General features: G+C 44.0%; 1 protein-coding gene across 1 annotated transcript; it reads left to right on the top strand.

The window, feature by feature from the left end:
* The first annotated feature begins 20,733 nt into the window (after positions 1–20,733).
* Positions 20,734–51,959, top strand: LOC124593817 (eukaryotic translation initiation factor 4 gamma-like). The gene is made up of 4 exons (XM_047132169.1): positions 20,734–20,851; positions 24,377–24,711; positions 42,951–43,149; positions 51,889–51,959. Exons 1-4 carry the CDS (start codon positions 20,734–20,736, stop codon positions 51,957–51,959), a joined length of 723 nt encoding a protein of 240 aa, XP_046988125.1.
* Positions 51,960–72,089: the final 20,130 nt, after the last annotated feature.

Raw genomic sequence — 72,089 nt, 5'->3', positions numbered from 1 at the left:
AGTTTCGCTGAAATGTCCACTGATTGTGCTGACCCTATCCTCAAAGAAAGTGAACAGGTGGGGGCGCGAAAGCGTGAGGGAAGAGCTCGATGAGTCAACGAGCCGCCCGTGTATCCAGGAAGCGTGGCGGGTAATGAGTGGCGACTGGCGCAGGGCCAGCTGTGGATGCGGTGCGGGCAGCGGACGCTTTATCGGTGCAGCGCGGCCACCGCAGAACACTGCCCGCCGCACCCGGCGGGTATTCATCACGTGTCACACACACACACACACACACACACACACACACACACACACACACAGCCGTGACGCTAATAAACTGTTCGACTCTGCAACTGACACGTTGTACATCTATGGTAATATCTGAACTTTTTTAAAGTAATTTCCTCTCACTGTATATTACAGAGTGCATGCAGATGGTATACTGACAGGCTAGAGGGGATTGTGGTTTATTATTACAAATATTTTACAGTGTTTCTATAGGCGTCTGTAAAGGCAACTCAGAGAGAAACGATTCCTGCCAACTCACACAGACTCTGGGAGGTGATATCTAATCACAGGCACGTATTGACGACACCTTGGACTAACACACCGGCAAGCCTGTAAGAGTTATTCGGAACATTTTCCTCACACCAGTTTGGGTACCCGACTGTCTGTTTTCCACCTCCACAAAAAAAACACACCCAAGAAAACGTGTTAAGGCGCGAGTGAACAATTTTTCTTCTCTTGTGGCTTACAGTGACGATAAGGCTACTGAAACTACATTGAACGGAAAAGTAATGATGCCAACTTCAGGCCAATGTTCATCATGCGCGGATGCTCATAGTGAACACACAACCACGTGAGAATAAGCTACTAGTAGTATCTTCCTGTTTTCTCTGTTTCTTGAAATAATGATTTAAGACGTTTTCGTATACCCTTCGATGTTCAACATTATGGCGACTGTCAGCGCCGCAGATGCTCTGTTTTGCACGATGAATTATTTCGAATGATACAACACTGCACCGTGAAAGAATTCCTCAGAGTGGAACGCGTGAAAAACTCATTATGGGCGTTTAACGTTCCCGGAATATTTACGAGATCTCAGCGAAATGGCTCATAGATAATCGCGACAAGCTGACGCAAGCCACGCCGACAGCGCATGGAACGCCGTTTTCAGAAACATGCAACGTTAGACTACTCGTGGCGAGTGATTTGAACTGCTCGAAGTTTGCTGGTAAAATCTGCGTCACAACTTCTGCTATTCTAAAGTTCATATGCGAAGTGTATCGGAAGTTTTCACTCAACCCAAATGCACGCAAATAGTCGCGTATCGTCTGCACCACCACACGCCAAACGAGAGAACTTTTTTCTTAATAATCAGATTGATCACAAGACTTGGTATTAGATAAACAAAACAATCCAGAAGAACATAAACCGTGACCAACCATTAAAGGAAGAGAACCCATACAACCCCACCAATTCATAGTTATCAATCCACTACTAATCATTCTCATATGAGCAACGGAAGAATATGCAATTAATGACTTTAAATCAACCTGACAAAAACAAATAAATCTAACAATAACCCCACCAGATAAACCTGAAGATAATCAAAAAATAATTAGACTTTAAACCCAAATAAGAAATAACCTTTATAACATGAAAGATACCATAACCACCTAACTTCAATAAAACACCAGCACGAATTATTCTACGTGAAATAGGGACCTCTACATGAGACTTAGAAAGCCATAAATGAACCAAAAATATTGGCATCTTAACTAAAAAAGCTAAAATTATAAATACATAAAACATAAAATAATAAGAACCAAAATCAACCAATAAAGGGAAATATAAAGTGTTAGAAAAATCATTAACCTTAAATAAAACCAATAATAAAGGTAATCTAGCAACCAAAGTATAAAAAATTAAATAAACACCAGCCTGTAAACGTTCAGGCTGGTAACCTCAACCCAAAATCAAAAGTAAAGTAGGAACTAATGTAGCCTCAAAACAAATATAATAAAAAAGAAGACTTAATCTAGGAAATGAACAATAAAGCATAATCATTAAAATCAAAACCATAAAGACAAAAAATTAGAATGATAAGAACTTAAATAAACTGAACCTCTAGCAGTAATTATTAAAGAAGAAAGTCAAAAACTCGGCAAAATCAAACTAAAAGAAAAATAATCAATACCAAAATAATATCTAATTATATTCAAATCTGCATATGAATAAACACAAATTATAAAAACAAAACCCGACAGAAACATTAAAGAATGAACCAACCATCAACAATTATTCAGCAAACAAAGAGGGATTAAAAATAGTTATAAATAAATACTTTAACACAAAGATAAACCAAAAGAATTAAAAAAATTCTTACCATGAGAATGAATTATTGAAAGTAAAATAGAAAGACCTAAAGCACCTTCACAAACAGAAAAAACTAAAAAAAATAACAGGAAAGAAATTATCATATTCAAACTCAATAAGAAAAACAATAATTAATGTAAACAAAGAAAGAACAATATACTCTAATCTCAGAAGCACCATCAATAAATGTTTAAGTTTAGAAGAAAAAACGTAAACACCAGCAAAATAAACCAACAAAGAAGTAAAAACAGAGAATATAAACATTAGTTTTAATAGTTTTAAAAAAACACAGGTCTTGTAAACCGGAAATAAGTCTAGCCCCTGCTTTTAAAACTTCAGAGGTGGGAAAGCTTCCATCATCGGTCCCCAAAACCGATATTTTAAATAAACTAACCCCTGAAATGATTAAAATAGTAATTGTATCACTATCAAACGTAATGAATATCAATTTTATTAAATGAAGACACCCAATATCAATAATGCTTTTCATTATGCTAGTAACTTTTTTAGTTGGATTAATGACAGGAACAATAATTGAAAGATATTGATTATCATATTTTTATTTTTAACGTTTCTGGGTGGTATATTAGTTCTATTTATTATATTACAAGAATTGCATCAAATGAAATATTTCAACCTAAATCAATTACCATAATTATTACCTTAACAATATGGGTATTCATTATATCAACATTAATTATCCTAGATATTACAATATTTATAGACTTTCAAAAATACTGAAACTGTAAATATTGATAATTCAATCAATTACCAAGAAATAACAATATCTTTAGAAAAATTACATAACAGACCAACATTCATTATTACAATAACAATAATTATTTATTTATTTTCAGCACTATTAGCGGTAGTTAAAATCACTAATATTAACCAGGGGCCTATTCGTTAAATAAGATAATTTACTAATGAATAAACCCTTATGATTAAGACATCCTTTAATTAAAATTATTAATAACTCTTTAGTTGATTTACCTGCAGCAACAAATACTTCATTTTGATGAGATTTTGGGTCCCTGCTAGGGTTATACTTGGTAATTCAAATCGTAACTGGACTATTTTTAGCTATACATTATACATAAAATATTGAAATAGCATTTAGTAGTGTAGTACAGATCTGCTGAGACGTAAATAATGGTTGAATTATTCGAACTTTACATGCAAATGGAGCTTCTATATTTTTTATTTGTATTTATTTGCATGTAGGACGAAGAATTTACTATGGATCTTATATATACACACACACCTGAATAAATGGTACAGTAATTCTATTCTTAGTTATAGCAACTGCATTTATAGAATACATTTTACCTTGAGGTGAAGTATCATTTTCAGGTGCGACAGGGATTACTAATTTATTATCAGCAATTCCATACTTAGGAACAGATTTAGTTCAATGGGTGTGGGGAGGATTTGCTGTTGATAACACAACATAAATCGATTTTTCACATTTCATTTTGTATTAGCATTTATTATTGTAGCTATGGCAGCAATTCATTTACTCTTTCTTCACCAAACAGGATCTAATAACGCGTTAGGACTAAACGGAGATATCGAAAAAATTCCATTTCATCCATACTTTACTTTCAAGGATTGTATTACATTTGTATTAATAACATCATTATTAATTATATTATGTTTAATTAATCCTTACCTCCTAGGAGATCCAGATAATTTTGTACCTGCTAACCCATTAGTAACACCAGTTCATATTCAACCAGAATGATATTTCTTATTTGCATATGCAATTCTACGATCAATTCCTAATAAGTTAGGAGGTGTTACTGCATTATTCTTATCAATTAGAATCTTAATACTTTTACCATTTTATAATAAAACACCATTCTGAGGTATCCAATTCTACCCTATTAATCAGATTTTATTCTTAATCATAGTAGTAGTTGTATGTTTATTAACATGAATTGGTAAACGACCTGTTGAAGAGCCTTACTTTATAACAGGGCAAATATTAACAATTATCTACTTTACATACTTCTTAATTAATGTCCATGTTGGAAACACATGAGATTAGCTAATTAAGGAATAATAAGTTAATTAGCTTAGGAAAAGCATATGTTTTGAAAACATAAAGCTAGAACTTAAACTTTTCTATTAACTTTTCTTAAAAAATTTCACTGAATAAATGAGATAAATAAAATCTTTAAACCAACAAAGAAAATAAAAAATTCAAAGATAAAGGTAAAAAACTTTTTCAAGCTAAGTATATTAATTTATCATAACGAAACTGTGGTAATGCACCACAAACTCAAATAAAGTCAACGGATATAATAGCAAGCTTAATAAAAAATATAAAAGAATAAAAATCACCACCTAAGAAAATTAAAGCCAATAATATTCTTATAAAAACAATTCTAGTATACTCAGCTAAAAAAATTAAAGTAAAACCACCTGCACCATATTCAATATTAAAACGTGGAACTAACTCAGATTCACCTTCGGCAAAGTCAAAAGGAATATGGTTAGTTTCAGCTAAACAAGAAGCAAAACAAGCTAAAGCTAAAGGAAAAGAAATAATAATAAATCAACAATAAAGCTGATACTTTATAAAATCAAACATGTTAAAACTACCAATTAAAATAATTAAAGATAATAAAATCAAAGCCAAACTAACTTCTTATGAAATTGTTTGAGCAACAGAACAAAGATAACCTAATAAAGAATAATTTGAATTAGAAGATCAACTAGCGATTATAACGGTATAAACACCTAATCTAGTGCAACACAAAAAAAACCGTAAGTAAAAGAACATATATAAGTTAAGAAAAGGAAAATTACTCAAACAGCCAAAGAAGTCATTAAATTAAAAACAGGAGAAAAATAATAAAGTAAATAATTAGATATAATAGGAATTGGCTGCTCCTTACAAAGCAACTTATTAGCATCACTAAAGGGCTGTGGGATTCCTGCAAATCCTACTTTATCTGGACCCTTACAAATCTGAATATAACCTAAAACCTTACACTCCAATGAAGTTAGAAAAGCAAAACTAATTAAAACACAAATAACTAATAAAAAAATTAAAATAAACATAAATAAATCATGAAGTATCAATACTATTTGTAGAAATAATCTACATAAATGAATTCTAAATTCAACACATTAATCTGTCAAAATAGTAAATTAATTAATATTAATCAATATAATAAAAAATATTTTAACCATATGGTCCTTTCGTGCTAATATGGATTAATAGTCTTAGGATAGAAACAGACCTGGCTCACGCTGGTCTGAACTCAGATCATGTAAGAATTTAAAGGTAGAACAGACCTAATCAATGGGCTCCTGCACTTCTTTAAATATGAAGTGAAGAGCCAATCTACCTAACGATGCTTCCACAGTTCAACGACAAAGAAGGCACCTGTATGTGTATTCCGGAGAAATGTGTGATTTTATCAGTAAGCGAAGGGAGTGAGGGCTTTTTGGAATAAGGTACCAAAATAAACATGTAATGATAAATAGCAGAGCTTCTCCAACGATGTGTCAAAAAGTAAATCCGAACAGAAGTAGGGTAACTTCAAAAATGGTTCAAATGACTCTGAGCACTATGGGACTCAACTTCTGAGGTCACCAGTCCCCTAGAACTTAGAACTACTTAAACCTAACTAACCTAAGGACATCACACACATTCAGGCCCGAGGCAGGATTCGAACCTGCAACCGTAGCGGACGTGCTGTTCCAGACTGAAGCGTCTAGAACCGCTCGGCCACTCCGGCCGGCTGAGAACTTCACTGGTACAGTATTTTTATACTTCATACCGCAAAGAATATCCTGCTTTTGACGTGACTCTAAATATTCAAGGTAGCATGTATTGGACCTATGGAAACTAATTCCCTCCTCAAGAGTTCCTCGAAAGCATTCACCTGGCACACGGATAATACATTGGTAATGATGAATCCTCGGATACCGTCGAGCAAACTATCTTGAAATAACTGAAGACCGGCAACCACAAAAAATTACCCACTTTTTCCTGTAGCACGCACTTCGTTTTTGGTAAATTGATCTGTTATCTGGAGTAAAAATCTCTCGGTGTACATGCCGCGTCAAAACAGGATAAATCTCCAATCTCCAAGACTTCGTAGCCATGATCTGTTATCTCCTCTCATTCGCTGAGTATCTACTTCAGCCAGTCGCAAGAACATATATTAATACAATGAAACCACGTTTAACTTCATTTTAACTTTTAAAAATGTTAATTCTGTCGAATAGTATTCTACGAAATGATGGTAAATAGTTTCGCATGCATTTATGGCGATTTCACTTTAAAAACTCCACTGTGCGTTTATAATGATTACTATCGGTCTAATGCAGATGCACACGAAGAGTTTCTTGTAATCTCTCCAGTTTCCTCGGCGTGAATGATTAATGATGAGCTTACAGGTGTTCACCCGTGTTGTTGATCTCTTTTTATGGCCAATATTTGGACAACGGACCCACACTTTGTCTTCAGGTTTTGCGTGCCCGCTGGCTGGATTCCAACCACTCTGGTAGCGACTAAGCAAACAACACAGCTCCCTTCCAACACTTGAAAAAGACGACTGGGTCTGTCGCCGAAATTATGTACATAAATATGCAATTAACAACTCGGATGAACACACGAAATTAGAGCACTGAACGACTTCTTCCCGGTTTTGAATAAAATTTTGGAACTTCGGCAAAACGAGCATATGGTCACAGCGCACGGGGAAGTTGCAAAAGAATTTATAGTTTCATCTCAGCATCGTTCAGTAACTATTCGACGTGGCGCGAGATCGGTGTCGTGCCCTTTTCGTCCAGTTTTGCTTTTCTGTGTTATTGATTTAATTTGTTAGTTTTATTCTGTCAAACAAATCTTCCTCGCAGTGTTTTATGACTTGTTCGTGGAAGCTCTGCGCTAAACCACAGCCGTATTTTACGCACAAGATTAATAAAATTTAAGCCGAAATCTTCGAACTAATTGTTACATGTTTCCCATACATATGCGACGGATGCTCTACAAAAATTACGAGCTCCACAGAACAGGAATCTATTACAACCGTGACGCCCGCTTTTGCAGTGCGGAAGTGAGCGTGGTAGCGTGAAACACAACGCCCCACTGCACTGTGTGTTGGCTCGGAAACTGGTCTACTGTCTGCTGACGTCACTCGCCAATCCACTCATGTTCGGATATTTTTTTGCCTCTTCATTGAGTAAATAGTCACGAGGAAATTAAATTTTGCTTTCGGTCGGAATGTGAAATGCATATCATATCTCTCTCTCTCTCTCTCTCTCTCTCTGTCTCTCTCTCTGTCTTTCTCTCTCTCTGCCTGGCTCATTACGTGGACACACAACGCTTTTATAAAAAATTCTATTTCTCGATCAACGAATGCAATGAATCTAGATAATTGAATACAGAACTACAATCCGCAAACATGCCACGAATCTATCAATAGAAGAATGGCTCGAAACAGAATCACGTACCAAAAATGGGGAACACGCAGTGAATTCGAACTGTGAATTTCAGTGTACTCAAGCCGAAAATACTTTTTGCTTTTCAGTTTTGTCTATTTCGGAATATTTTTAAAGAGAAAACTGTCAGTTCCTGTGGTATCAACCCAATGTGACTAGCCAGGTATATGGCAGCTTCAAATAAATAGGTAGATGTCTCGCAACGCAAATTGCGTAAAAAGTTAAACACTCATTTGGGATCCTCGAGTATGTTAGGACATATCTATAAATCTGACAGCAGTTTGCTCACTCCGTAACTATTTAGAAAGAAGAAAAAGACGAAGTGACTGACAAGTGTGGATATTTGTGCTAAGGTCTTTAGGCCACTTAGCAGTATACAGGCTTTCTAAACTTAGGGCACACAGTCACCGACATAGAAAAAAAAAATTGGCTCAGTGGAAACTGAAGCCACATTCTGGTGGTATGCAGTGTAGTGCGAATAGAGTTTACTTTGAAAAGAAAAGCTGCTTCTTTCAGGTATGTACTTTTGAATTAACATAACTACCGTTGCCGGCAGCAGGCGCCGTGACAAAGTGGTGCATGTGTATCTCCAAGCCACAAGCACAGCATAACGTCGTCATCTGTACTGTTGTGCAGGATTTTCAAGGCAATGCAGGCAGTAAGAGAAACGGCATAAGGAATCAAACTAAATGCTGCTGTTCTGTACCGATCTACGGGACATCACAGATAGCTTATACCAAAATACTCAGAAAATATTCCTGGACAACACCTTAATTTTTTCGATGGGCTTCAGGTTCATTCTCTACGTCTGATGGTGGGCCCTAACGGGTGGAACCACTCATGATTTCATGTATCATCTGGCCGTTGATGCAAATAAAAATCCATAATCCGTTAGCATGCACCACCTCTGAAATACTATTTTTCTGCACTCATCCAAAAGTGGGCGACTTTAAAGAACGAATTTGGGAGATTCATTAATGTCTTCTCGCCATCGGCACGACAAAAGAACTCAGTGACATAACGGTTAACCTAGCAGCAATAGGACTAACTCTTTTGTCCGATATGTAACGGAAATGGTCAGTAAATAGTGTTTTAGTAGCTCAGACAATTAGTTCGTGCCGTTTGCTTCAGCGGCTCGCGTAAATCGATTTCTTGGGCCTAACATACCGATGATTTAATTTGGTGCTTTCTTGACGTTTACAATTCACAATACTATCACTACCAGATGATCTAAGCACATTTAATTGTTATGAAAACAGTCGGACCGGATGGGCAGCTGGTTGGCACCTGCAACCACGCGTCAATCGAACTAATTCGTTTCTCCTGAAATGTGAAACGTGTGTCATGTTGGCGCACCCTCTCTCAGGTCTGACACTGTTGCACAGCCTCACATCACACGCGACACGTAACCCTGAGGTCACTGAAGTCATGGGATACCTCCTAACATCGTGTCGGACCTCCTTTTACCTGGCGTAGTGCAGCAGCTCGGCGGAGCATGAACTCAGGAAGTTGTAAGAAGTTCCCTGCAGAAATATTGACCCATGCTGCCGCTATTGCTGTCCACAACTGCGAAAGTGTTGCCAGTACACAGTGTTGTGCATAAACTGACCTCTCGATTACGTCCTATAAATTTTCGACGGGATTCACGTCCGGCGTCTGGGTGGCCAAATCATCCGCTCAAAATTTCCAGAACGTACTTCAAATCAATAGCACACAATTTTGGCCCGGTGTCATAGCTATGTCATCCATAAAAATTCCGTCGTTGTTTGGGAACACGACGTCCATCAGTGGCTGCAAATTGTCTCCAACTAGCCTAATATCCAGTGAATAATCGGTTCAGTTCAATCCGAAAATACAGCCCAGTCCATGTAAACGCAGCCCTCACGATTATGGAGCCTCCACCAGCTTTCACAGTGCCTCGTTGAAATCTTGGGTCCTCGGCTTCGTGGGGTCTGTGCCACACTCCAACCCTACCTCCTACCAACTGAAATCGGACCTCATCTGACCAGGTCACGATGCTCCAGTCGTCTAGGGTCCAATCGATGTGGTCACGAGCCGAGGAGAGGCGCTGCAGGCGATGTCGTGGTGTCAGCAACGGCATTCTCGTCGATCGTCAGCTACCACAGCCCATTAAAGCAAATTTCGCCGCACTGTCCTAACGGATACGTTCGTCGTACGTCTCGTATTTATTACAGCGATTATTTCACGCAGTGTTGCTTGTCTTTTACCACTGACATCTCTATGCAAACGGCGCTGCTCTCTGTCGCCAAGTGGACGCCGTCCATGTTGAGAGGTACTGCCTGAAATGTGGTATTATAGGCACACTCTTGACACTATGGATCTCGGAATATTGAATACCCCAACGATTTCCGAAATTGTCTCTCCCATGCATCTCGCTCCAACAACTATTTCGCATTCGAAGTCTGTTAATTCCCGTCGTCACCCGAGTGTAAATGACAGCTCCGTCAATACACTGTCCTTTTATGCCTTGGTATGCGATACTACCACTATTTGTGTATGTGCACCTCGCTATCCCACGACTCTTGTCACCTCGGCCTACGTTAGATATTTGGAGACTTCCTGCTCCATGTTGTAGGACTACTGCCGATGCGTAATGCAAACCTGTGAAAGACGCTTTGAATTCATGCGAAGTTTTAACACCAGTGCAGGACAAAACGTCTTTTGTGAATATCACCATCATTATTATAGCCGCTGTTCTTTTTTCACGAGGTTCAGAGGGGCTGTCAAGTAAATTTTCGCCTTTGGTTTAACTTTTAACAGTTTCACAATTTACTATTTAATAAATGAAGTACGTAATTATGGATTATCGGGAGACTTAAGGAAAAGAAGAAAAATTACTGCCTCATGTTTCGTCGACAATGAGGTCATTACAGACAGGGCCAAATTTAGAATTGGGAAGAAGGGGGAGGAAATCAGTCATGATCTGTAAGCGATTTTCCTGAAGCATGGATTACCGGTCTGGGTCCTTCCGAATGTGAGTGTAGAGTCCTCGCTCGGTACGGCATGGAGAAACACGACTGCACGACTGATGATATCATGAAGGTCAGAATGGACAAACGTTACAGACATGTTGATGCGACGGCCATTACCACCGACAACCAACATTATATCTGAAAGATTTGATTAATGATGTCTTTAAACGACTGAGCAGCTCTTTCGCATTTATGGAGAGTCTCTAGGAAGCTGTTGTATAACGTTGAGAGACATCTCCACTCTGCGCGGTGAGCGACAATTTGTACGAAAAATGGCTCTGAGCACTATGGGACTTAACTTCTGTGGTCATCAGTCCCCTAGAACTTAGAACTACTTAAACCTAACTAACCTAAGGACACCACACACATCCATGCCCGAGGCAGGATTCCAACCTGGGACCGCAGCGGTCACGCGGTTCCAAACTGAAGCGCCTAGAACCGCACGGCCACACCGGCCGGCGACAATTTGTACGGTTACACAGGGCTCCGACGTTTGCAAGCGAGCAGCCTGTGTCAAACAGGGATCGCCTGTAGCCCGATTCCACAGCAGGCTTAAACTACTGCCGCAAACTCCTGCCTGTTCTCAGTGGCGCCCTTTATCTGAAAATGCGACCGCTTACGCAAAAGTCGTAACTTCGCGTGGGAACGGCTGTAAGAGCGCCTTGTCTGAGTTCGCGGCTCATGATGACCGTCGTACACGCCTGACTCTGTTTCTCTTATCGACTTCAATCGTTTCACGCGCGCGATCTAGGAACTAGTTCCCACATTCTGCTTCAACTACTCTCTCAGACGTAATAATGTTCGCAGTCCATAAACATTTCTATCTCGTTATGGATCACTTTCAAAGCTTCGTTCGAGGATCTGCATACTTTTGATTGAAATTATTAAAGACTTGATGCAGCGATATCAGTTTTGTTTGGGGTTAAACTTCCAAATTATCGTCAAAAAACAATAACGTAATGTTTTACTTGCTACAGATAAGTTGTCAAACATTCCTTGATCGTAACATTCTTACGTAAGTAAATTCGTGTTGTTCTGTCGTCGCTGAAGAATACAGAAAGTCGCCAGCAGATCTTTTACTTTTTACAGAACAGGGAATTTATTTCCTTAGAATCCTGATGTCAGTGACTGTTCACCAGGGCGGAAACACTGTTTATAGCTTGGTAAGTAAGAAGCTTAAAATTAACTCTTCCCTGCTGGCAACACGACATGGAAGGACTGTAATTCATCTCCCACTAAGACAGTAAATTATATAAGGTCAAGACCTCGATGACAAATCGGTCAAACCTTTCTACAGCCCGACCAACAATTCCACCAGTCTCACATGGGTGCGACAGCAAAAAATTCGTTGAGCTATTCTGCAGATGCACGTTTCCAAACGCATTCAAGAGTATCGAAACGTTAACTCACGTTATCAAGTAGCCACTAAAGGTTTGCACGTATTCATGATATCGGTCTGTTTGACAGCTCAAGTGATTCAGTGGAGTCAGTGCTAAACTGGTACGCCGCAAAGAGAGGAATAATCCGCAATCACCAGCGTGTGTTATCTTCCGTCAAGTATCAAGCTGCCAGAAAAAACGAACGTTACGTGCAATGCAAACATCTGAGAAGCTTGTACGTTGATTTTCTGGTGTAGACGTCGAGTGTGCTTAGCTTCCACATAGAGGCAGCTTGACTACCGTTATTAAATGCCTGATCAGTAGCTTTTTTTTGTTTACTTCTGAAGTCGATCTGACACTGGAGAACACTGTTAAAGTCTTAGAGAACAGAATTTTTAAGTACGCACATCTTTGGTCCCGGACGGAGTAAGTTAGTTGATTTCCTAGGTCTTCTAACTGAACTTACCGTGACTGACGAAATAGTAGAGATTGCCAATGCCGTCCCCACGAAAATTATGTGGCGATATGCTGAAATTTGCAGAGCACGGCCGCGGAACCTACGCGCTGTTGTTGGAGAAGAATAGGGACGAAAACAAACTGCCAGCGACTACAGAGATTGGCCATAGAACGGACCGATAGTATTCCCGCAGAAGGCCCGCAACTAGTGGTACTCGAGCAGACTGGAGCCAGCGTAATGACAGAAGAACGACCGCCGGAGCGAAACGCACCGGCCTACTCGTAGCTGTTAATTAAGGTCGGCCTCTCGCCTCAGACGACGTGACAAGGAATTAATTTCTGGCGGAATGGAGAAACGTACAATGACTTCCTCCTGTGCCTCTCTAGCAAGGCCTCTTTACTACACCGAACTCAAAGGTGAGGGGGAGGGGGGGGGGGGAAATTAATAAAGAAAATAGGTTTCTACATTTCGTATTTCTCTCCGACTTCAGAGTCAAATACGAAACAGTTTCCAATCTCCCTACTACGCCTCAAATAATAATAGTAATAATAATAATAATAATAATAATAATAAAAAGGAAAGATATGAACGCGGACAAACAGTCTTTCATTGTATGGAATAGAGAACCCGAGGTGCGTGAGAAAATTAGAGAGAATGATTTTTTGTATCTGTCAAAGATTTTTTTTTCCAAACAATATTTTTCCGTTCAAATTAGTTCCCTTCGATAGCTATACACGGGTGGAGTCGTCATTCCCCGTCTCGGTAGCAGCGCTGAAAGTCTTTAACTGATAGAGTCTTTAACATGTCGGCCACATTCTTTTGAATATTTTCCCGAGTCCCAAAATGACGTCCTTTTAAGATATTTTCCAATTTAGGGAAAAGAAAATAGCCACAAGGACTCAGATTATGTGAATAGGGAGGCTGTGGAGCAGTACAAATGGCTTTTGATGTCAAAATTCCGCGATGGAAGTGGCGTTGTCATGAGGCTGCATCCACTTGTTGGAGTCGGGTCTCACTCGCTTCACCGTTTTCCTGAGCCATTCATTCAGTGACATCGTTGTGAAACACTCGGTTGACAGTGACAGACTTGATGGCAGAACGATCACATTCGAAGTTTTCGTCGATTTTTCAAGCTGAAGGGCTCCGTGCGCGAGTTTTATCTTCAACGTGTTCTCGGCGTTCCAAAAAATGGTGCGTATCAGCGAAAAACTTGTGCTCTCGATAACGAATATTCCCTATACGCGTGTTTCAACTCTTTAAACGTCACGCTCGCGGATTCCCCAAATTTAACACAAAACTTCATGGCGTTACGTTGCTCTATATTCTAATGTCCTATTTTCGTAACACTACAAAAACACAACTTCACTGATAGCGCTCTCAAAAATCAAGTGATGACTGTTCGGAACTTACACTGAACGAGTATCTGGAAGGGTTGAACACCCTGTCTACAGAAGCAGAACAACGCAGCGTAGCTAGATCGCTCGCAGTGTTGACAGTCTCATTCCGTTTCTCCTGCACCTCACATACAGAGATATTTCCGAAATTCTCAAAATACAAGAGGACCTAATCAAGGTAAATAAATTGTATTTCCAAATGAGGAGCTTCGTAATTTTACAATCCGAATACGCAAAATGCCACAATTTTTCCAATGGCAACATTCACAGTTTCAGGAATATTGAGAACAGACACTTGGGTCCAGTACAATCCCCATGTATTATTTCTCCCTTTCATTTTCATGCAAAAAACTGACAGTAGTAGCTGATGCTCTGCCTCCGCAACTGACAGTTGTGAAAAATCTGCGTGACACGTAACTCTTTCTTTTCATTTGACATAATCGCCATATGATTTGCATCTCGTGCTCGTAAGTTTAAGGAGTAGAAAGCTAGTCGTATTATTAGAGTCGAGAATGGAAATACACTACCTGACGAAAACCTAGGTTCACAGGTTAGGAGGGTGTGCAGTTTTGTAGTGACTACAAAATAGAGTCTCATATAACAAGAACTTGGCAGTATGCGTCCAGTTTTCAGTTGCACCCACGTCTGATCATGACGCATGCACTTATCCGGATAAGAAGAGTGTCGTAAAGCCGTTGTTTCTTCTCCTGAAGCAAAGTGACCCACGAGTGTTGTAATTACTCCTTCATATGCTCTCCTCCATTATGCTCGATACTAGAACAGCGATGGAGTTCACGTCCGACCTCGTCGCACACACTTTCTATCGGCGAGAGATCCGGCGACCCTGCTAGCCACGGGAGTATCTCAACGCCACGCAGAGAGTTCATTGACACGTGTCACTTATGGATGAGCATTGTCCTACTGAAAAAATGGCACCACGATACTGTCGCATGAGAGCCAACACAAGATGAAGCAGGGTGTCCGGGACGTACCGTTGTGCCTTCATAGACCCCACTACCACTTCCAGCCGTGACGTCAAGTCGTATCCCATGGGTCCTCACAACATGGCGGCAGGAGTAATACCGCTGTGCCTCTCGAAAACATTGGAAGAATGAAACCTCTTTTCATTCCGCCGACGATGGTCATTCGGGGTAGTGTAGAACCGCAGTTACCGCGAATAAAAGTTCGAAGCCATTCTTCAGCAGTCCCTACTTCCCGGCCTCTGCACCACTCCACACGCAGCCGTTTGTGTTGTGTTGGTAACGACAGCCTGCTCATAGACCGGTAAATCCCTATTCCATCAGCTCCTCGTCTCCGAGCGATGGTGAAGTCAGAAATCTTACCAACTGCAAAGCAACAGTATTTACATCCAGCGAAATAAACGCGGAGAAAGTAATCGATTCCAACCTACTTTACATGATTCTCCGAAAATTAGGGAGAGATGCCATAAAGATATCAGTGTGCGTTTAAACATCATTCCTGCAGCGCGCTTTGGTCGGTATCGCCCTGTCGCGTCCTCACCTTCCGCCTTCGAGTGGGCTTTACTGGAATCTCCACAGAGTGTACAAAAGGTGGATTAGGAGAGTCCAGCGAGTCATCATTCGATCTTTGGCTGGCCGCTACTAACATCCTGCTACCGTAGCTCGATGCATGTGAGCAGCTCATTGTGGCTTGCCTTTTATGTATCCTTTTTTTATACGTTTTGTGACTAAAGCTTTATCGCTCGATTTTTAGTTTAATACGTGGCATGCGAACTTGAGTTTTATTTCTGATGAAGGCACTCATAGCAGTGCCAAATCCTAAGTCAAAAGACTCCTTTTTTGCGACACCGAGGCCTGCTATTGCTGTTTATTTTACTTTGTAAACGGTCGCTGCCACCGTTCGTACTCTTCTGAGCCTCCACAGACGGTCACGCCCATCTTGATACTATGTGCAGAGCCGAGACTTGTCTGTGAAAAAACGTCGCAGTGTCACTCCTGTGTCTGATTTAGTCGCGGGCCCACAACTGTCGGCAGTCACTTCTGCCACGTCAATAGCGGCCGTGATAACGGCTGACCGTTCATGGTGTTCCAATCGTCATCGCACTGTCCGTGTGGGTGTTTGTCTTGCTGGAATCAAGCAAACCGCCTGACGCAAGTCTCTCCCCGGAAGTAGCCTTGCAGAGCTGAGATCTTGCATGGCACTGATTACAATCCTCACGAATTCACTGAGTCCATATTATCACTGCAGCTTTGGTGTCACGAGTAACAATAGCAGCAATACTGTGTAAGATAAGGCGCAGTCTAGATAAGCTACGATCCTGTCGTTGTCAAATTCCGTAAAATGTTGGCATACTGACGGAAAAGAAAAGATCGCAGCACCAAGAATGAGTTGTGCGCCACAAACGGAAGTTGGTAGGCGTATTTCTACATCTGAAAAATGATGTCCACTCAAATTTCAGACCAGTCACATCAAAGTCGCAATACCAGCGCCACTATCGAGGATACGAATCAGGTTCGGTTTAAAATCATGCTGTAATGGTCGCGAGCGTTAGTTACCCTTAAGATTGGACCTGGTGAGATAATGATAATCGAGAATGCCTTTAAGGCGACAAAGACGCCATTAGCACCTCACTGGTTTTGAACGAGTTCGTGCAACAGGGCTACGAGAAGCTGGAAGTTCTTTCTTTGATGTAGAAAAACTTGGCAGGTGTGTGGCCACTGTACATCACTGTTGGCAGCGATCGCCACGAGAAGGTACGCTTGCAAGAAGACCAGACTACGGACGGGCACGTGGGACTACCGAGACGCAACTCGATCGTGTTCGGTGTACGGCACGGCGCATTGTACCGCGTCTGTAGCAGCATTTCGAACAGCAGTTGGAACCACAGCCAGACAACGAACTGTTACAAATCTGCTACTTGAGGGACAGCTCCGAGCCAGACACCCTGCAGCGTGCATTGCACTGACCCCAGAACTCCGCCATTTGCGACTACAGTGTTGTCAAGCGAGAGCTCATTGGAGGACAGGGTGGACATCTGTTGTGTTTGCTGACGAAAGCTGGTTCTGTTAGGTGCCAGTGATGGTCGTGTGTTGGATAGAAAGAGGTCAGTTGACGGCCTGCAACCAGCCTCTCTGTGTACTATATACACCGGACCTACACATGGAGTTATTGTCTGGGGGCGCGATTTCATGTGACAGCGAGAGCACTCTCATGTTATCCCACGCACCATGACTCCAAATCTGTACGTCGATCTGGCGATTCGACCTGCTGCTCTGCCATTCACGAACAGCGACCGAGGTGGTATTTTCCAACATGATAACACTCGCCAAGATACCGCTGTTGTAACCCAACGCTATCTACAGTGTCGACATGTTGTCTTGGCTTGCTGGATCACCAGAACTGTCACCTATCAGGCACATATGAGACATCATCGGACGACAGTTCCAGCGTCATCCACCAACAGCATTAAGCGCCCCTGTTTTGACGGACCCAGTGCAACAGGCAAGGAACTCCACCCTACAAACCGCCATCCGGCACGTGTACAATGCAATGCATGCACACTTGCGTGCTTGCATTCAACGTTCTGCCGGTTACACCGATTACTGACGTACCATCATTTCACATTTGAAATGGCTTATCTCGCTCTTAAATTAATCTGTGATAGTGCCAAGTTACTCATTTAAATTTGTTACCTAGACACATGTATTCCCCAAATTGATTACAGTTAATTTTTTGTGTTGCGATTTTTTCCCGTCAGTGTACTTTCCTTATTACACAAGGTCTTCTCGCGAAAACCATTATTCGAATGCAGTTTCTGAGTGAGAAACCCGCTTTATAATAGTTCCCTTTACGCAGAATGCAGACGGTTCTCTTCCTACGTACTTCGTACGGTTGCGCTGAAATGCTGGTATCAGTTTTGACATTGTTGCACGCCTCCTTCATGTGTTACAATTTTCGTTACTAGCCGAGTAAGTGAACACAGTCGTCACTCACCTGTAGGATGTCAAGGAGTATTTCGTATTTGAACATAGGAGGAAGGTGCAAACGACTACCCGTTCATGTAGTATGTTGCGCATGTGTGGTCACACCAGAGTGGCTGAGCAGACAGAGCGACCTAATGAGAAATCAAACTTTTGCTACGTCTTAAGGGACTCTTTTTGAACAACCGCTTCACGGCAGTCTCTCAGTATTACTGTCACTGTGCTTGAACGTGAAGAATGGGGCGCCACTGTCTGTGAGACCTGTATTCGTCCGATAATAAAGGGGGGCTCACGTTAAGGAAATAGTGGGAGTAACCCGCACTGCACAGCACTATTAACTTACAGGTAGATCACAATGTGTACCGGAGTCGAAGGCGTGGTGTGGTGTGTGTGTTCCAGCGTTGGGAGGAGGTCGCGTCCCGGCGGGCTGTTTGTATCCAGGAGGCCGGAGCGGCGCTGATTCACCGGCCGTGAATAGCCGCGGGATAGCACGCACACGTAGCCGGGCTCCAGCAGCATGGGAAGGGTACACACGCCACACGAAGAATCCGAAGAATCGAAACCAAAAGTAAAGCTGAGCTCCATGTTACATTAACTGCTAACATACGTGCACAGGAGAGCCCTATCAAATTAAATACGAGCTGCGTTCAGTAATAATGTAATACCTTTTTTCGGAAAGCAAGTTGGTTTTGTTCAGGATTCCAATACACAATATTATTCCCCATTCTTTTCACTACGAAGCCGTATTTTTGCAACGTAATTTCCGTTCAATGCGACGGCCTTATGGCACGACACAGGAAGGCCTTGCATTCCTGCATGGTACCACTACTGGACGGCGTCGGATCCAACGTCTCGCTTCATCAATAACCACAATTCATACACGTATTGTTTCCCGCAGAGTGCATGCTTCACTGGGTCAAACGGATGGAAGTCTGAAAGTGCGAGATCCCGGATGTAGGGTGAATGAGGAAGAACAGTCCAATGAAGCTTTGTGAGCTGCTCTCTGGTGCAAAGACCTGTGTGAGGCCCTCCATTGTCATGGAGAATGAAAAGTCCCTTCGCAGATGGTCCTTCGTTTCTCTTTATGGTCTTCAATTAGGCGGCGAAGAACGCCGCGGGAACACACCGTTGAGTACCCCAACTGATGAACGAGTGTATCTCCACTACCAACAGAGACGTCCACTTGATCAGCGAGGTATTTGCGATCCGTCGATTATCTCGAATAAGTGTGTCTGCACGTTCCGACATTACAGCCGTCACAGATGTGTGCAGCCAGGCGGCACGCGGCAGGATAGACACGTTTGCGCGACCTTGCTGTGGTGATGACTGACGCCTCGCCCCAACGACTCACCTTGCTTTTGTTCACTGATAAGTCTCCGTGGACATCCTGCAAGCGCCTATGGATATCTATCTGATATGGTCTGGTTTATCGCCAAAAGAAACTCAGAGCCATCTGGTGGGTTATAACGCACCTCCGTTACAGAAGGCGCTTTGAAGGCTACGTATAGTGCCGCCACCTATTGGAACTTTATGGAACTATAGGGGCTGACACGTGAAGATTCCATGCTGTCCCACAACGAATTCCCCATTTCTTTAAGCGAAATTGGCCGAGAGAAAGTATGTTGAATTACTTTTTGAACGCCCCTCTTGTATCATTTCCATTGTGACACAGTGAATATACATGCATATGAGAAATCAAACTTTAATGTAGGATGATTATATGGGTGCGTCTTCGACTTCACTTGGGTGAACGTTTCTCAAGAGCGCAACAACTGATCTACGCGAAGATGCGTGTTTTTATTTCATAAACGGTTGATAGTCACTGGAATGAAGTAAGATTAGCAGGTGCTCGTTGAAGTGGAGATACTTATTTCTACTCTCTAGAAAGTAATTTTTACTGCGAATACCCTTTTTTTCCCTGAAGTGCGGGTGTCTCGTGTAACCTAAGTCCTCAAATTCATCCATCCCAGAATACCAGTCTTTTCCGTGATTATACTGTCTACTGGCAGATATCCGTGTGGCTCCTGTAACAATCTCATGGCCAATTCATTACTTTTTCCTCTCTCCAATAGAAGTACTTTTTCGCCTCTGATGAACTGGCGTCTAGAATCAAAGTGAAGTTTGTATTTGCATATCTCACATTACTTGTAAACAATGGGTTGCCTATTGACAACTTGTGAAGCCCCAATTGATATCTCACCCTAAACTTTGGGCAGGAAGCATTAGCTGTGTAAAATTTTCTCAGTTCGAGTGAGTCATATGTTTCTTCCAATGATTCCGAAACTCGTGAATTTATCTTGTTTGACAACAGCCACGAAAACCTGCAGATTTAAGTAAGAACAATCAGTGTGAAGTATGCTACTCGGTAATTACTGCAGAGAAGAAACCCCTTTTTTATTGTACTGTCTGCCACTCAAAGGTATAGAGAAAGTGAGACACAGCGAGAGCAGAACGCTTTAGACCTCGTCAGAATCGCAGAAAAGTAACCGCTTTATACAGTTAGTATTCGATTTCGTGCATTACATACGATCATTAACCACAGAAGTATGACGTACCGCCTGTCAAGGGTTCGTAATATTTTATGATGATTATTTCTATTTTTTCACTCAAAATTCCTATTGTTTGCACTCATCTTGTTAAAGCAAATTGTCGGAAAATGAGTGATTCGCATCTTTCGACGTTTCGAATAAGTTGTTCAGCCACCACGAAGTTATCGATGATAACGCAATGGCAGGGAAAGCCATGCTTATTAAGCAGCTGGTGGAGCTGGAACACCAGCCGCGATCACACGCGAGGGTCGGTATTAGAGGTGACCCGGGGCCGGAACAGGCCGGCGAGCCCGGAGGCAGCCGATCGGCCGTTTTAATTAACGCACCGCCAATTCATTTCCCCGGGCGCCGCGACTTTTCCGGCAGCGCCGCCCACCCCTGCCCATCTTCCTGCCCTCTTCCTGCCTTTTTTTGCGGGCAGTGTCGCGGCCGTACTTATTAATTACACGCTTTGCTGGAAAGAACGCGACCGATCGACGGAAAGCAGCGACATGGATGGAACGCTACAATAAACACGGGAAACCTTTGTCTCATCCGTACAGAGAAAACGTTTGCAAAGGCGGAAACTTCCCGCTCGCTGTCTGAGAGAGGAAAATCACAGCCGTAGCGAGGGAAGAGTGTTTTTAACTGTGAAGGAAATAATTTCGCAGACAGCTTCTCGTGCAGCGGCCATCCCTGAGACAATTGGTCCAGTGAATCTAGCTTACCAAGATGGCTGGTTCTCTATAATTGCCACCCTCTGCGCAGGGCTCACACTACACACACGTCCGTGTCGATGAACTCCTGGCCGTCGGACAAGATACTGTAACAGTTGAAATACAGTCTGCTACGTACGATCGTGGTCGGATTAATCAGTAGTGAAGTGTTTTTGACAACAACCTAAGACATATAAATACGTCACATACGAACACAAGAAAAATTCAAGTACAATTAATAATACGTCCAATCACAGCCGCAGCGTTGATAACTGCTTGGCATCTGCGACGCATGCTTGAAACCAAGTTTTCCGCGTATTCAGTGGAAGGGACCTCAGAATGCGCCGAATCTTCGTTGAAAGCTCTTACAAAGTGAAGATATTTTTTCTTTCAGACTTCTTTTTTACATAAAACGATGCACTTTCGATAGGATTAGCGGTTGAGAATAGCTTTTTCGAAAAAAGGCTAATAATCATTTTCTCACTTTTCGAATCACTTTACCGATTCAGCTACGTTCTTCAAAGCTAATCGCATTTTTAACATATTTGCAGCGTGTTACACACTTTTGTACAAATTACTCTTATTTCCCCACAGATTTAGATGCCGTGGCATGACCCATTTTCGGACCTTTGAGGTGGCTATTCAGAAAAATAACCTCAAAACGAGACGCATAAGCTGCACTCCTGTCCCTTCTTGTGTATCTCAGTCACGAATTTAAATTAAACTAATGCTTAATGGACACTGCATGAAGGACAAAGCGTCGCTCTATTGGTTTGTGAAAGAACTAAGGCGATATCTTTTACGTTCTGTGGGTAATGCCGACGACACACTTACTTCACAGACTGTAGACGAAAATACAAAACAAGGTTTAGAGTTTGTCATATACGTGTGGCACACCTGCTTCCACATACAGCGAAAAGAACATTCGTTAGAAACTATCACGAACGCAATTTGTGTGCGGCGTCCACAATCAGAACAAACTATCCCGGGAATGAAAGCGATAGAGCAAGCATTTCCCTACCAAAATCTAACTATGAATTAACCTATAACTGCTTGAACCCTCAAAGTGCTGAAAACAAATAACAACGATGCATACAACCTAGAAACATTCGCGAATTACTTAACTCGATCGCAGGTTAGCTGTTAGTTACAGTCAAGAAATTTATCAAGTCCCACTCCAAGGGCGGTTGTTGTAAATGTCAACGGCGTCGTGTCCAGTTACCGCTGCACTCGTCGCGGGGTGGAGTCGTCCCAGTGTGAAGTGGGCCACACTATTTTTAACAACGCTCGCGCCACTCAGAAGCCACTCAGTCTTGTGCTGTCTATTCTTCTCTGGCTAGCCAACTGGATGAAGTACTAACTCCCTGCCTGTTCTAGGCGACTGTGGGGCCATAGTCGTTGCCACTTTTTAAGGACTGAAACACTGACAAATTATCAGAAACGTTAAGTTATGTTATTACGAAGCTATACAGGGTGTATTAACAAATAACAAACCACCTTTAATATGTTCTGCAGGACGACAAGGTGGTCAGTTTTCGAGATATAAGCCACAGACGTGCACAGATTGGTCGCCGTGTAGCGTCCAAGTTGAAGAACGGTGGCGTCGATGCTCCTCTGATTGTTTTTGGTAGTACACAGACTACTAGCCATCAGTGTAAGCTGGATTTATGGACTACAGTGAATAACATTTCTGTGCATGTGCTGCATTTCCCTATACTGACCTGTTCTAAGCATTACTGGGTAGTTGGGTTGTGCACCATTGCAGTAAGATTCTTGATAGCATTGTAACATTCACCAGCACATATCTATCGAAATGACGGTATGCTACTCGGATACGGCAACAGTGGAGCTTTTACTCGACCGTATCTGAAAAGGTTAACCAACAAAAATACTTAACTCGACGATCGCAGCAAATGAGGTAAAATTACCAGGGACTAGATAGCATCAGATAGGAGTAGGTGTTACGTTTACAGGCTGGAGTCGTTCCGAGACCGTAGCGTGTACGCAGAGTAAATTGTGTTTCCTGTGATTTTTACATTTTCTTGTACATACAGAAGTGCTGTGTAGTACCGTCTCTCTCTCCATCCGAACAGGCCATGAAGGCCCAACGGTACCGACCGACCGCCGAGTCACCCTCAGCCTACAAATGGTTCAAATGGCTCTGAGCACTATGGGACTCAACTTCTTAGGTCATCAGTCCCCTAGAACTTAGAACTACTTAAACCTAACTAACCTAAGGACATCACACACATCCATGCCCGAGGCAAGATTCGAACCTGCGACCGTAGCAGTCCCGCGGTTCCGAACTGCTGCGCCTAGAACCGCACGGCCACCGCGGCCGGCCCTCAGCCTACAGGCGTCACTTAGTGCGGGCACGGAGGGGAATGTCATCAGCACATACATCTCCCGGCCATAAACGGCTTTCGTAACCGGAGACGCTACTTCCCAATCAAGCAGCTCCCCAATTTGCCTCACAAGAGCTGAATGCACCACGCTCGGCAACGTGCTAACCTAGTCCGCAGCGCGTACCTTCGGTGATCTGATGGGAACCTGTGTTACCACTGCGACAAGACCTTGGCGTAGAGTTGTCTATTACTGAGAAATTGTTTACAGTATTGACAGATCTTCTGAATACAATATCAGCTATTCGGCATCTCTGTCCGGTATTTGTTATCAAAAACAGTTCACCACATGTCCAACCATTTTAAGAGGGTGGCCTTTAGAGAGCAGTTCGGGAACACTGCGAAGAGGAACTCTCCACCATATCGTGCCAAGAAGTGTAACTGTTCTTTACATCCAAAGTTTAACTGCAGACAACAGTGTGCGACAAGTGCTACGTACATACCGTCGGCATGAAGTCCATGCTCTTGTCGCAAACTGTTGAACTCCATTCAATGGAATTTGAAGACTACCATGACGAGTACAGTCTGCGCAGTGGCGTTTACAGTGCTGCTCACACACGCCGCAGTTTTCGACTTTGGTGCTATTTACCGATGAATCGACAGTATTTGAACCTGCGCGAAGTTCATACTTGCACAGACAAAAACCCTCGTGTTGGAGTGGTCACCAGTGTGAACATATGCGTATGGGCCGGAATAATTTGTGATCAGATGATGTAAATTGAAGGTGGAGTGGGAGCAAAGAGGAAAGCAAAGAGGAAAGCAAAGAGGAAAGCAAAGAGGAAAGCAAAGAGGAAAGCAAAGAGGAAAGCAAAGAGGAAAGCAAAGAGGAAAGCAAAGAGGAAAGCAAAGAGGAAAGCAAAGAGGAAAGCAAAGAGGAAAGCAAAGAGGAAAGCAAAGAGGAAAGCAAAGAGGAAAGCAAAGAGGAAAGCAAAGAGGAAAGCAAAGAGGAAAGCAAAGAGGAAAGCAAAGAGGAAAGCAAAGAGGAAAGCAAAGAGGAAAGCAAAGAGGAAAGCAAAGAGGAAAGCAAAGAGGAAAGCAAAGAGGAAAGCAAAGAGGAAAGCAAAGAGGAAAGCAAAGAGGAAAGTATGTCATCATCTGCATCGGGACTTCATGCGGAGTCAGCGGCGACGAGTGATAATGTGTGCTGGACTGGAATTCGAACCTGGGATCTCCTGCTTACTAGGCAGTTGCATTGCCGCCGTTGGATAAGCAGCTGCAGCAGCAAGTCGTATACTCCTAGCTCACTCATTTGTTACATAGTTTAATTCTTAATTTCTTTGCGTGTTTTTGGTACTTGCATTGTTTAATTAATAAATTTCGGGCGTATTATAGTATTTGAGAGTTGTAGCGTCGCGTTTTAGTACCTGAATAGTGTAAAATCACATAGTCTCCTTCCGCCGCCGAGCAGTGTGTCAGCAGTGCGCAAGTAGCAGCATTACTGCATTTACTAGGCAATCTTGTATTTTAATAACCGTTTAAATTTTGTCGATTTTTGCGCTCTCTGTAGATTAGTTCAGACGTTCTTTGCACAACAGTTTTTATCATGGATAGGGACTGCAACTGCTGTGTTCGGATGCAGGCTGAGTTGGCATCCCTTCGCTCCCAGCTTCAGGCAGTGTTGGCTTCGGTCACACAGCTTGAGGTTGTTGCCAATGGGCATCACTGTGGGGGTCCGGATGGGGATTTGTCGGGGACGGCCAGCTCGTCCCACGCATCCCCCGATCGGACTACGACTGTGGTTGCCCGGGATACTGCCCACACTGAGGCTGATCCCTCACCTGTGGTAGAGTGGGAGGTTGTCTCGAGGTGTGGCAGGGGGCGAAAGACATTCCGGAGGGCTGAACGGAAGGCCTCTCCAGTTTGTCTGACGAGCCGGTTTCAGGCTCTGTCTCAGGCTGATACTGATCTTCGGCCTCACATGGATGCTTGTCCTGTTCCACAGGTTGCCCCTCAGTCTGCAAGATCCGGGCGGTCGCAGAGGGTGGGCTTACTGGTAGTTGGGAGCTCCAACGTCAGGCGCGTAATGGGGCCCCTTAGGGATATGGCAGCAAGAGGGGGGAAGAAAACCAATGTGCACTCCGTGTGCATACCGGGGGGAGTCATTCCAGACGTGGAAAGGCTCCTTCCGGATGCCATGAAGGGTACAGGGTGCACCCATCTGCAGGTGGTCGCTCATGTCGGCACCAATGATGTGTGTCGCTATGGATCGGAGGAAATCCTCTCTGGCTTCCGGCGGCTACTGCCAGTCTCGCTAGCGGGATGAAAGCAGAGCTCACCATCTGCAGCATCGTCGACAGGACTGACTGCGGACCTTTGGTACAGAGCCGAGTGGAGGGTCTGAATCAGAGGCTGAGACGGTTCTGCGACCGTGTGGGCTGCAGATTCCTCGACTTGCGCCATAGGTGGTGGGGTTTCGGGTTCCGCTGGATAGGTCAGGAGTCCACTACACGCAACAAGCGGCTACACGGGTAGCAGGGGTTGTGTGGCGTGGGCTGGGCGTTTTTTTAGGTTACATGGCCTTGGGCAAGTACAGAAAGGGCAACAGCCTCAACGGGTGCGGGGCAAAGTCAGGACATGCGGGGACCAAGCAGCAATCGGTATTGTAATTGTAAACTGTCGAAGCTGCGTTGGTGAAGTACCGAAACTTCAAGCGCTGATAGAAAACACCGAAGCTGAAATCGTTATAGGCACAGAATGCTGGCTGAAGCCAGAGATAAATTCTGCAGGAATTTTTACAAAGGTACAGACGGTGTTTAGAAAGGATAGATTGCATGCAACCGGTGGTGGAGTGTTCGTCGCTGTTAGTAGTAGTTTATCCTGTAGTGAAGTAGAAGTGGATAGCTCCTGTGAATTATTATGGGTGGAGGTTACACTCAACAACCGAGCTAGGTTAATAATTGGCTCCTTTTACCGATCTCCAGACTCAGCAGCATTAGTGGCAGAACAACTGAGAGAAAATTTGGAATACGTTTCACATAAATTTTCTCAGCATGTTATAGTCCTAGGTGGAGATTTCAATTTACCAGATATAGACTGGGACACTCAGATGTTTAGGACGGGTGGTAAGGACAGAGCATCGAGTGACATTATACTGAGTGCACTATCCGAAAATTACCTCGAGCAATTAAACAGAGAACCGACTTGTGGAGATAACATCTTGGACCTACTGATAAGAAACAGACCCGAACTTTTCGACTCTGTATGTGCAGAACAGGGAATCAGTGATCATAAGGCCGTTGCAGCATCCCTGAATATGGAAGTTCATAGGAATATAAAAAAAAAAAGGGAGGAAGGTTTGTCTGTTTAGCAAGAGTAATAGAAGGTAGATTTCAGACTACCTAACAGATCAAAACGAAAATTTCTGTTCCGACACTGACAATGTTGAGTGTTTATGGAAAAAGTTCAAGACAATCGTAAAATGCGTTTTAGACAGGTACGTGCCGAGTAAAACTGTGAGGAACGGGAAAAACCCACCGTGGTTCAACAACAAAGTTAGAAAAATACTGCGAAAGCAAAGAGAGCTTCACTCCAAGTTTAAACGCAGCTAAAACCTTTCAGACAAACAGAAGCTAAACGATGTCAAAGTTAGCGTAAGGAGGGCTATGCGTGAAGCGTTCAGTGAATTTGAAAGTAAAATTCTATGTACCGACTTGACAGAAAATCCTAGGAAGTTCTGGTCTTACGTTAAACCAGTAAGTGGCTCGAAACAGCATATCCAGACACTCCGGGATGATGATGGTATTGAAACAGAGGATGACCCGCATAAAGCTGAAATACTAGACACCTTTTTCCAAAGCTGTTTCACAGAGGAAGACCGCACTGCAGTTCCTTCTCTAAATCCTCGCACAAACGAAGAAATGGCTGACTTCGAAATAAGTGTCCAAGGAATAGAAAAGCAACTGGAATCACTCAACAGAGGAAAGTCCACTGGACCTGACGGGATACCAATTCGATTCTACACAGAGTACACGAAAGAACTTGCCCCCCTTCTAACAGCCGTGTACCACAAGTCTCTAGAGGAACGGAAGGTTCCAAATGATTGGGAAAGAGCACAGGTAGTCCCAGTCTTCAAGAAGGGTCGTCGAGCAGATGCGCAAAACTATAGACCTATATCTCTGACGTCGATCTGTTGTAGAATTTTAGAACATGTTTTTTGCTCGAGTATCATGTCGTTTTTGGAAACCCAGAATCTACTATGTAGGAATCAACATGGATTCCGGAAACAGCGATCGTGTGAGACCCAACTCGCTTTATTTGTTCATGAGACCCAGAAAATATTAGATACAGGCTCCCAGGTAGATGCTATTTTTCATGACTTCCGGAAGGCGTTCGATACAGTTCCGCACTGTCGCCTGATAAACAAAGTAAGAGCCTACGGAATATCAGACCAGCTGTGTGGCTGGATTGAAGAGTTTTTAGCAAACAGAACACAGCATGTTGTTATCAATGGAGAGACGTCTACAGACGTTAAAGTAACCTCTGGCGTGCCAGAGGGGACTGTTATTTAACCATTGCTTTTCACAATATATATAAATGACTTAGTAGATAGTGTCGGAAGTTCCATGCGGCTTTTCGCAGATGATGCTGTAGTATACAGAGAAGTTGCAGCATTAGAAAATCGTAGCGAAATGCAGGAAGATCTGCAGCGGATAGGCACTTGGTGCAGGGAGTGGCAACTGACCCTTAAAGTAGACAAATGTAATGTATTACGAATACGTAGAAAGAAGGATCCTTTATTGTATGATAGCGGAACAAACACTGGTAGCAGTTACTTCTGTAAAATATCTGGGAGTATGCGTGCGGAACGATTTGAAGTGGAGTGATCATATAAAATTAATTGTTGGTAAGGCGGGTACCAGGTTGAGATTCATTGGGAGAGTCCTTAGAAAATGTAGTCCATCAACAAAGGAGGTGGCTTACAAAACACTCGTTCGACCTATACTTGAGTATTGCTCATCAGTGTGGGATCCGTACCAGATCGGGTTGACGGAGGAGATAGAGAAGATCCAAAGAAGAGCGGCGCGTTTCGTCACAGGGTTATTTGGTAACCGTGATAGCGTTACGGAGATGTTTAACAAACTCAAGTGGCAGACTCTGCAAGAGAGGCGCTCTGCATCACGGTGTAGCTTGCTCGCCAGGTTTCGAGAGGGTGCGTATCTGGATGAGGTATCGAATATATTGCTTCCCCCTACTTATACCTCCCGAGGAGATCACGAATGTAGAATTAGAGAGATTAGAGCGCGCACGGAGGCTTTCAGACAGTCGTTCTTCCCGCGAACCATACGCGACTGGAACAGGAAAGGGAGGTAATGACAGTGGCACGTAAAGTGCCCTCCGCCACACACCGTTGGGTGGCTTGTGGAGTATAAATGTAGATGTAGATGTAGATCACTGCGCCACCCGGACACAGTGTTTTGTCGCCATTGCGCGGACCTTGGTACATCCCTCGGCCGAGCCACATTCCTATTTAGCGCTATCCGTTTGCAGTCCCCGTCCATGTCTCCAGTGTTCGCTACTTTTTTATTCCTGCAAGAGATCTAATGTTACTGTGCATTCGCACTGAAGTTGGTGGTTTCATAGCCCATCGAGGCTAATCAATTATATGGATGCATGCTGTCTGTTCTTCGAGGCGCATGTGAAAGGACAGATACAACGCATTTCTATATATATATGATCAGATCATTGGGCGGAACCGAATTCCGGACTGACAGGACCCACCTACCCCTGGCTGATAGCTTCTTACCCTATTGGATAAGGTAATAGTGTGGGTTTGTCAGATAATGTGGCTACAAAACGACGTACTTGCAACTGATTTTGACCCAAACGTGTGCCAGCAGACGAACGTCACATACACGGGTCAAACTGATAGAAGTGACCTCTTCCACAGATATCTCGGTTAATGTATCTTCCATCTTTTGACTATTTTCTGCGCGTCAGTAAGGCAACTATGATGTATGCTACTCCTTTATCACCTGACGAGGACTTATCGGCGCAACCGCCCGTAATTCACCATATGGCCTCTGCTCCGCCGATGTACACACAGCATTCAAGTAGGTGGACACGAACTTGACCGCCTTGTGTAATGTACAGCACGGCGTGAGGCGCTTTTTTTTTCTCACAAAACTCATGCCGACCAATAATCACGTCCCAACAGTTGTCTAACTTTGAAGCCCGAACATCCCCCCGCTCCCAAACCCCGGATTTCTGGACGTTGATTTTGTCTTGGAAAATTATCACTTTACGATCCTTCTCAACATACTAATCATTTCGCAGTAGCATTCCGTGCATCCCTCCACTTTACACTCCTAGCTCATGGGTTGTGTAACGAATTAGGATACCAGATATAATCAGAAAGAAGCTCTCAAATTTCGATACCCAGAGCGCAATAACTACACACTTCCCGACGCGAGTTCCCGCTTGAAAGATAATTAGTTTTCTGTCCCGTGTAACACACTCAGCGTTTAGTTTCTTTAAATGCACACTGCACGTGCTGTATCACGTGAAAGGCGTGGCGCGTGATGCGTTGGGAGCAGCGTCGTGTTGATGCTGACTTCGCCGCCACGTCACGCTCGATGCCTGCAGTAACACGGCAGACGCACCTCACGCGAAGCAGCCCGCGGCCGGCCCAGCGACGCGGCAGTGGGGCATGTTTATTGGCCAGCCGCCAGCAGCGACCGCCGATGAACAAGGGACAGCGCCACCAGCTGCCATACACAAACACCGGCCATTTAAAAGCCGCGCCGCCCACAAACGTCTACACAAAACGCTCGTCATTCGCACCGCTCTGCCCGAAGCAATCAATTTGTCGCCGGTTTTCATGTACTAAGCCTACCGAAATTCCTGACAAAGTATCGTTGAGTCCTCGTTTTGACACACTTGATGTCAGTGATAACTTAGCGTTCGTCCTTTACGAAAATATTTTCATCGTTATCTTATGTTGCATCTAAATATAGAATAGCATATTTGAGAATACTGGGAGACTGAGTACTTGTGCAAGCGATGCGTAATTACTATTGCACGGAAACGGGGAACGTTTAGAGAGTTCGCCTTCCTTCGTGTCACTGGAAAGGGCATTAGTGCGGGAATCTAGGACAGAGCAGTCATTAAACGAAATGGAGCCGTGTAAATAAGTGCCAGTACCACGGTCAACATGAAAGGGATGCTTTTAACATTTTCCACCCCGAAATGCTGTGACGAACTCTGGCAGAAAACCCAAAGAGATTCTCGTCATATTTAAATTGCACTAGCGTCAAAACATAATACCTCGGTGTTCCAAAACTCCTTCACTAGAGAAAATGCAAAAGTTATTCTCAATCCGAACGAAGAACAGCTGCCAACATCAGTAACTTAGAAGTAGACATCCACGCTGGAGCGAAGCAACTTCAATAAATGAAGGCAAGTCTTATCGCCTAGCCTTTATACCAATTAAGTTCCATTCGGAGAATGCTAAAGCAATACCTCCGTATTTCACATTCATATAAAAACGCTCGTTGGACGAAAGATCCGCATCTGAAGAATGGAAAAGTTCCACACGCCACACGACTACTCAAGAAAGGAAATAGAAGTAATCCGCTGCATTACACACCCATTCTGGAGTCCATTTGCAGTAGAATTTTGGAACATAGATTTCTCGAACATCAGAAATTGCCTAAGGACATCACACACATCCATGCCCGAGGCAGGATTCGAACCTGCGACCATAGCGGTCGCGTGGTTTCAGACTGTAGTGTTTAGAACCGCTCGGCCACTCCGGCCGACGTGTAAAAGTTGGCGCGATATGCATGCTCGTGCTCCATTTTGGTCTCCATAGATACTTACTGTAACTTCCTGAAGAAGTGCCTGTTTTCAGATTAATCTATGTTCTACACTTCTGGACATGTGAATCGCCAGATTAGGATTTGGCGCTCCTAAAACACGCACAACTTATGTGAACAGCCGGCCGGGGTGGCCGAGCGGTTCTAGGCGCTACAGTCTGGAACCGCGCTACCGCTATGGACGCAGGTTCGAACCCTGACTCGGGCATGGACGTGTGTGATGTCCTTAGGTTAGTTAGGTTTAAGTAGTTCTAAGTTCTAGAGGACTGATGACCGCAGATGTTAAGTCCCATAGTGCTCAGAGCTATTTGAACCGTTTTGAACATGTGAACACACCCGTGAGAGCCCAAAGCTTAATGTTCGATGTGGCCAAATCCACGTCTGAGTCATCAGCCCATGTTTCTTCGCAGAGAAACGGAGAATACGTGTGTTCTTGGATTGGGTCCGCTTTAGCAAAACACATTTTGTTTTTTAACCCAAACATGTTGCACTGCAGTTGCAGCATGATCAGTGGGCATTAATTTTTCATCTGTGAAACATAAACATTATCATTCTGGATAAACATTGTTGTATACTGTTTGTATAAATGTAGCTATTAGTTTTTAAATCTTAATTACAGGTATCTGAAAAAAACACAAATTATGAATTCAAACCTATTTACCACATGGTGTGGTTTCTCTGATGTGTTGTGTTTCTACAGGGTCTGTTTTGCTCCGCAGTTAGTCATCTGCAACCACTTATACCTTAAAGTACATGAATTGCGTAAGCCAAAAATTACGATTTGAAAAATTGTTGTTTCTACGCCAGAAATTGTTTATTTCTATGTGTGTGCGTGTGCGTTTGTTTGTTTGTGTCTATTTACGTAATGTTTCACTTACATTTTCTTTTTTTCATCACTCTCAAACACTATATGCAGAGTTGTCACTGTCACTGCTTCACTGTGAGTGATGAAGATGAAGAAAAAGAAAATTTAAGTGAAACATTACGTAAATAGACACAAACAAAGAAACACACACACACACACACACACACACAAATAACAATTTTTCAAATTGCAATTTTGGCTTAAACAATTTATCTACTTTAAGGTATAAGTAGTTGCAGATGACTAACTGTGCAGCAAAACAGTCACTGTAGAAACCCAACACATCAGAAAAACCACACCATATGGTACAAAGGTATGAATTCGTAATTTATGTGTTTTTCAAATATCTGTAATTAAGATTTAAAAACTAATAGTTCCATTTATACGAACAATATAGAACAATGTTTATCTTTAACAGACGAAAAATAAAAGCCCACTGAAAATGCTGCTACTGCAGTGAAACATGTTTGGGTTAAAAAATTGTGTTTTGCTAAAGGCAGACCCTATCCAAAAACACACGTATTTTTAAAGCAAACACGGAAAAAAGAGCTTCAACCCCAAAATGATTAATGACGAGGGATGTTTACCAGGATATGTTAGAACTGTTCCTGCTCCCATAGATCGAACAGCTGCAGCCATCCATCATCATCATCATCATCATCATCATCATCATCTAGCATGGCGATGCACCTCCATATTCGAGTCTGAATGTGCGGAATGTGCTGAACGATACCTTTCCAGAGAGATGGATAAGTCGAGATGGTCCCATCGCATGGCCCTCGCACTCTCGCTTGTCACGCCATTCAATTTCTTTTTGTGGGGTTACGATAAGGATCGCCTATACACATCGCAATTCTGTCATGATAGAAACAAACTTCGAGAGATATTAAACGTTTTGCAACAAACCACGATGCTCTAATAGTTCCCATGTTATAAGTATGTGAAATGATAGCGTCACTATGGACACACTGTATTCATCCTTCAGTGAAATAACCAATTCCTCTGCACCTCTGATGACGGTAGATCCACAAGTGTGACCAGAATTAAGTCTTGATTGTTTATTATTGTGCGAGCAAGCTCAGGATATTTTACGACTAGTACTGCGATAAAGTTTAGAAGCACTGGCGTTGTACTGTTGGTAAACATGACTAAACACAAAAGCCTGGTTCAGTTTACTGATGTTACTGAAGTCTCTCAGTGGTATAGTCACAAAAACCTTTATAATAATTCACGTTCGAGTGCAGGTAACGACACTTTCGAGTTGTTAGTACAGTACACTTCTGCAGATTACGTACGTCCGATTGTTGACATTATTCAAACCAGACTGCAACAGAGCATCAGCAGCCGCACCACGACGTTCCGCACAACGCGGTCTGCGCTACGATACGGCGCTATCCAGCTGCTCACGCGGGTCCCGACAAACGCTGCTTGCCCACTACCTGCTGTCCTTGATGGAAATTATGACCAACACCACCGACAGTATCACTACGCTATTTACAAGCACCGGCACACATATCTTCAAATACTGCGCAACGTCGGCTGACAGTAGCCTCACAATATTTCTAGTGGGAAAATGTATACTTAAGTCCCGTAGCGTAAGTGAATATGAAACAACAATTCATTTAGCACCCTTTCACTTCAAGCTGACTCCCCGTATAATGAAACCGGTTACAGGAAATCGTAGGAAGCTCAATGGTGATTCAGAAATACGATGGAATGCATACGTGTCCGAACCAACGTACATTGCGGCAACTACAGCTGTTATGAAATGTTGCGAATACATACAACGTCAGCTGTATAATGGAATGCAGACAATGAAAATTTTTCCAGGATCGGGACTTGAATCCGTATTTCTCGCTTATCGCGAACGGAAGCCTTACCACCATTAGGTTATCTGCATGGCAAGACCAAAAATTCCATGTGTCGTCGACTAAGTGTCTACAACTAATACTCTTACATCCATTATGTACACACATCAATAAAAGTTTTTCATCACCTCCGTTCCGAGAGTTCCGGAAACTGTACAGAAAATTGGAAGAGAGATCAACATAAACACAATTTCCGCCCTTTCTATTGCTCATGAAAACCACACATAGTATGTTGTACCATTATACAGCGAAACCTACAGAGGTGGTGGCCCAGATTGCTGGTACCTCTAATACCCAGTAGCACGTCCTCTTGCATTGATGCATGCCTGTATTCGTCGTGGCATACTATGCACTGTTGGTCCAGATTGTCCCAGTCCTCAACGGCGATTCGGAGTAGATCCCTCCGAGTGTCTGGTGGAACACGTCGTCCATAAACAGCTCTTTTCAATCTATCTCAGGCATGTTCAATAGGGTTCATGTCTGTAGAACATTCTGGCCACTCTAGTCGACCGATGTCGTCATTCTGAAGGATGTCATTCACAAGATGTGCACGATGGGGGCGCGAATTGTCTTCCATGAAGACGAATGCCTCGCCAATATGCTGCCGATATGGTTGCACTATCGGTCGGAGAATGGCATTCACGTATCGTACAGCTGTTACGGCGCCTTCCATTACCACCAGCGGGGTACGTCGGCCCCACACAATGCCACCCCAAAATATCAGGGAACCTCCACCTTTCTGCACTCGCTGTACGGTGTGTCTAAGGCGTTCGCAGCCTGACCGGGTTGCCTCCAAACACGTCTCCGGCGATTGTCTGTCTGAAGGCATATGCGACACTCAACGGTGGAGAAAACGTGATGCCAGTCCTGAACGATCCATTCGACATGTTGGGCCCATTTGTACCGTGCTGTATGGTGTCGTGGTTGCAAAGATGGACCTCGCCATGGACGTCGGGAGTGAAGTTACGTATCATGCAGTCTATTGCGCACAGTTTGATTCTTAACACGACATCCTGTGGCTGCACGAAAAGCATTATTCAATATGGTGACGTTGCCGTCAGGGTTCCTCCGAGCTGCAGTAGTAGCCCTTGGGCGGTCTGGGCAAGGTATGTCATCGACAGTTCCTGTCTCTCTGTAGCCGGCCGAAGTGGCCGTGCGGTTAAAGGCGCTGCAGTCTGGAACCGCAAGACCACTACGGTCGCAGGTTCGAATCCTGCCTCGGGCATGGATGTTTGTGAAGTCCTTAGGTTAGTTAGGTTTAACTAGTTCTAAGTTCTAGGGGACTAATGACCTCAGCAGTTGAGTCCCATAGTGCTCAGAGCCATTTGAACCATTTGAACCATTTGTCTCTCTGTATCTCCTACACGTCTGAACAACATCGCTTTGGTCCTCTCGGAGACGCCTGGACACTTCCCTTGTTGAGAGCCCTTCCTGGCACAAAGTAACATTGCGGACGCGATCGAACCTGGCTGTTGGACCCCCTCCGTCTAATAGGGGCTGCTCATGCATGGTTGTTTACATCTTTGGGCGGGTTTAGGGACATCTCTAAACAGTCAAAGGGACTGTGTCTGTGATACAATATCCACAGTCAACGTATATCTTCAGTAGTTTTGGGAACCGGGGTGATACAAAACATTTTTTGATGTGTGGATATTCCCGTACAGGGGGGACATTTTAATAGATAGTTACTTGCCCGAAGGAACACTGCGCAGTATTTCTGAATAACACAGGCACTGCAGCATCGTATTTAACCACTGACACCGGGCAAGCGACTATCAATTAAAATATCTTCCCTGTATGGCCATATACATACTGGATGTACGAGCGCACGTTGTAGACACATAGCTGACAACATATGGAAGTTTGGGTCTAGCCGTGGAGCGTGCTCGGATAGCCCAATGATGAGGGGGTAGCTCACGACGAGCGGGAAATGTGGGTTCGACTCCCGGACAGGTACAAATTTTCAATGTCGTTATTCCATTATACAGCTGATAATTGTCCTTATTAGCAACTGCGAATATTGTTCATATTTTGGAGATGGTACATGGGTCCCTCTTGAGCGACAGAAAAGTCTTGAACAAAACATAATGACGTAATAGGAGTCTGCATCGAAAAATTACGCGTATTTTTAACTGAGACACCATCTTCACTGTGAAGAGAAGGAATGTGCCCTTTGTTCTTTTAGACTAACTGTAAAGCAACAACATATTATGACTACAATATCGCGTCAGTCATTAGGTCGGCTTTTGATGAGTCTTAGGTATTTTGTAATGGTTCCTATCCCGAGCACCTAGCTAGCGGCTTTTCGTGCGACGGTCTCCATTTTCCGAGGAATTCGATGAAATTTTATGCGTACCTCCTATGCTCGTAAATTATATTTTGGCCAGCAAGCATAGAGCAGCGGCTAAGGCTCAAGACTGCCACCCTAGCGTTCAGGGTTCATGTCCTCCCCGTGTGATCTTATTTAAATTTCGTGTTAAAGAATACCATTAAATAGCATATGTAATGCAAAATTGTTCAAAAATAGTAATTTTCGCCTTAGTAACTTCATTAATGAATCAATCGTTACAGCAAACTTCGTTCAAATGTGTATTCCGCTTGTAGTTGGTTGGTTGTTGGGGAAGGAGACCAGACAGCGAGGTCATCGGTCTCATCGGATTAGGGAAGGACGGGGAAGGAAGTCGGCCGTGCCCTTTGAAAGGAACCATCCCGGCATTTGCCTGGAGCGATTTAAGGAAATCACGGAAAACCTAAATCAGGATGGCCGGACGCGGGATTGAACCGTCGTCCTCCCGAATGCGAGTCCAATGTCTAACCACTGCGCGACCTCGCTCGGTCGCTTGTAGTTTGTAGCTAAAATTCCAAATACACTCCTGGAAATGGAAAAAAGAACACATTGACACCGGTGTGTCAGACCCACCATACTTGCTCCGGACACTGCGAGAAGGCTGTACAAGCAATGATCACACGCACGGCACAGCGGACACACCAGGAACCGCGGTGTTGGCCGTCGAATGGCGCTAGCTGCGCAGCATTTGTGCACCGCCGCCGTCAGTGTCAGCCAGTTTGCCGTGGCATACGGAGCTCCATCGCAGTCTTTAACACTGGTAGCATGCCGCGACAGCGTGGACGTGAACCGTATGTGCAGTTGACGGACTTTGAGCGAGGGCGTATAGTGGGCATGCGGGAGGCCGGGTGGACGTACCGCCGAATTGCTCAACACGTGGGGCGTGAGGTCTCCACAGTACATCGATGTTGTCGCCAGTGGTCGGCGGAAGGTGCACGTGCCCGTCGACCTGGGACCGGACCGCAGCGACGCACGGATGCACGCCAAGACCTTAGGACCCTACGCAGTGCCGTAGGGGACCGCACCGCCACTTCCCAGCAAATTAGGGACACTGTTGCTCCTGGGGTATCGGCGAGGACCATTCGCAACCGTCTCCATGAAGCTGGGCTACGGTCCCGCACACCGTTAGGCCGTCTTCCGCTCACGCCGCAACATCGTGCAGCCCGCCTCCAGTGGTGTCGCGACAGGCGTGAATGGAGGGACGAATGGAGACGTGTCGTCTTCAGCGATGAGAGTCGCTTCTGCCTTGGTGCCAATGATGGTCGTATGCGTGTTTGGCGCCGTGCAGGTGAGCGCCACAATCAGGACTGCATACGACCGAGGCACACAGGGCCAACACCCGGCATCTTGGTGTGGGGAGCGATCTCCTACACTGGCCGTACACCACTGGTGATCGTCGAGGGGACACTGAATAGTGCACGGTACATCCAAACCGTCATCGAACCCATCGTTCTACCATTCCTAGACCGGCAAGGGAATTTGCTGTTCCAACAGGACAATGCACGTCCGCATGTATCCCGTGCCACCCAACGTGCTCTGCATACGACCGAGGCACACAACTACCCTGGCCAGCAAGATCTCCGGATCTGTCCCCCATTGAGCATGTTTGGGACTGGATGAAGCGTCGTCTCACGCGGTCTGCACGTCCAGCACGAACGCTGGTCCAACTGAGGCGCCAGGTGGAAATGGCATGGCAAGCCGTTCCACAGGACTACATCCAGCATCTCTACGATCGTCTCCATGGGAGAATAGCAGCCTGCATTGCTGCGAAAGGTGGATATACACTGTACTAGTGCCGACATTGTGCATGCTCTGTTGCCTGTGTCTATGTGCCTGTGGTTCTGTCAGTGTGATCATGTGATGTATCTGACCCCAGGAATGTGTCAATAAAGTTTCCCCTTCCTGGGACAATGAATTCATGGTGTTCTTATTTCAATTTCCAGGAGTGTATTTGGACGACGTTAGCTTCGTGCGTTTCCTAGCCATGACCATGCCTCTTGATGCATCCTCTCCTGACGGGCCGTTACAGAATTTCTAGGCCCTGCCAACCAGCAGCTAACATTTGTCGCCAGCGTCAGTTGTTCGGAATGCGTCGTCATCGCAGTGTGTGCCAAAAGACATCAGAGAAATGGAAAAAGCAAGCATTTATATCGAAGGACGAACAGAAGAAGATAAATCAGGAATAGAGGACTGTGATGAACAATCGAAGGGTGAATTCACTAACGTTACCATGAATTATACAGAAAGATTTCTTCACGTTTTGAACCTCATTACAAATACACCTCCGAGCACGATTTCTGCTAATTCCATTGCAACTGGAGTTGCGATGTGCATTGGAATACAGGATCTGTTGGCAGAAAGGCGAATCATTAATATGAGTGATTTAACAGGCATTATCAATTTTGTAACAAACGGAATACGCATCTGAAGAAAGTCCTCCAGGATTTGTTCCAGGTGCCGACCGAGCGCAAAACAAACCGTTTCCTGACCACTGAACTGTACGTGGGAACCAATGGGAAGTCGTAGTCATGTTGGGCGCTGGGGCGAAAGTAAATCTCATGGTTATACCCGCTTGGAAACAACGCTCACCACAGTAGTAGCAGCAGCGCTGTCTTTTCTGGGACGCTAGACCCATGTCCAAAAATCGATATTAAATGTTTGTGTGAGCTTCCACCGCAGGCGCGGTGTATCTTTTATCACGCATTGCGCGGTTTTTTGGATAGTCCTTAAGGCGTTGTACAGGAGGGCAACCACATAAATTTGACGTCCTTTTTGCACACCTGATTGAGCGCCTGCGCGATTTCCGTCATTTTGGATACAAACTTCCAGAGTGTGTAACTTTGCCAAGAAAATAACCAGTAGCAGCCTATCCTATCTTCTTATCTGGTAATGATACCTTACTGCATAGCAGTAATCCAGGAGAGTACGGACTAGGCCGGCCGAGGTGGCCGAGCGGTTCTAGGCGCTACAGTCTGGAACCGCTCGACCGCTTCGGTCGCAGGTTCGAATCCTGCCTCGGGCATGGGTGTGTGTGCTGTCCTTAGGTTAGTTAGGTTTAAGTAGTTGTAAGTTCTATGGGACTGATGACCTTAGAAGTTAAGTCCCATAGTGCTCCGAGCCATTAGTACGGACTAGTGTAGGGTAGGCGGTCTCTTTAGTAGATCTGTCGCATCTTCCAAATGTTGTGCTAATAAAACGCAGTCTTTGATTCGCTTTCCCAGAACATTATCTATGTGATCGTTCCAATTAAGTTGTTAGTGATTGTAATCGGTAAGTTGGGTGGCTAACTGGTTGATTTTCGGGGAGGGGATCAAACAGCGAGGTCATCGGTTCCATCTGATGATGAAAGGATGGAAGCGATTTAGGGGACTCACTGAAAAACTGAATCAGGATGGCCGGACGGGGATTTGAAACGACGTCCTCCCGAATGCGAGTTCAATGTGCTAGCCACTGCGCCACCTCGCTCGGTAATCTGCACGTATTTAGGCGATTTCATAGCCTTTAGATTTGTGTGATTTATCATGTAACAGAAATTTAGCGTAGTCCTTTTAGTACTCGTGTGGATGACTTCACACTTTTCTTTATTTGGGTCACTTGCCACTTTTTGCAGCATCAGGTGTCTTGTCTGAATGATTTTGCAATTGGTTTTCATCTTCTGCCGACCACCGAAACAGAATGGCTTATTTGAAACAACAACTCTTTTGATTCGTTACCCCCGAAGTTGTATAGATTAGCGATTTTTTAAATGAAATCCTGAATATCACCACCCTTCGGCTAGTTTCATTAACAAATCTCTTGGATGAGGCACAGACGTCGATATCTCACTGAGCTTTGATGTGTGGCTTAAAATCGCTACTAATGCGTAATTTTTTTTTGTCCCGTTAGGCTTTTTTCAACATCAACAATAGCCATTGCCCATTGACTGGATGAGTGAGATCCGTGATGACGCCTAGCACTAGCTGCACGAGCTCTGTCTGAACAGCATCTGGTCAACAGTAGAGTTCGAGCTCTCCGTGAGACTGGTACTGCTCAAATGAAGCAGGCAAAAATGAAAACAAACGTCTCAAAAATGAGATCGACAGGAAGTGCAAAATGGCTAAGCAGGGATGGCTAGAGGACAAATGTAAGGATGTAGAGGCCTATCTCACTAGGGGTAAGATAGATATTGCCTACAGGAAAATTAAAGAGACCTTTGGAGGTAAGAGAACGACTTGTATGAATATCAAGAGCTCAGATGGAAACCCAGTTCTAAGCAAAGAAGGGAAAGCAGAAAGGTGGAAGGAGTATATAGAGGGTCTATACAAGGGCGATGTACTTGAGGACAATATTATGGAAATGGAAGAGGATGTAGATGAAGATGAAATGGGAGATATGATACTGCGTGAAGAGTTTGACAGAGCACTGAAAGACCTGAGTCGAAACAAGGCCCCCGGAGTAGACAACATTCCATTGGAACTACTGACGGCCTTGGGAGAGCCAGTCCTGACAAAACTCTACCATCTGGTGAGCAAGATGTATGAAACAGACGAAATTCCCTCAGACTTCAAGAAGAATATAATAATTCCAATCCCAAAGAAAGCAGGTGTTGACAGATGTGAAAATTACCGAACTATCAGTTTAATAAGTCACGTATGCAAAATACTAACACGAATTCTTTACAGACGAATGGAAAAACTAGTAGAAGCCAACCTCGGGGAAGACCAGTTTGGATTCCGTAGAAACACTGGAACACGTGAGGCAATACTGACCTTACGACGTATCTTAGAAGAAAGATTAAGGAAAGGCAAACCTACGTTTCTAGCATTTGTAGACTTAGAGAAAGCTTTTGACAATGTTGATTGGAATACTCTCTTTCAAATTCTGAAGGTGGCAGGGGTAAAATACAGGAAGCGAAAGGCTATTTACAATTTGTACGGAAACCAGATGGCAGTTATTAAGAGTCGAGGGGCAAGAGAGAGAAGCAGTGGTTGGGAAGGGAGTAAGACAGGGTTGTAGCCTCTCCCCGATGTTGTTCAATCTGTATATTGAGCAAGCAGTAAAAGAAACAAAAGAAAAATTCGGAGTAGGTATCAAAATTCATGGAGAAGAAATAAAAACCTTGAGGTTCGCCGATGACATTGTAATTCTGTCAGAGACAGCAAAGGACTTGGAAGAGCAGTTGAACGGAATGGACAGTGTCTTGAAAGGAGGATATAAGATGAACATCAACAAAAGCAAAACGAGGATAATGGAATGTAGTCAAATTAAATCGGGTGATGCTGAGGGGATTAGATTAGGAAATGAGACACTTAAAATAGTAAAGTAGTTTCGCTATTTGGGGAGCAAAATAACTGATGATGGTCGAAGTAGAGAGGATATAAAATGTAGACTGGCAATGGGAAGGAAAGCGTTTCTGAAGAAGAGAAATTTGTTAACATCGAGTATGGATTTAAGGGTCAGGAAGTCATTTCTGAAAGTATTTGTATGGAGTGTAGCTATGTATGGAAGTGAAACATGGACGATAAATAGTTTGGACAAGAAGAGAATAGAAGCTTTCGAAATGTGGTGCTACAGAAGAATGCTGAAGATTAGATGGATAGATCACATAACTAATGAGGAAGTATTGAATAGGATTGGGGAGGAGAGAAGTTTGTGGCGCAACTTGACCAGAAGAAGGGATCGATTGGTAGGACGTGTTCTGAGGCATCAAGGGATCACCAATTTAGTATTGGAGGGCAGCGTGGAGGGTAAAAATCGTAGAGGGAGACCAAGAGATGAATACGCTAAGCAGATTCGGAAGGATGTAGGTTGCAGTAGGTACTGGGAGATGAAAAAGCTTGCACAGGATAGAGTAGCATGGAGAGCTGCATCAAATCTGTCTCAGGACTGAAGACCACAACAACAACAACGTTAGGCTTTTTTCAATATCAACAATAGCCATTGCCCATTGACTGGATGAGTGAGATCCGTGATGACGCCTAGCACTAGCTGCACGAGCTCTGTCTGAACAGCATCTGGTCAACAGTAGAGTTCGAGATCTTCGTGAGACTGGTACTGCTCACGGTATCGTAGATGTAGGAGCAGCAAAATTATTTGCACACCCAGCGATGGTTCGAAAATCTCTTTTTTCTTGCACTGCAAAGAGAATCTAGATCAAAAAATATCACTGTTTCGGACATTAAATTTACACGGTTTTGAAGCCAAAAGTCGCAAAGCGTTCTAAGTCGGAAATGTTAACAGCGTCAGGTGATTTTGCTACTAGGAAAATCAGTAAGCGCTCGACGTTTTTGTACTTCGCTGTAAGTGACAGTTCTCCCAGGAGAGGACAGTAAGACCCGACCAATCGCTGAAGCCCTTGCAGTTGAGCTGAGCCGAACCGCAGATACTTTTCACTGATCAATAACACTGCATCTCCGGTGCCCAAGTTTAACTCCAAGGGCTGGCTGGAGATAGCAGAAGCCAACGCCAGCTTCCGCCGTTCTGGCGGAACTGCGTGGTCAGCTGCTGTGACTGCATCCAGCGAAGCGCTGTCACCGGGCCCTGCAGGCACGGGAGGACGGCTGGCAGCGTTCAGCTTGTTGACACACGGCCGCCAGTTGACAAGAGTTTTCCACACGGCCAACAGTGCGCGGTGCGGTGTGGACATCATCTCGAATGACGCTTGCAGCAGTCTGCACAGAACTGGAACTCCGTGAGCTTGAGCGGTGAATGTGTGGATGGGCGTCTCGAACCCTGCCGTTTAGTGTAAAATAGTGTTTATTCGGCGCTGAGGGCCATCGTTAAAGTCGAGATACTTCAGTCTCTCACAGACGTTTATGATTCTGGTGACCCCGAACTCTATGAGAGTTACGTACATAAAAAGAAGATAATGAATAAAAACCATTAGCTGGATCCTGCTTGCAATGGCGACTAACTACTTTTGATACTTTAAATTACATTACTGGAAGTAAGCTGAACTTCAGAAGTAACCTGCGAAGATTTAGGAATGTTAAAAGTTTCACTAAGACTAGAATCCGAGGAGGAGGAGAAGAGAGTTTAACGTCCCGTCGACGACGAGGTCGTTAGAGACGGAGCACAAGCTCGGATTACGGGAAGATGGAAAAGGAAATCGGCCGTGCGCTTTTAATGGGACCATCCCGCCATTTTCCGGAAGCGATTTAGGGAAATCACGGAAAATGTAAATCTGGATGGCCGGAGTTGGGTTTGAACCGTCGTCCTCCCGAATGCGAGTCCAGTGTGTTTACCACTGCGCCACCTAGCTCCACCTAGAATGCGATGTGGCTTAATGCTTTAGCCGTGACTTCCCTGATGGGGCTGGGCGCGCGACCACAACACGAATCAATAACTCTTTTGCCCTTTAAGTTGGCAGCCCATTTTGCGTAAAACTGTGAATGTTGTTTATAACACGGACTGAATTTTAGCCCAGCTGCAAGAAGGTGCATCCAACGACCGCAGTAGTGAGTTAAAAAGAGCACATAGTTCATTGGAAGATACATCATTATGGTTGGAGAGTGATCGCAATTTTTGCACCACTTCGTACAAACGACTGTGGAGGACCACAGTAAAGCATTTCTTACTTACCAGAAAAGTTATAGGCAGGACAATGTATTTCAAGATGTCAGAGAAATACCTCTCAGCTTTCTGAAGCCACAACAAGGCAGGCGAATAGCTGAGGGGACATAGCCGTGATCATCGACTGATGCTGTTACTGCTGTGAAGACAAGAGATGGACGACAGCAGCTTGCTCTTCTTGCTGTAGTCTTTGTTGTTCCTGGTGCCGTTGCTATTGCTACAGTGACAGCTTTAGTTGCCGAAGTTCCACAAACTTCGACACCATAGTGCCACCAATGGGGATGAATGTGTTGCGGACTGCACGAAATGTAAGTCCTTATTTTTCTGTCGCCGCGAGGGGTAGCCGCATGGTCTTGGGCGTCTTTTCAAGGTTCGCGCGGCTCCCCCCGTCGGAGATTCGAGTCCTCCCTCGGGTGTGAGTATGAGTGTGGGTGTGAGTATGAGTGTGTTGTCCTTAGCGTAGGTTAGTTTAAGTTAGATTAAGTAGTGTGTAAGCTTAGGGACAGATGACCTCAGCAGTTTGGTCACATAAAACCTTACTACAAATTTCAAAAAAAAAAATTTTTCTGTTTGCCCCTGATATGAAAGCGTAAATCGTGCACAGAGTAAGAGTTGTCATATGCCGTGAAGTTTTGTACTGATTATATACCAATTGCAAAAACCAGACAACCCAGAAAAAAATGCAGGGCCGCTGTATGCATAGCAATATGATGGGACACTGAGCACTTCACTTCATAGAACAGGGACCAAGCGGTTACTGTCTATCCCGTGTATTCCTGTTCCGCTCTTGCGGCCGGAAGCGGCGGCTGTCGTAATAGTTTAGTGCACCAGCTCTGATCCACTACCGATACCTGGTGTAGGCGGGGATACTAAAACGTCAGCGTGGCGTAAATGTTTTTTAATGAATAAAATAGTTTAAACACTTAGTAATAATTTGAGTTGTAGCACATTTTGAGAACTTACAAAATTCAAAATCGGTAAGGCTTTCGTGGCCACTCGTTGACAAACTGCCTGTTGGATTCTTTCATGGGTTCTTCGGCCGATGTACGTTTGATGATTTTTCTGACGTTTCGCGAACACGAGTGGCTGGCGTTGTCAAAATTTCACCCTACGTAGCTGGTGGTGGACTCCGCCAACAATGGAGGGTGAAACTTTGACAATGCCAGCCACTCGTGCTGGCGAAACGTCAGAAAAATCATCAGACGTACGTCGGACGAAGAACCCGAGACAGAAGCCAACAGGCAGTTTGTCAGTTATGGAATTATCTGTTTATTATTAAATAAAACAGTCAAGAACGCAAATAATCATTTATTTAAAATTCATTACTTGCGTTCTTGACTGTTTTATTTAATAATAAACAGTACGGCTGAAGTCGGCCGTACAAACGACAGTTGTGTGAAGTCAATTCTTACCTACTCCCCGCAGAAGATGGTTGTTTGTAGACCAGACATGCCGTAGACGGAACCTGAAGTCCATCATAAGGATGCGTTTCCGTCGCTGGAACTTTCCCAGGCCCCTGCACGGGAGAGGCGCCGGGAACTGGCCACCACATTTCTGTGGTTCAGTATCGGGAGGTGATTTAAATAACGCATTACTCTCGTGTGAGTGGTATTAAAATCACTATCTGCAAGCTATTACTAAAATGAGACGTCTCTCTTCTCGCATCAGAAAATTCAACATTCAGGGTCAACATGGGTAATTATAATAGAGTGTATTTTTTCTGATAATGAAAAGATACCCTCCTTTAGGAACTGTACAGTACCTTGCGTTGAACGTATGTAGATGAAGTTTTGTCGATTCAGTGTCAGGCGACAGCGCTATATTGTTACATCTTTATTCTAGGGAATCTGTCACGGCATTCTCTGTCCTGACATGGTGAAACAAGTTTAATAAGTCACCGGAAAATCTTTTCTTTTTTCTCTCCTCCTGTACAATTTGCCATGAAAATGGAATGATGGATGTATCGGAACGATGTAAGATACTGAAATGGATACGAAGAAAAGTTAGCTTAAATAAAACTAAGGTTTGGGAGAGGTATCATTTAAATTTTTTCTTTTCTGTTGGTTGGTATTTAACTACGTTTGGCGCAGAGTGCTGAAAGACGCTTTTGCCAGCCGATGGAAGTGCACACACTGAGGTAAGCCACGAAATAAACGAATGCAGAACGAATATGGGTAGCACCAGCAGCACATGAGACAGCGGTAATCATGATTTGCAACCTACTACTCACGTAAGATATACTAAAGTAAAAGGATTCTTCGTGAGAAAAATTAATATACAGATTGATTCCGTGATAATGTTACAGACTTTCTGGGATGTCGGAGAAAGGTAAATGTATCGACTTTAGTAAAGACAGCCTGATCCGGAAACAACGGAGTCTGAAGTTTTAAGTGAAAATCGTTCGTCTGTACCTCTGGCAGTCTAATACCTGTACCGGTACTGTTGTTGCTAAGATTGTAGGTTAAGCAACTTTCAGAGCTGGCAGTAGGTAGCAAAACAAAACAAAACAAAAAAAAAAAGCCTAACTGAACATCGGCTGTGAAATGCATACCTTAGGAGCTATGGCACTTTGTCAGTGTAAGAGACGTGTTTCACAACAGTGAAAATCTGCAAGTGGTCATAGCTCTTAAGGTATGCGTTGTAGAGCCTTTGTTTGCTTGCTTGCTTGTTTGTTTGTTTGTTTTGGTCCATTCTGAAAGTTGCCTACCCTGCAGTCGGATCAACGACAGTGCCGGTACTTGTCTTCCACTGTCAGAAGTAACAAAAATATTTGCGCTTGTAACTTTCGGCTCGTTCTTCGCGGACCAGGGTCCCTTATCTCAAATCGATTCATTTACTATTCGCCGTCGTCCCTGAAAATTTTTATTATCATCACGGAATCACGCAGTATACGTCGGTTTTAGTGTGCCCATACTCTGGTACTGTGTTCGGATTCTAATGGACGTCTTAAGAAGAATTATGTATATGGACAGCAAAATAAATTGGTGATGAAACATAATTTATGGATGACAGTTATCTGTGTTTAGTTAAATGATATTTATTTGCATTTCTTTGTTACCAGTGCAGGTGAAGGCGGATACAATTTCCTAATCATTAATTACGAACGTTACAATGAAGCAGATGTTTTTTCTTCAGCTCAATTTAACGGACTGCAGTTTTGGCTGTAGGAATATTTCACTAGTTTCATATCATTGCACCTTCGTGGTCGAACGTGTGAAGCAAAGTTGTAGTAAATATTGTTGTATTTGAAAGGCTGGAACTGTACTACTCAGCTTAGTAAGATAGTACTCGTTCTCATGTTTATTACTAATGCAGCAGCAAAAGCACACATCACATGCACTAATAGGGACTGTGTTGACTTTGTTTATATGTCTAGCGATGAGTATCGGCAAATTCCATTATCACTATTTCCTTGGCAACGATGGTCAGGCGCGCTAGGTAACACAAGGACTTTGTCACGTTTCATTTGAGAACAAGGAACTTCATCGTAAATCCTAAAGGTTATGTTGCAAACTCACATCAGAACGAACGAGTATTTTCATAGTAATTTTCGTTCTTTTCTCAGACATCTAAAATAACTATTTGTTGCCAGTTACCGTGATGTACCATCACGACTTCTTGTTCTTTATCCTCCTACATTAACTTGTTTTAATCAAAATATGTCTTACATATAGAGGTATTTACTAACTGTACACTTAACTTTAGAATACTGATGCTTTATTTTCTTAATCGTCTACAATACAAACTGGTCGACAACAGTTTGAACACGATTACTAGATGTAGCACACTTAGGACAACAGCACACACTCCGATGCTCGCGCCGCGGTAGGTAGAGGCCGACTGGCCACTGCAGAGCGCAGTCTTCCGGCGTTGGTCGTTCGCGACGTTGCATACCGGTTAGTGTATAGCGACCAGCGAGCTGGGGTCTCTACACGTATATGACATGGTGCTGGCTGCATGCTAAGCACGCAAAAATGGTAATAATTGTGAAAATGAAAAAGATAGGAGTGATTCATTCGAGTAGCCCATCTTCAATTTCCCACACCATTCTCGTTCAATTCGAACTCGCCATTGAAGACTGCTACATCAACGTTGACGAAGTGTTACACCCTAAACATACTTTCTTTACTTTCCGAATTAGACGTTATCAACCTTAAACGACAAAAACAAAATTTATTTTAAATCTTATTATCTCCAATTGCAGTCTGGACTTCCAGCCCCTGATCTGGTTTTTGTACGACTGAAGTGATAGTATTTTACACTTAAATGTAATCTGACGATATAAATATATGTAAGTACTTCTGTCACTACTAAAAAGTATACAAATTTTACGACTACCTACAAGACACACAGCACAACAGATGTGTAACGTGGCACTATTCATTGCCCCAAACAAGAAGAGAGAAAAACTACCGCCGAACATCTGCAGCTGTGCCCGGGTTACTGTACAAACTGCTTGCGGCCTGTGGGTTAAGTGAAGTCAATGTTACACTGCCTCCGACAACAAACAATCCGCACCGCGACCACTTCACGACTTGTTTCCCCGACGTGCTGTAACACCGAAGAAGACCACTTGTCTCCGACTTCACTCTTTAATCATATGTTTCTTTATCATTCGACGACTATTTTTTAATGTCCACGAATACCTTTATTTCTTTCTTTTTTCCTATTAGTACGTCTCCCACTGAGGTAAGCTCTGTCAAATCTGTACTCACAGCACAAGCCAGTGAAAGGGGGAAAAGGCAATATGAACGTTTCCTCTTCTACTCAACGTTCCACCTACGAGCCATCTCAATCAGAAGTTCCTAATATATGCGTTGTTTCTATTAGTCACCTTTACGTAAACTTATTATTTCCGAGCGAAAGGAATGGCAATCGAACATGCACTATGTGGGAAATTCATATGACATCTTATGCCTAATTACGCTCTTATTCAAACTTTCAACAACTTACTCCGTTCTTGACACGAGCAATTGATCCAGAACCTTGAAACTGTGTCAGCTAAATAATACGAGGGACCTTTATTAAGTAATTCAACACTTTTTTCTGTAAGCAGGTTGGTTTTATTCAGGATTCCAATACACCGTATTATTCCATCCTCTTTTGACCACAAAACCCTGTTTTTCAACATGATCTCGGTTCAATGCGACGGCCTTACGGCACCATACTGGGAGGGCTTGCATGCCCGCGCGGTACCACTCTACTGGACGACGTCGGATCCAACGTCTTGCTGCTTCAGTAACCTCACCACTATACATGCACGGTTTCCCGCTTAGTGCATCCTTCATTGGGTCAAACAGATTGAAGTCGGAAGGTGCAAGATACGGGCTGGAGGGTGAAGAAAAAGAAAGTCCAATCAAGTTTTGTGAGCTGCTCTCGGTTGCGCAGGGTTGTTTGAGGCCCTGCGTTCTCTTGGAGGAGAAGTTCGTTTGCAATTTTGTGGCGATGAAAACGCTTAAGTCGTGTCTCCAGTTGCCTGAGAGTTTCACACTACAGTTCAGGGAATCTGAAGGGGATATTCTGTTTGTTGTCTTCCTTCATGGGGCGACGATCAACTCTCAAGGCCGTCGTCATGACCGGCTGAGGGAGCGGCTTTGAACTGTTTCTACCAACATTGCAGGAGTCATATCTGTGTGCGGCCGGCCGGCACACGGAAGGTCATAGAGGTTTGCGCGACCTCGTTGCGATGATGACGGACGCCTCGTCCAACGACTCACCGTGCTTTTGTTCACTGCACAATGTCTCTAGACATTATGCAACCTCCTATGAATATCAGCGACGCTCTGGTTTTGCGCCGTAAGAAACTCAGTGACAGCTGTCTGCCTGGAACGCACCCCCGTTACAGACGCCATTTTGAAGGCTACGTAGAGCGCCGCCAACTATCGGAACTTCTTGGAACTATACAGGCTGAAGCGGGAATATTCCACAACGCCCCACAACAAACAACATATTTTTCAACCGAAACTGGCCGAGAAAAAAAAGTGTTTTACATTACTTATTGAACGCCCCCGTAATAACAACGTCGCTTGTGCGACCCATCAGTTTCAATATTTTGATTTCATTTCCGGCAGTATCAGTCGTACGCAACCATTCCCACGTGTTTGCTGTTTTTAACCACCATTCTGAGTGAACCTTTCTACGACAGCAACGATAAATACACAGTAGTAAGTAACCAACTTCGACTTCAAATCCCTCTTTAACATTATACACTTACATTTTACGCGACTGTCATCAACCATAGCAGCCGAAAACGGGAGGGATTTCTTGGCATATCCTCTTTTAGTGAAGCCTTCTTTTCGTCTTTAATGGTTTTCTGTGAACAGAATGCTATTTCCGAACAAAAGATAGCTGTGATCATGTTTTTTTCCCCTGGAGTAACACAAAATCCGTTTCGCGATAGAGAAGAGAGATTCCGAAAAAGCTGTAAATGATACCGATAAAGTGTTTACTTTGTTTTCTTATTGGGCAAAAACAGTAGATTATGCGTCATCTCTTATTAGATTAGAGGATCGGCTGTAATCTTTTAGTGTATGTACAGTTGGACGTCAAGGGCAGAAGGGAACGACACGTTCGTAGCTTTCGTTGCCGCTACTGTAATATGCTTTGCATCTGTAGCCCTTTCATTTTAATTTGGAGTTTTGGTCTATTTCAGACAAGGTAGTATGTACGATTTCTCGATTGTCTGCCTTTGTCTGTCCGTCTCTTAAGCCCTTTCCTCAGGGACGTGAAAACGTATCGTGTTGAAATTTATGTAAAATGCTAAGCTCTACAGTTCCTTGGCTGTGGAAAATATTGAAGCTTCTTAAGTCAATGCAGTCATAAGGTACGACCATTTATTTCATATATTTTGCTACTTGCAAATTCACTCATCAAACCCTATAGATGAACTACCTATGTAGGTACACAGAGAAAATAAGCAACGCACTAATTTCGTGAAGGTTATAGACAAGACCAACTGTTTTTTCCATCATATCAGGTGCGAGAATATTATGACACTTCGTCTGGAACCAAAATTCGGGAGGACGACGGTTCAATCCCGCGTCCGGCCATCCTGATTTAGGTTTTCCGTGATTTCCCTAAATCGCTCCAGGCAAATGCCGGCATGGTTCCTTTGAAAGGACACGGCCGACTTCCTTCGCCATCCTTCCCTAATCCGATGAGACCGATGACCTCGCTGTCTGGTCTCCTTCCCCAAACAACCCCCTCCCCCGACACCCCCCCCTCCCCCTCTGGAACCAAAGGCGCCGGTAGATGCTGATGTACAGCGAAGTCTTTAGTGACAGAACAGTGTTTCAGTTGGCTAAGGATGGGGAAAAAGTTAGGTCGTTACATTGTTGAAGGAATCATTCAGACACCCGGAATTTGGGGAAATTGTGTTACCTACGCGTAGGTACCTGATACCTCCGGAAACCTATCAAGGACTTACTGAGTACACGACACGCACCAGCGCTGTCCTATTGCGTTCCGAAAGTGGACCAACACGCTATTAATCAAGCTGTCATACGGTTTTAGTCATCAGTGTGTGTGTGTGTGGGGGGGGGGGGGGGGGAGGGGAGGGAGATTTCCGTCAATTAACTACATAACACCTGGGTGCATACGACTTTCCTAAGTGAAAGTTACTTCATTGCTCAGGGACAAGATGAAGTACCAGAAACGTATCTTCTTTACTCTACAGCGTTTTAAAGGATCCGTGAGACGTTCATCTAAGGCAAAGAGAATGTTCGAAGAATGTACGTAGGAGTTCCTCCATTTTTTTTTCATGGTAACAGAATGAGTTTGTTTTTATTGCAGCTCTTAATTTTTTACTGTCAGGACAGACAAATGCACGATTTGAACAGCAAGCACAAATAGGTCGTCTGTAGAATTATACGTCGGTACTCATTTAAGTTTACACAGCAGAATATAGGAGCCAATTTCACTGGCTGCGAAAAGAAAAAAAGTGCCAATCTTAATTTACGAGTTATCACTCACCTTAACGATGTTAATGGAAGATGGGAACACTTACCTGAAAAAGAACAAAAACAATGATTTATTTAATAATTTTGCTCACTCGAATGAATAGGCATAAATATACGATAGAGTTCCATACGCAAAGGAAACTCATTTCAATACAGAGATTGAATTCATGTCAAAGAATTTTCACAGTTCTAGAGAATCAGTTATCAAACTAATTATTCATAAAAATATTGTATCATATATACATGTCACATTGAAAGAGACTTCTTCGATCGTTGTGAGTACTAGTACACCACAAGGTGAGAACGGAGACGTCTGTTGTCAGCTCTCTTAATGAGCACAGTAAGCCAGAATTCGGTCGGTCTGTTTCAGAGGGATCACGGAGAGCTTTAACAGAATAAACGCTAGGACGTTTTTGCACACCTTCTACTGGATTCATGTTCTGTTGGTTTACCTATACGCCACGTAACTATGTTGTAATTACCATTATAGTCCAAAAATAAAGAAATGGCTCAGGTGTCACTGAACGTTTTAATCCAGAGACTACCACTATACTTGACTCACTGTAAAGAAATGTGAGTAAGAATGAACTTGCCTCTGAAATCTGAAATTCATGTTCCATGCGAAGACGCTGCAGGTGACGGGGTCGTTTATCGAAAGTTTCTTCTGTTTGGGCTTGGCAAGTTTCCAGTATGAACTTAGCCTGTTCTGCATGGACATCCCATCCTAATATTTACCTGCAGTGATTTCCGAGAAATAAACGACCTCACAATGCTTCTTGGGCAATCAAAGTGACTCTCGCACGAAGCCGTTGCTAGCCTTACCTCAATGCCAAGCACTATAGTGCAACTGCCTGAAATTTTACATAACCAGTCATACCATGTTTATTATATTAAGAGTAGCAAAAGTCAAGCAACTGTACTGATACAATTCTAAGTAAAAGACGCTTGACGGAAGGAAATTCTCTCATTGTCTAACGAAATTTTTCACTTTAGTACTCACACTGGAAAGCTAAAAAAACTCTTGTAGTGTTTATGAAGATCTTCATTGATTTCAATCACAAAAGCAACCTTTGTTACTTCATTTGCAAAGAAGCACTGACAAACCGTAACAGTAAATGCTGTGGTCACTTGAGATAGTTGTCAGCTACTTCTCTAGTGTCTCAATTTACTTTGTATACAATAGTATCGAACACTGGGGTCTGCATCAGCGTACGTAGTTTCACTCCTGTGGCTACGCATTTCTTACAAAATTCGTAATAATTTAGAGACGTTAGATAGTGTGAGAATGCTGAGAAATAGAGTGAACTACAAAAATGGCCGCAGTTTTTTTTTTCTGTTTCGCAATTTACACAGGAAAGCTCTGGGCTACTATGTAATTTCTTGCCGACTGAACGAGGTGGTACAGCGGTTGACACGTTGGAGTCGCCTACGGGAGGATGGAGAATTAAATCACCCCCCGCTAACCTAGATTTAGTTTTACTGCGGATTCCCTAAATCATTCATTGCAAATGGTGGGATGATTCCTCGGGTAAGGGCAAGGCCAATCCTCCTCCAATTCGAACATTTGCTCCGTTTCTAAAAAACTTGCAGTCGAAATGCAGAAGGAAGAAAGATAGTGTCCAGCAGTTTTAGTTATCAGTCTTATCTCCGAGTAGTATTTGCAGCCTCCGTTCATAATTATTTGCTCGATGTATTCCAGTCTCTGCTTCCTTCTACAGTTTTTAACCGCCCTCCCCCCCACCAACACCACCCCCTCTAGTACAATTGTAGTTATCCCTTATTTCTTAATAGATGTCCTATCGTCCTGTCCCTGCTTCTTATGAATGTTTTCCCTTTCTTTTCTCGCAGATTCTGCGGAGTTCGTTGTGCATCACACGAATTCCTCTGAGGGAGTGGGTCAAAATTTACTGACCATATTAAGTCCGAGGATCATCGACGATCGTATTCGCCATTATGAGCCACTTTTTTGAGATGCACATGTTTTACATTTGAGTACACGTTGCAGTACTTTGCTAACTGATGCATACGTGCTGCGCGTATAGAGACGCCGCTTTCTCCTTTGTGACATATGGTTCTGGCTGAGTGTCCAAGTGGGTAGACCGATAAATGTCAGATTAAAATGCCGAAGGTCCGAGTCCCAATCCTTAACTGGTCCTAGAACTTTTTCTTTCACTTGTACCTTATTTTTCCTCTAGCAGTGTTTTCCAATATGAAGAACGACAAAATTGAAACTTGTTTTGAGTGTGCGTAGAACTGTAAGTCGCCTGACAACTGTCTGGTTAAGTTAGTTAAAATGTCCGAGCAAGGCGAGTGCATACCTCGTCCAATACGACCATGCCTAGCAAAGCACTGCACTCTTCAGTTTGAGGACAGCTTTCTTTACTTGTTTACTTTCCAACCGACAGTAGTGTGTGTCTGGAAGGACAAAGCGTTTCTTTTACTGTTTGAGCGGGTCGAGTTTGGTGGTTAGTCGATTTGGGGGAGGGGACCAAACAGCGAGGTCAGGAGCCCCATCGGATTAAATAAGGATGGGGAAGGAAGTCGGCCGTGTCCTTTCAAAGGAACTATCTCGCCAGTTGCCTAGATTTAGGGAAATCACAAAAAACATACATCAGGATGGCCGCTCACGGGTTTGAACCGTCGCACTCTCAAATGCGAGTCCATTGCGCTAACCACTGCGGCATCTTGTTCAGTAATGCTCGAACTTCACATGCTTATTCTTCAGCATTCCTTCTTCGGGTAACGGAAGGACATGTACTGCAACAAAAAAATATTGCATGTACTGCAACATAACATAGGATTGTGCTGCCCACACTGCCAAGCGCGATTCCCTTCTTGTGTTTGTATAACAAAGCCATGGCTTTAGAAGGAGAATCCAGTGTTTTTTCTCGTCAGGAACGTCAGAACCGCTTTGTCATTCCGAGCCTAATTCTAACCACGCGGCTTTCAGACCAGACATATTCAGCGTTTGGTTTGCAGTGTACAGAACTGAGTCCCGACTGCTACGTCATCAATCTAGTTTTGAACCACGATGCTTAACGGGCACTCTGCAATTTTAGTGCACACGCAAGCTGTCGCGCTACAGTAATAGTTCACTGCTTGCTTTTAGGGCCCTACACGTTTTGTATTTCTTCATGCTTCCATCGTGGCGTTCCAATATTCTCACAGTAGCTTAGTTAAGGCAAGTCGTTTTGAACAGGCGTTCCTTGCGAGAATGAATCTTTTACTCTCCAGCAGTGTGTGCACTGTTTTGGAATTCCCTTGTAAATTAAAAGGGTTTACTGGACCGTGACTCTAATTCAGAAGCTAGCCTCTCGCGAGCAAAGCTCTTACTGACTAAGCTATCCATGAAGTACCCCCGACCCGCCCTCACAGCTTTACTTCCGCCACTACCTCCCTCCTATCTTCCAAATTTCACAGAAGTTCTATTCTACACGTTGTGGGACCAGCGCTCCTGGAAGTAAGGATATGAGAAGGAGTGGCTTGGCCACAGCCTAGGCCAGCGTTTCCCAACCTTTGTGAGACTATTACCCCTGTGTGCAATCACATATTAACCAGTGCACACACCCCTCCTCTCGTCATCGAAGAGCATAACTAAAATTGGAATGAGAAAGAATTTTCTTTGAACGTTTTTATTTTTTAAGTGATGAAAGATTGATGTCATTTAGTTTTCGTAAGTGTCTTATTAAACCCCGAAATAATATGTCAGGCAATTGTTACTGCTTACTTCTAACAACATTTTAGTTATATTTACAGAAAGATGAAGTTATTCTCGGTGCATCAGGAGTGTTATCCACAACTCTTCCTCAGAAAAAAAGCTAATTATCCACACTCTCCCTAGGGACACTTTTTTCACTCATACCCTACAACCCCAGTTTAGAATAAACCAAGCCAAAGGGTGTACACTATACCTACTGCGTGTGTACCTCTAGGTGTGAGGACTCATTACTCCTGAAAAGGTAGAAATTGGAGAACTTTGGGCTGCCAATGCTTTGCGTCTGACCATTGTCTCACAGCAGCGTACACTGAAGAGACGAAGAAACTGGTACAGCTGCCTAACATCGTGTAGGGCCCCCGCAAGCCCGCAGAAGTCCCGCAACAAGATGTGGCATGGATTCGACTAATGTCTGCAGTGCACGCGCCCGGCTAGCCGCGCGGTCTAACGCGCTGCTTCCCGAGCTGGAAGGCGTGCTGGTCCCCGGCACCACTCCGCCCGGCGGATTAGTGTCGAGGTCCGGTGTACTGGCCAGTCTGTGGATGGTTTTTAAGGCAGTTTTCCATCTACCTCGGAGAACGCAGGGTGGTTCCCCTTATTCCGCCTCAGTTACACTGTGTCGCTGATTGCTACGCAAACACTGTCTCCTCGTACACGTACGTCATAATTACTCTACCACACAAACATTTGGGGTTACACTCGTCTGGTGTGAGACGTTCCCAGGGGAAAGGAGAGGGGGTGGTGCCCACTGGGGGGCCGAACTTCACAATAACACTGTATTCGGTTTGGGGTGGGTGGACTGTTGTGGCCTGTTGTGGGGTTGTGAAACACTAAGGGCTGCGGTTGGACAAAGCCTCTCTGTCATTTCTAGGTCCCCGGTTTAATACATAATACATCATGTCTGAAGTAGTGCTGGGGGGAACTGACACCATGAATCCTGCAGAGCTGTCCATCAATCCGTGAGAGTACGAGGGGGTGGAGATCTCTTCTGAGCAACACACTTCAGGGCATCCCACATATGCTTAATAATGTTCATGTCTGGGGAGTTTGGTGGCCAGCGAAAGTGTTTAAACTCATAGGAGTGTTCCTGGAGTCACTCTGTAACAATTCTGGACGTGTGGCGTGTCGCCTTGTCCTGCTGGAATTGCCTTAGTCCGTCGGAATGCAGAATAGACATGAACGGATGCAGGTGATCAGACAGGATGCTTAAGTACGTGTCACCTGTCAGAATAGTATGTAGGCGTATCAAGGATTCCATATCACTCCAACTGCACACGCCCCACATCATCACAGAGCCTCCACCAGCTTGAACAGTCCCCTGCTGACATCCAGGGTCCATGGATTCACGAGGTTTCCCCCATACCCGTACACGTCTACCCGCTCATTGCTATTTGAAAGGAGACTCGTCCGACCAAGCAACATGTTTCCCGTCATCAACAGTCCAATGTGACAAGCCCAGGCGAGGCGTAAAGATTTGTGTCGTGAAGTCATCAAGGGCACACGAGTGAGCCTTCGGCTCCGAAAGCCCATATCGATGATGTTTCGTCGAATGGTTCGCACGCTGACAGTTGTTGATGGGCCAGGCATTGAAATCTGCAGCAATTTGAGGAAGGGTTGCGCTTTTCTCACGCTGAACAAATCTGTTCAGTCGTCGTCGTTCGCATTCTTGCAGGCCGTAGCTATGTCGGAGCTCTGACGTTTTACCGGGGTCCTGATATTCACGTTACACTCGTGAAATGGTCGTACGCAAAAATCACCACTTCTTTGCTACCTCGGAGATGCTGTGTCGCTCGTGCGCCGACTATAACAACACGTTAAAACTCACTTAAATCTTGATAAACTGCTATTGCAGCAGCAGCAACCAATTTAAAAACTGCGCCAGACACTTGTTGTCTTATATAGGCGTTGCCGACCGCAGCGCGGTATTCTGCCTTTCAATTATCTCTGTGTTTGAATACTCATGCCTATTCCAATTTCTTTGTCGCTTCACTGTAGTAGCCATTAGAGTAGATCGGGGGGGATGCCTATCGGGCTGAGATACCTAAAGCTGGCATTTCCGCCGGCTCTCAACAGATAGCGACACCAACCTGCAGGGCAATTTCTAGCTGTAGTATGGGGCGAAGGCAGCTGCGTGTATTTCTGTGGTAATTGTTTCCCTGCTTTGGAAGCAACAAATACAAGGTAAGAGCTAAAACCGACGTCATCTTAATAGCGCATAGCTATTTTCAAGAGCGTACGAGCGTCTGAGTAATGCAGTAGAGCCAAATGCTGCCCATGTAGAGCAGAGGAGATACTTTGTATCTTAAGTTGCCATCCGCCGTTGCCACACAACGGCCGTGTTGTGCCAGTCACGGTAAGTGGCATCTCACCGTGATCCTTGGGAGAGACGCCACTGTTTCCTCGGGATAAGATGCCGAATGGTGTCCCTCAGGTACACAGACTTACTTTTCGTAGGAAATGCCTCGAACGTATGTTAAAACATCAAACAGGGGTCAGCCGGCCAGGGTGGCCGAGCGGTTCTAGGCGCTACAGTCTCGAACCGCGCGACCGCTACGGTCGCAGGTTCGAATGCTCCCTCGGGCATGGATGTGTGTGATGTCCTTAGGTTACTTAGGTTTAAGTAGTTCTAAGTTCTGGGGGACTGATGACCTCAGAAGTCAAGCCCCATAGTCCTCAGAGCCATTTGAGCCAAACAGGGGTCAGTGGTCTGAAGAATACCTACAAATGGCTATGGAACATTTAAGGACTGGTGGAATTGTTTTAGAGCTTCCCGAGAATATGGGATCCCATATAGCAATCTGAAACGACGTCTGGTGAAGAAAGATGAAAGGAAGCATGGCATGGGCTCACAAAGTAAGCCGTATTCTATTAATTATCATGTTTTCTTTGATTGTGGAGCAAAATGAGAATAATTTCTAGCTGAAATATTAATTCGCCTAAAAATTGATGATTGAATTACACTTTAACTTCTCAAACTTTTCAGTGATGAATAACTATCACATTATAATTATTGTTGTTATTTATGGGTAGCGTTGGATGAAGAGAATGAGAAACAATTGCTCACTTACATAGGACAGTTGAAAATGTGTCGATGTCCACCAACTGGAGAAACTATTCGTAGGCTGGTATTCGAGTTTGGGGAAAGAAATGGAATTCCTCATAGATTTTCTAAAGAAAATCAAATGGCAGGTTGGGACTGGTTACAGTCCTTTCTGAAACGTAACCCACAGCTAGCTATGAAGAAGCTACAAGGTCTCTCTATTGATAAAGCTATTGGAATGAATAGAGAAGCTATTGCAGCACATTTTTCTTTAGTTCTGGATGTCTTAACAGCAAATTCTTTACTGGATAAGCCTGGCCGCTTGTACAACACGGACGAAACTGCGTTTCAGATGAATCCTAGGCCAGACGAAGCGATAACAGAAAAATATTCTCCTTCTTTGTATCAAGTAACTTCCCAAGAAAAAGGGGAAACCGTAACGGTAATCACTTGCTGCAATGCTGAAGGCGACTTCATTTCTCCAGCATGCATTTTAAAAGGTAAAACAAAGCAGTCTGAATGGGAGGATGGACTTCCGAATGGTTCGATTGTATTTATGAATGAGAGATCAGGGTATATCAACTCTGATATATTCATGAGTTGGATGAAAGACACTTTATGCCCAGAAAACAAGAAGGAGAAGTAGTTCTTCTTCTCGATGGGCACACCTCACAGTCTACTGATCCTGATATGCTTGATCTTGCAACAGAAAATGATGCGATCATGATTTGTTTACCTCCGCAATGAACAAACTACCTTCAGCCCCTTGACAGGTGTGTTTTCAAATCAATGAAACAAGCTTTCTACAGGACATTGCGAAATTGGACGTTGTGTCATCTTGGACGTAAAGTCTCAAGAGCACAGTTCCCAGTCTTCCTCAGCGAATCCTGGAAGAAAGCTGCAGTTCCATTCAATGCTCAATCTGGATTTGAGGCTTGTAGCTTGTACCCATACAACCCGGAAAGAATTCCAGAGGAGGCATTTCAAATTTCTGATCTGGTTGCTACTGGTTTGGCAGACAGGAATGAAGGATATTACACCGACTGTAGAGGATGTGCTCACGTTGTTCTCCCACAGAAAGGCAGTAGAAGACTTGAAGCACAGTTTGATAATGAGCCGATACCAGGAAATTACTCCTATGCCTGTCTTGGATCCATTATTATCTAAGCGCAGAAAGAAAACTGCTTAAGTTCTCACAGAAGGGGTCGAAAAGAAGCAGCAAGAGCTAGGTCACTGCGAATTAAAAGTAAAAAAAATCAGCTCCAAGTAACTCAGCAAATGACAGTGATTATCGTGCTGAGTGTGCCAAGAATTGGTATGATAAAAATGGACCACAGGTGGATTGGATTCAGTGTGTCATTTGCAATAAATGTTTGCATGAAACCTGTACAGAGGAAGAAAACATGTGCAATAACTGTGCAAATTAATTCTGATTTCATTTGGATGCTTTCTTGTCATTTGCTGATTCTTAAATGTATTTATATATTTGTTTTGTATTCTATTCCTTAAAAACGTAATAAATTTGCTTCCTGAATTACTTATGTAGCTATGATGTATCATAAATGCACAAAACTAGTGCTGAAATCTCCTTGCAATGTAACTGTCATCTCACCCCCGATGCCTGGGGTGAGATGTCTAAACGACACTGTTCATAAAAAGAATTAAATACGCATATAATTACAAATTGTTTCGTAACGTCAACTGGCCTTTACATAGAAAAATCTCATCAGTGAACAATATTTCAGTGCTGATCCTAAATCTCCAATTCTAACTCGCCTTTTGACCTCCAAACCTGAAGTATGGGATCTTCCCCCGATCTATTCTACATAATTAATGCTGTCTTTGTGATCTCAATTAGATCCTTTATTGTAGCGGATTGAATAATGAAGCAGTTTCTGGTCCATTGTGTGAACAACATACAACTCTGAGAAGCAATTTAGATGAGATATTTAAGCATACACGTATCAATTTTACTGTCACAGATGGATGACACAAAGTTTATATGCACTAGGAGAACTATGTGAGGAACAAGGAAAATGTTGTTCGTACATTCGTTTCAGAAGCTGTATCCTCCACCAGACCGCCTCACGCGTCAATGGTAGTATATGGAAAAATACAGATAACTTATGTAATCAGTACTACATTTTTACGAAGTTAGTGATGGTAATAATAATAACAATAATAATGTTTCGAAAATGTTCAGCTTCGAGACGCAATCAAAGCAACAAAACTAAACCTTTTTTTTTTTTTACCCCTTAGAAAATTTAATTTTACCCCTCATGGTGTAATTACCCGTAAGTTGGGAACCATTAGCTTAGGGGACTCTTTCGCGTCTGATCAAGTTTCTGGGCTCGTTTAGCGATCCAGCATATAGCTGTAATCTGACACGAAGTTCCAGGCGCTCGTTAATTTATAGAATCAGAGTGTGACCATGTTGCAAAATTTATTGTTTTATTAAACCGTGTAATACTAAACGTTGCTAACAATTTTTCCTGACGTCTGCAGGTACGAAAGCTGTCAAAGGGGCACACCTGGTGCCTAACACAATGACAGATGGTAATGTTAATGGACAGCAGTCCATTACTAGTCGCAAAATCTTCATAATACGAAAGCTTTACTGGCAACGATACGTATCATTATCAAATCTACCAAGTTATGTGTCGTCGTGTCCTTAGGTAGGTTGGCTAAGAGAGGACTTCGTTTGAACAACTCCGTAACCACATTTAGGATCTATGGAGTGAAGCACTGTCTGTGTCAGAAAGCTGCATTGAAGCTTCACGCCGATGTGTGTTAAGGTCCGCTACGGTCGCAGGTTCGAATCCTGCCTCGGGCATGGATGTGTGTGATGTCCTTAGGTTAGTTAGGTTTAACTAGTTCTAAGTTCTAGGGGACTAATGACCTCAGCAGTTGAGTCCCATAGTGCTCAGAGCCATTTGAACCATTTTTTTGTGTTAAGGTCTCCTTAGCGCCGATGAATATTTCCACAGAAAAGTAGCACGTAGCACGGTCATCATCCACTCTGAGCCATAACAAGGCCGAGAGGAGTTGCGGTGCTAGTATCCTCTATCCTTCGAACTCTGAAGTCGTGTACAGTGTCTCAATTGGTCAAAGACTAATGCGGTCACGTTCGTCCATTACCATGATTGTAAGAGGTTACTTTAAAGTAAGCTGCAACAACATTCTGCAAATCAGTGCACTGCACCGCAGCATCAGCATTGCTTACCGTACAGGTCAGTAAGGTTTAGTTGAAATAGACTACAGGTATCATTTAGCCCGTGAGCGAGATGAAGTAAACACGAATAAAACAATGATGAATTTCTGTTATGTCATCACGACTAGAGGAAGAAGTGATTAAGCTCACCGGACAAAGTATCAGGCACCCCCTGAAAGAGCAAAGCTGTCGCTCTGGAGAGCTGTCGATGGGGTATGATGGGTTAGATCTGCTACCAAGCGGTCATGTGACCCACCACCGCAGGCGGAAGTCAAGGAAGTGAAGTGGTGTGGTGTGGTGTTGTGTGCGCCTGCCAGTCGGTTGTATGCAATCGGCCCACTGATGTGAGTCGACGAGGAGACGTCACACACTGGCAGCGAGCAGCCTTTGACTTTTATCAAAGCGGACTGTCCCACGCGTCTGTATGACAGTTGTTCCACATGTATCCATGCAACATACGGCGCGCTAACAATGGCCGTGAAACATTCCTAACCAACAGCGACTCGAGGCGACCGTCCGGCCTCTTCAGTGGCATTCTTTCCGACAGGAATTGCTGCTGTCAATGACTGCAGCTCCGGAGCGAACATTGTGAATGGAACTGCAGGCAATTGACATTTGGAGTCATGTACCTCGGTAACGGTTATTGCTTAGAGCAGTACATAAAGCGGCACGTATTCAGTGGTCCGAACAACGTAGTAACTTAAATTTGAGTGATCACATAGATAATGTGGGGAAAGTAAACCAGAGACTGCGTTTTATTGACGGAAGACTTAGAAGATGCAATATTTCTACGAAAGAGACTGCAACACTACCGTAATCCGTCCTCTCCTCTGTCCCGTATGGGGCCGTTACCATATAGAACTGACGGAGGACATACAGAAAGTTGTAAGAGGGGCAGCCCGTTTTGTCTTATCGCGAAATAGGGGAGTGAGTCTCACTAGTATGTTAAGCGAGTTTGGATGGCAATCATTGACAACGGCGTTCCTCGTTGCGGCGGGATATTTTTTTGGAAATACCAATCACCAACTTTCTCCTCCCAGTGCGAAGATACTTTGTTGACATCCACCTACGGAGGGAGAAATTATCATTTTAATAAAAAACGAATAATGAGACTCACACAGAAAGATTTAAGTGCTCCTTTTTCGCGCGCGGTTCTTTGGAGTAGAAAGGCACAGGTATAGTGTGAAAGTGGTTCGAAGAAACCTCTAGCAGGCACTTCACTGTGAACTGCAGAGTAGTGATATAGATACAGAAACCACCATGTTCAGAGGTCTGCAGAAATACGATCCTGTATGTCGAACACTCAGCACCCTACTGCTTAATCACCGTATCTTAATCCACAGAAATGTTCGGGACTAGCCATTTGTAAAGAGGAAGAAACCTAGCACTGAACTTTCCGGCGAACTACTATGATTAGCAGTTACATCAAACTTGATTTAACTTATGAACCCTCTTCCTCGGCAAATTGAAACCACTGTCGAAGCCAAAAACTGTTCTACATGGCGTCAGCGCGGTGTCTCCTTATGGTGATTAATTATTTCGGTATGAAATATTAAATCCTAGGAGAGATAACGTTTGTATATTTGTTTGTCTTTGTTGAGAGACGTAAATGTGCGGAGGTTTGGGTTGAGTATTTCGTCAATGATGGGGTCACTAGCAACTGAGTATTAAGTGAAACGTATAATTACGGCGGAAGTAATCCTCCGCAGCACAGTTTCAAGACCATTCTTACGTTAGCGGGACAGGAATTCAATTAGTCCTGCGAAACAAGAATCACGAAAACTGGCTGGGGATGTGAACTTTGCTCTTGCCGAAAATGAGCACTGTGTCTTGGGCAGTAAGTGATAACACTATAGCGGTACAAGGATAATTGCGAATGTGGGAGGAGAACCCTCTGTTTGCTTCTTTACATGACTACCAAGAAATGGAGTTGTTGAGGCACTATTCACAAGCAGTCAACTATCCTGAAGACGAAATTTTCTGAATGCGAAATGTGTTTGCTGATTGGAGGACGTGAGTCAGCCGTACGCATTGCGACAGCCTGCGTAACAAGCGATCACCGGTCGTGTATCATCCAGAGAGGAAAAATAAGCAAGAATCGACGTTCTGCAAATCCCTACGTGATCAGAATTAAGTTCTGAGCCAATAATGATTTCAGTTAAAATAGATCACATCGACTCGACAAGCTGGACTCATGTATGTGCTGCATACACATTGGCATTGTAATCGGGCGTTTCTAAAGCCTCTAAGATAAATGAAGTGATACAACACAATTTTTGCTCACAACATTAGTAATGGATGACTTATACTGTTCTTTATTCTTATTTAAAACCGAATAATCTCTTTCTTGAAAAATGCAAAATTTTAAACAATGAATTCGGTTGTATATGTGAATGTATTCATTACTTTGTTAGTGCGACTGTGTTTTATTACACTAAGGTGACAGAAGTCATGGGATACCTCCTAATATGGTGTCGGACCTCCAACAACTCTACGTGGCATGGACTTAAGTCGTTGGAAGACCCCTGCAGAAATGCTGAGCCATGGTGCAACCTGTAGCCGCCCATAATTGCGAAAGTGTTCCAGATGCATGATTTTGTGCACGAACTGGCATCTAGATTATTTCCCATATATGTTTGATGGGATTTATGTTGGGCGATCTAGGCGGCCAACTCATTCGCTCGAACTGTTCAGAATGCTCTTGAAACCAATCGTGAAAAACTGTGGCCCAGTGGCACGACGCATTGTCACCCATAAAAACTCAGCCGCCATTTGGCAACATGACGTCCACAAACGGCAACCAATACTCTCCAAACCACAGAACATCCAGAGGATCCAGCCCATTCCAGTCCACACCATTATGGTGCCGCCATCTGCTTGTGTAGTGCTTTATTGACAACTTGGGTCCATGGCTGTGGGATCTGCGCCACACTCGAACCCTACCTTCAAGCTCTTACAAACTGAAATAGGGACTCGTATGACCAGGTCACTGTTTTATAATCGCCTACGGTCCAATCGGTATGGTCACGAGCTCAGGGGAGGCGCTACAAGCGATGTCGTGGTGTTAGCAAAGGCAATCTCGTCCATCGTCTGCTACGCTGTGGATCCCGGAATACTGAATTCCCTAGCCATTTCCGAAATGTAATGTCCCATGCGGCTAGCTGCAACCATTCCGCGTTCGAAGTCTGTTAATTCCCGTCGTGCGTACATAATCACGCCGGTAACCTTTTCACATACTCAATTGACTACAAATGACAGCTCTGCCGATGCACTGCCCTTTTATACCTTGTATACGCTATACTACCGCCATCTGTATATGTGCATATCGCTATCCCATGACGTTTGTCACCTCAGTGTAAATTCAGGACTAAAGAATATAAAATCGTTTCTCTCGTCTGTGTTATTTTCCACGTTTATTAACAATGTTGGATGCATTTATAAAAACGTCCCTATGGTAGAATTTTGATTGTATCACTTACATACTGTGTTGGGGAGGACTGTAATACACTTCACGTTACGGTTTATCAACCGATACTTACCTTCTTTCGCTACTGCCTTTATCCCGCATTGTGCGCAGGGTCGGCAGGTTTAAATACGGAATTGGCATGGTTAATGTTTGGGGGTGGTCGGATGCCCTTCCCGCCGCCACCCCATACCCCCGGGATAGAATTGGTGTACCCCAGCTGTCTGCGTCCAGTGTAAATCGGGAAATAGTGTGAATGTGTTACAAATGTCTGCGTGTCGTGTAACTGAGGCGGGACGTGGGGACCAGACCGGTATTCACCTAGTAGGATGTGGAAAACCGCCAAAAAACCACATCCAGGCTGGCCGGCACACCGGCCGTCATCGTTTAACCCGCCGGGCGGATTCGATCCGGGGCCGGCGCGCCTACCCGAGTCCAGGAAGCAGCGCGTTAGTGCTCTCGGCTAGCCTGGCGGGTAGCTTATCAACCGATACTCTAGTGAGGTAACTACCAGAAAATTAAATTAAGTATACGATACATTAAAAAAACTTGTCTCTTGTTAGATTATGATTCAAAACGTTAAACTCATCTTCAGTAACTTCTAGTACACGGATTTAAGAAGAAATGAAACATTACGTAAGTGACATATTTATGCTTACAGTCGTCAGGGCATCAGCGTAAAAGGTGTGTGATCATTCGGTACGGCTCGCGGCGGCTGAGCGTCCGCTACCTGCAAAACGGCGCGCCAGCAGCAGCGGAAAGCTGATTAAAGAGCTCCGCATCGGCGCATTGTGGCAGCGGCGCCCGCTCGTCGCCCCAGAGCGACAAGCGTCGGCCAACAGCCGCGCTAATAAATAAAATCGCACGTAATCTCGGCGGTAATGCCGCCTGCCGGCGCGGCTGCCAGTGTTACAGCTAAGCCCGCCAGCCGCGGTGAGCGCCGCTTACTTTTTATACGCCTCTGTAAATGGAGCTTCAATCGCGAATTAAAACGGCTCTTTCAAAACTCTTAAGTACCAAGAGCGATAAGCAGTCGCTGAAGCGAGGAACACTCCAGAGGGATTTTTTTCCAAATCCCTATTTCTGCTGCAAGGAGAACACGAGCGGAAATTCGTACAACCTTATATCGGAGATCATACCAAAATAAAAGTACCGCATGAATACTGCACTGCGGTGAAACAAATATCTAGGGTGGTGGCATAAATCTCGTGTATCTGAACCTGAACCTTTGAAGTGTTAGACTTTGCTAGTAAAAATAATCTGACAGTGATTAGGTAACTGACGAATTCGAACTGCAGCTAGCACCGTCTCCAAGCGTGTGTCAAGCAGCGGACGATAGTTGTGTGTCAAGGATTTCTCATTTCAGTACTTTGGAACCTAATTCGGCTTTTAGCTCAACACTTCGCAGATTCTGAGAACACCGACGCAAACTTTTTCTGTAGCCGAAGTGCCAAAGAAAGTGAGGATGCCTTTCTTCGGATGTCCTGACATGAGAAAGTCCGTTTCGCGATTTCAAAGGAAACGTTTTCTTATGCAAAATACCTTTTTATTCAGCATTACATTATTCTAAATAGTTGAGAGTTCTTTCAAAAACAACGAAATTTCGTGCTAAAAGGCGAAATTGGTCTTGGATTGTCCCGTGAGAAATTTCAGCCCAGATTCAGACTTAAATTGCGAACTTTCCTTCGTGAATTTGAAGATTTGACAGATTTAGAGAGTAAAAACGAAATTACAGCGCATCGTAGCTGCAGATAAAGGATACAGTAGGTTTCAATCAACGACGGAGTGTTTGTTAACTACTGTTCTCGCGCACTTTATAGACCACAGAGCCTTTAAATTCTTGCAGTGGGAAGCTGGTTATAAAACCATCACCGTCGCCTTGTGGCAGTGCCGCTCGCTCGTCGTGGCAACGGTGCCCCACAGCATGTTAAGAAAGTACTCTGGATGTTTATGCTTCACTCTCTATGCTTGATCACCTGTACAGCTTTAGCCCACATTGCCCTAGAGCGGCCGCGGTGGTCTAGCGGTTCTAGGCGCTCAGTCCGGAGCCGCGCGACTGCTACGGTCGCAGGTTCGAATCCTGCCTCGGGCATGGATGTGTGCGATGTCCTTAGGTTAGTTAGGTTTAAGTAGTTCTAAGTTCTAGGGGACTGATGACCATCGATGTTAAGTCCCATAGTGCTCAGAGCGATTTGAACCATTTTTTGTCCATTTCCTCCATGCTCGCTACTCAGGTTTCCGCAGGATGTCGGACGTACGTGTGCATCCGCAACGAAGAAGGTGGATCCATTGCCCGTTTAGCTGAATCAATTATAGGAATACGTCATGTCTGTTCTTTTGGATATGATCGAAATATCAGACACCACGCATTCACATAATCAATTACTACTGTACGACGTGCTGCCGTGCACTGTCCTTTGCAACTTCTTCTTCTTCTTCTTCTTCTTGGTTCCCAGATTTAGGCTCAGGAAGTCAATTCTCACAGTTCGTCTTTAGTAGGAACTGATTTCCCAATTCCTGACCTCGGAACTCACAGTCTACATCTCGATTATTTCCCAGAAACGCTCGATGGGATTTATCTCGGGCGATCTGTGCGGCCAACTCATTCGCTCGACCTGTTCAGAATGCTCTTGAAACCAATTCATGACGCATTGTCGCCCATAAAAAGTCAATCGTCGTTTGGGAACATGACTTCCACAGATGGCAGCAAATACTCTACATCTACATCGATACTCTGCAGGTCACATTTAAACGCCTGGCAGAGGGTTCATCGAACCACCTACAGAATTCTCTATTATTTCAATCTCGTATAGCGCTTGGAAAGAACGAACACCTATATCTTTCCGTACGAGCTCTGATTTCCCTTATTTTATCGTGGTGATCGTTTCTCCCTATGTAGGTCGGTGTCAACAAAATATTTTCGCATTCGCAGGAGAAAGTTGGTAATAGGAATTTCGTGAGAAGATTCAGTCGCAACAAAAACGCCTTTCTAATAATGATGTCCAGCCAAAATCCTGTATAATTTCAGTGACACTCTCTCCCATATTTCGCGATGATACAGAACGTGCGGCCTTCCTTTGAACCTTTTCGATGTACTCCGTCAGCGCAGCAGTATTCTAAAAGAGGACGGACAAGCGTAGTGTAGGCAGTCTCCTCAGGAGGTCTGTTACATTTTCTAAGTGTCCTGCCAATAAAATGCAGCCGTTGGTTAGCCTTCCCCCCAGAACATTTTCGATGTGTTCCTTCCAATTTAAGTTGTTCGTAATTGCAATACGTAGGTATTTAGTTGAATTTACGGCTTTTAGATTAGACTGATTTATCGTGTAACCCAAATTTAACGAATTCATTTTCGCACTTATGTGGATGACCTCACACTTTTCGTTATTTAGGATCAACTTCCAATTTTTGCACCATTCAGGTATCTTTTATAAATCGTTTTGCAGTTTCTTTTGATCTTCTGATGACTTTATTACTCGATAAACGACAGCGTCATCTGCGAACAACCTAAGACGGCTGCTCAGATTGTCTCCCAAATCATTTGTATAGGTAAGGAACAGCAAAAGGCCTATAACACTACCTTGGGGAACGTTGGAAATCACTTCTGTTTTACTCGACGACTTTCCGTCAATTACTACCAACTATGACCTCTCTGACAGAAAATCGCAAATCCAGTCACATAACTGAGACGATATTCCGTAAGCACGCAATTTCACTGCAAGCCGCTTGTGTGGTACAGTGTCAAAAGCCTTCTGGAAATCCAGAAATACGGAATCGATCTGAAATCACTTGTCAATAGCACTCAACACTTCATGTGAATAAAGAGCTAGTTGTGTTTCACAGGAATGATGTTGTCTAAGCCAGTGTTGACTGTGTGTGAATAGACCGTTTTCTTCAACGTAATTCATAGTGTTTGAACACAATGTATGTTCCAAAATCCTGTTGCATATCGACGTTAACGATATGGGCCTGTAATTTAGTGGCTTACTCCTTACCGTTTACACTGATCAGCCAGAACACTATGACCACCGACCTAACATCGATATAAACCCATCCAGGTGATAGCAGCGCCACATGGCGAGGAATTGCTGCTAGTTAGACGCAAGCACGGTGCATGTAGTATCAGTGACCATACTGTTCATATGTAGAATGGGGAAGGCGCGCGATCTATTTGAGTTTGACCGAGGGCAGACTGTCATGGCCCAGAGACTCGGCATGAGGATTATGGAAACTGCACAACTTTTCGCGTGTGTGAGGAGTGCTATGGTGATTTATCTTCAACACCTGGGGAAACCAAGGTGAAACCACGTCCAAATGTCGTGGGGTTGGGCGCCCACCCCACGGGACATGCGGCGAACTGTGGCGGAAGTGAAATGAGATTTTAAGGATAGGCACATTAGAAGTGTGCCTGAACACACAGTGCATCCAACAGTCCAAACGATGGGCCTCCGCAACCGACGATCCATGCACGAGGCAATGTTAACACCGCAACATCGGCAACTATGACTGAAATGGGCACGTGACCATAGGCACTATACGTTGGCGCAGTGGCAGTGTGTTGCATGGTCTGACAAATCCTCATACCTTTCTCATCATGCTGATGGGGGGGGGGGGGGGGGCGGGAATCCGTTGACTGCCAGGGCAACACTTCCTTGATACCTGTATTGTGGGACAGAGACAAAATGGCGGCTGTTCCAGTATGCTCTGGGGAACATTCACGTGGGCATCCGTGAGTCCAGTGGAACTTGTGCAAGGCATCATGGCGGCCAAGGAGTAGCGTACACTGGTTGCAGGCCACGTACGCCCCTTAAAGACGATCATGTTTCCTGACGGCACTGGCATTTTTCAACAAGATAACGCGCTATGTCACAAGGCCAGAAGTGTGATGAGGTGGTTCGAGGAAACAGTGGCTAGTTCCAGTTGACATGTTGCCTCAAACTCGCCAGACTTGAACCGGTTCGAACACATCTGGGATGTCAGAGCTCACCGCCCCCCTCGCCAGAATTAAGGGAATTAGATGACTTGTGTGTGTAGCTAAGGTGCCATCTCCCTCCGGAAACATGCCAAGCCACACGCCCACACTCCACGTCGCCCCTGTGACTCGTGCCGAAGGTGGACATCATACCGGCTGTTAGGTAGGTGGTCATAGTGTTCTGGATGATAGGTCAACGTTTTCCCACACACTTTTTTGCTATATTCTTTTCTTACAAAATAACATTTTCTGATCCACAGATTTTGTTGGACACTTTTACCGCGTGGGGGAAGTACTTTTCAGATATAAATGCGTGTACTTCCACGGTCAGTGTCAAACTCACTACAAACATTCTGGGTGTATTGCCACCTGATCTTATGAAGTACTTAAAATACTAAAATGTAGCAACGTTTCGGCCCCCTTTGTAGCGACCTCCTCAGGGCACAGATTTTTCAGATACTTTTTTTCTTACAGACCTAAAATTCTTACCTACATGCTAATGTACAGATTCTATATCCTGGCAAAATTTTATTTGCGAGTCATTTCTCGAGTTGTCTTCGACAGATATACCACATACCCTTTGAGTTGCCTTACTCTTATCATTTGAGTCGTGTTAAATTGAGAAGGCGCTAACATACACAGTTACCGGAAGTAACGCCGGGTGTGATGTGTTCGAAGTTGACAGTTTCATAGATTCTAGAAAGTAATAAGTTTTGGAAAGGAAGAAAGAAACTAAGATTAGTGTTTAATGTCCCGTCGACAACGAGGTCATTAGAGACGGAGCACAAGCTCTTATTAGCTAAGGACGAGGAGGAGAATAGGCCGTGCTCTTTCCAAGGAACCATCCCGGAATTTGGCTTTAACGATTAAGGGAAATCACGGAAAAAGCTAAATCTGGATGATCGGACGGGTGCTTGAATCTTCGTCCACTGAATGCGAGTCCAGTGTGATCGTCACGTCAATAATTTGCTCGTGTACAGGACAGCTCGAGTGGGACGTGGTCGGACTGGAAAAAGTTGATTGTCAAGGCGAATTGAAGTCAAAAAATACAAGAAAATTCCTGGTTCTTACTGCACGTACGAGTTACAAAGCTCCAGGAAGTATGTCCCATGTGTCAGTCGCATGGACAATGGGGTAGGCTATCAGAAGCTGAAAGACCACGGAATAATAAAATACAGTGACTCAGTGACGGAGCAAGGTGCAATAGAGGCAGAGGCAGATTACTTAGCCACCTGGTCTGGATGAGAGCTACAGCACAAGAGACGCGACTGTAAAGGTAGATGCAGGAGGCGGTCACATAACTTCCTCCCCTGCTTTCAGACTCTTCGTTCCAAGTGTGCTAGTCCATGCAGCGTCCTGGACTTTGGTCTGTCAATTCAGCACGCACTTGGTGGCATGTATAGCTGGGTGGAACGACTAGATACGAATGCTGAATCTTACGAAGACAGAAATGCAATATGTTTATTAATTCCTTGGGGTCCACAGGGCGACCCCCAACTGGGACTGCACATGCAATTACTGCGTTGTTCATTTGGTCATGTGGGAAAGGTCTATGAATGTGAGAAGAAAACGAAGTAGGAGGAGGAGGAGAAGGAGGAGCAAAAGGAGGAGGAGGAGGAGGAGGAGAAAGAAGAAG

Source organism: Schistocerca americana, chromosome 1 (assembly GCF_021461395.2).
Source record: "Schistocerca americana isolate TAMUIC-IGC-003095 chromosome 1, iqSchAmer2.1, whole genome shotgun sequence".
Lineage (NCBI taxonomy): Eukaryota > Metazoa > Arthropoda > Insecta > Orthoptera > Acrididae > Schistocerca > Schistocerca americana.
The sequence above is the reverse complement of the archived record's forward strand: the minus strand, read 5'-3'. Positions and strand labels throughout refer to the sequence as shown.

What these genes read in the sequence shown, in the direction of transcription:
- LOC124593817 (XM_047132169.1), top strand. Translation starts at nt 20,734, where the DNA reads ATGGCAGGGAAAGCCATGCTTATTAAGCAGCTGGTGGAGCTGGAACAC. An exon ending in ACAGGCCGGCGAGCCCGGAG is followed by an intron (nt 20,852 to 24,376) that starts GCAGCCGATCGG and finishes TGTAAATTGAAG; the next exon opens with GTGGAGTGGGAGCAAAGAGG. An exon ending in AGAGGAAAGCAAAGAGGAAA is followed by an intron (nt 24,712 to 42,950) that starts GCAAAGAGGAAA and finishes CCGGTGCCCAAG; the next exon opens with TTTAACTCCAAGGGCTGGCT.